A 71,454-nucleotide genomic window follows, 5' to 3' on the forward strand; every position below is an offset into this window, starting at 1 on the left:
ACTGAAGCTCATCAGATTATGGTGCTCCTGTGCTAGAGAGAAGGAAGCCAACAGGAAACAGAGGGGAAAGGCCAAAAAATATAACAGTGCTGATTAGGAAGAAACTATTTGAAAAGGAGAAATCCGGGTCCACAAGGAACGTGTCCAGTGGCCTCTGTGAGTTCAGAACTGCACTGCAGAAATCGCTGACTTAGCTAAATGCTTTGTCCCCAGTGAATTCAAACAGCACATGGTTTCTTTGTCTGTGAAAAAGACCAGACCTGGAATGAGGTCTCCTCTCGTTGAAAGGGAGACCAGCATGAATAAAAGAGCAATAGTGGTGCATTCATTTTTAAGAAAATAAAAATAATATTGTTGTGTATATGCCACCATTTCTAGTCACCATTTTTGACCAAAGATATAGGAAGGCACAAGATGTCATGGAGAGAATGAAAGAATGGGTAAACCAGCGTTGCTTCATTTATGCACCAGTCATATGTCAGTTTATGACAGCTTTCCCCTGGGCAGGTTATCCCCTGCTCTGGGTTATCATCTTTGCTAACATAAAGTGAGGGGAACTGACACTTTTAGATGAAAGAATATCACTTTTTTTTCTGACCTTTATCTAGGATTTTCAGTGCTAGAAAAGGTCTGGGGCAAGATTACTTGAAACACCTTATTTTTCTCCAGCAACACAAAGCCATGCTAGCAAGGCTGCGGCACTCTCAAGCTGGCATGTGCCCTTGTCTGCACTCCCTCTCTGGAGCACATTAGGACTGCACAAGCATTGGAAAGGGAATGGCAATGCCACATGCCCACCACCCGGTGCCCACAAGCATGAGATCTGGTGAGGACTTCCTGCACTGCTCACTGGTACAACAAATCATCCTGAATCCCACCGCTGCTTATGAACCATTACAGTGATAGGAAAGGGCCAAGTACACCACTGCAACTGACCTCATCTTTCTCCAAAGTCGCACCTGACCTCCCTAGATTGCTCTAGCCTTTACAGACCTGCCATGGGACAATGCTGGTCTCCCCTGGTGTTGCTCATGGCCTTCACCCAGGCACTGGAGCAGAATGGGTGTATGTCACCTGGGCCCTGGTAGTGGCACTTCAATGATCTGCAAAACCTGTCCTCTTGAATACAAGGAGAGACTCACTGAATTGGAAATGCCCCAAGGGGAGGCAGTAACACATGGCTAGAGCACAAACTCAGATTTGGACTCCACCTGCTGTCTTCGTTGGACAAAGTCGCTGGAAAATGGCACAGCCTCTTTGAGGCTCTGATTCCTTGTCTGTGGAGAAAGGCAGTAATCACCACCTGCTTCACATGACTGATAGGCATTGCTGAAATGTCTCATCATCCAGGTTGTGTTATCTATCAGATCTCATTTTCTGGCCCAGTCACATGATTGGAAGCAGTTAACTACAGGGTAGGGGGTGGGTGTACAATTACTGTTATTAATGAGGGGTTAATAGAGCTGGTGCTGTCAGCTGTTCCATGATCACATCTCCTAGCAATACAGATGGATATCCTGGGAGAGCCTGTACATGTGGTTTTGCTTGTGCATGCATCTTTGCCTTACTACCAAGTAAAGTAAAATATAAGCCTGCTCAACAACATCCTTAAAAAGTCTCGGTTGCTGAATGTGTTTTACTGTCAGACTATTAAATGTAACAGCTTGTTTGCAGCTGGTAATGGAAAACCCCTTCTGCCTTGTGGGCAAAGCCCTGACCTGTGAATCACCGTTATGAGAATCACTGATGCCTCTTTCCCCCTGCTTCCAGGCCCAGCCCTTGTACCTGCATCCACCACCTCCCCTGTCCTGGTCTACCCACTGCTGTCTCTCAGTGCTGTAAGATGGGACAGGGTTGGCTGAGCAAGATTGTCCACTGGAGAGGAGAAAATAAATAGGTCAAGAATTTTTCTCTACTGAATTCTGTGAGGGACACAGTCCCTTAGGAAAATACGTGTAAGCACATGCAGCTGCTTTTGTCTGTATGTCTCCAAAGCTGGGCACCTACCTTTACAGCACTCCTCAGTGTGCCACCTCACTGTGAGCTCTGCAAGGACACAGCTCCTCTCCTGAAGAACAGAAGCCTAAGACATGCAGGCATATACACCTCCAAGAGGTTCCCCATTCCTCTCTGAAGACAACCTTTCCCACAGAATATATAAAAATGAAGAACCATAGAATCATAGAATTGTTCAGGTTGGAAAAGATCTCTAAGCTCATCTAGTCCAACCTTTAACCTAGTACTGAAAAGTCCACTTCTAAACCATGCTACTGAGTTCTACACCTACACGTTTCTTGAACACCTCCAGCGATGGAGGCTCAACCACTTCCCTTGGCAGCTTGTTCTAATACCACACAACCCTCCCAATAAAGAAATTTCTCATTATATCCAACCTAAGCCTCCCGTGAAGCCATTTTCTCTCATCTTATCACTTGGTGTTTGGTAGAAGAACAGCCTCCCTTAAGGCAATTGTAAAGTACAATAAGGTCTCTCCCAAGTCTTCTCTTTTCCACACTAAACCACCCCAGCTCCCTCAGCCGCTCACCATAAGACTTGTGTTCCAGGCCCTTCACCAGCTTCATAGCCCTTCTCTGGACACATTTCAGGGATTCAGTGTCCTTTTCGTAGTGAGGTGCCCAAAGCTGAACACAGTACTCAAGGTGTGGCCTCATCAAAGCAGAGTACAGGGGGACGATCACCTTCCTGGTCCTGCTGGCTGCACTACTCCTGACACAAGGCAGGATGCCGTTGGCCTTCTTGGCCAACGTCACTAGTGGCGTCCCCCAGGGCTCGGTGCTGGGGCCGGTCCTCTTTAATATCTTCATCGATGATCTGGACGAGGGCATCGAGTGCACCCTCAGTAAGTTCGCAGATGACACCAAGTTAGGTGCGTGTGTCGATCTGCTTGAGGGTAGGAAAGCTCTGCAGGAGGATCTGGATAGGCTGCACCGATGGGCTGAGGTCAACTGCATGAAGTTCAACAAGGCCAAGTGCCGGGTCCTGCACCTGGGGCGCAATAACCCCAAGCAGAGCTACAGGCTGGGAGAGGAATGGTTGGAGAGCTGCCAGGCAGAGAAGGACCTGGGAGTGATGGTGGATAGTCGGCTGAATATGAGCCAGCAGTGTGCTCAGGTGGCCAAGAAGGCCAACGGCATTCTGGCTTGTATCAGGAACAGTGTGACCAGCAGGCCTAGGGAGGTGATCGTCCCCCTGTACTCGGCTCTGGTGAGGCCGCACCTCGAGTACTGTGTTCAGTTTTGGGCCCCTCGCTACAAGAAGGACATGGAGGTGCTTGAGCGGGTGCAGAGAAGGGCGACGAAGCTGGTGAGGGGCCTGGAGAACAAGTCCTACGAGGAGCGGCTGAGGGAGCTGGGCTTGTTCAGCCTGGAGAAGAGGAGGCTCAGGGGCGACCTTATCGCTCTCTATAGATACCTCAAGGGAGGCTGTAGCGAGGTGGGGGTTGGTCTGTTCTCCCACGTGCCTGGTGACAGGACGAGGGGGAATGGGCTTAAGTTGAGCCAGGGGAGTTTTAGGTTAGATGTTAGGAAGAACTTCTTCACTGAAAGGGTTGTGAGGCATTGGAACAGGCTGCCCAGGGAAGTGGTGGAGTCACCATCCCTGGAGGTCTTCAAAAGACGTTTAGATGTAGAGCTTAGGGATATGGTTTAGTGGGGACTGCTAGCGTTAGGTCAGAGGTTGGACTCGATGACCTTGAGGTCTCTTCCAACCTAGAAATTCTGTGATTCTGTGATTCTGTGAAACAGGAAGGACCTCAATGCAGTTGGAGTACCCAGAAGGTTGAAAATGATTCCCCAAATTTTCAACCTGACCTCGTCTATGAGGGAAAGCCATGCACTGGGCAGCCATCTGCTGGCACTATGGCCACCCCGGGCATGGGGCGAGGACTCAAATATTCAGTTTTTCTCATAGCTCCCATTAGTGTCCTGCTGCTGGACTCCCTGCACTGACAGCTACCCTTTGTCTCTTCTGATACCAAGGTGTTCCAGCCCACAGGTGCTCTCAGCTGTCCTGGTGTTGGTCCATCAGTCAGGGAGCTTTAAGGTGGGAAGGGATTAAAGCATGCTCCTTCCTGCAGCTCAGCTGGTAACTGTGGCTGGGGGCAGGGGAGGTGGTCCTGGGGGAGGGCCCCAGCTGGCCGCAGTTCAGGGCCTTTCTCCACAGGGAGTTTGGGGCCATGGGCAAACCCTGTGTATGTCCTGCTTCTCCACAGGGGAAGGAGTCACAGTAATTCCTGACTTTGGATTTTAGCTGTGGCTGGCTGGTAGGGGAACAAAATCCAGTGGCTGTGGATCAAAACTTCTCCCAAATCTTGTAGAGAGCTTCTGCAGTTCCCAACCACTGTCCATGAAGACAAACTTTCACAGTCCCCCCCAAGTTCTTCCTCCTCCTCAGCAAGGCATGAAATAGAAATAACTTTGTTTACTTGCCACATTTCAGTCTCATTCCCCCCTTAGCTTCCTGCTTGTTCAGACTGTTCCCTTTTTATCTTCCCAGACAATCTCCATTGCCTTTGTTTGGCTTCCAGAAAATCCCTGTTCTAACTGGGCAGGAGGAAAAGCAAATTCAATGGTTTCCTCTCACCAAGGAGGAGTTTTGAGAAGGCAAAGCCCAGGGCAATGCAGCATGTTTTCCTCATACTCAAGTCCACATGAATGGGTAGTGTTCAAACATACCCGCACTGTCCTACAGACTGCTCTCTTGGGCGGAAAGGGGGAAAGAAATCAGACCCATTCTCTATTAACGTAAAAATAATGTATGCATTTTTTGTCATTTCTGAGATCTGAGTGTGAGTAGCCCAGGATTGAATTAAGAAGTCACAGCAAAAATTTCTCATCTGAACGTCTTCACCTTCTACTCACCTCAACAGGCACTGCACCAGGGCATCGTTACCTCCATCATGGAAATTCAAGAGTGTATGGGATCACTCCTGGGCGCTGGCGCATGATTAATTTATTGTAGCAGTTAATCTATTAGATCTCTTAGTCCTTTCTGCCCCAGAACATTCCTGGGCATGGCCAGGAGCTAGCCCGGACCATGCACCTTTCCCAAGGACAGCCTGGATATGGCCACTGAGGCTGGGGAGAGGAGAGGTACCTGTATGTCCTTGCTGCCTGGGGACACTCCTAGGCATGTGTCCTTTTCTGTTCCTGCATCACCTGTGTCCATGTCTGCGCCTTGACTGCATCTTGTTCCTCCCTTAAACCATGGGCTCATTTTGCCTCGAAGCCTTGCAGCCAGTGCTGCTTTCCTCTTTGTCTAAGTTGCCCAAGGAGAGAGCATTCCTTGTCCTTCCTCCCTCCTTGTCAGACCACACTGTCCCCACCATATCACCAAGTCTTCACACTGTGATTTTATAAAAAGTGTGCCACTGTTACGTACAGATGCTGAAACTGGTCTTTGGGAAGAGAAGGGGCAGGATCTATGTGGAATGCCTTGCTGTAGGTGGCTGGTGTGCAAAAAGATATGTAGGGATGTTTTGACATTGTAATTATTTTTCTGTTTTGCTTCTAATTGCTACCACATGTCCAGTGCATTAGAGAAGCATTCATTAATGCTGTGCTCAAATCCAAATAAACAATCATCTCCATTTGCCCCTCCCTGGACCCCTACATCTTTTTCTGTGTGAAAATTTAACGGACAGGAGGAGCACGAGCCCTCTGCTCTGAGGAAAGCTGCGATGTCTTCAAGGCAAGGCTTTGACTTGCCTGTTAGCCCAAAGGAAAGAAATAATGATAGAATTTAACAGAATAAAATGTGTTGAGGGATGTGAAGAGAGATACTTTGTAATACAGAAGCAAATCGGGGCAAAATTACCATCTTAATTGTATTAATGTTACCAATTAGAGACAGAGCCCGTGTTGCTCAGCAGGAGCGTTCTGGGATAGAAGGGAAGACAAATTATCTGAAAACTCCTTATTTTGTCTTTGTGAATTACCACCCCAAGGTACTTAATTGAATCTCTAGTCCTGATCAGTGAACATTGTTCAGGGAGTGAATTAAGGAAAGGCCCCACAGGCCTGCTCGGTTTTGTCCCAATTAAAAGAAAAACTAGGGTGTTTTTTTTATTTTTTTTTTATTTATTTTTTTTTATTTTTTTAATTTCTACATGGCTAAGAGAGAAACTGAAAATTAGGAGCTGGGTCTAAATAATGTAGAAGCTGTTCAGAAAAGTATAGATCTGGAGATCTGGACACGTGTCTTGGGTGCACATGTGGCAGTCTGCACCCCACTCTGAGCACCACTAAAATGGGAAAAAGGAGCTGGAGCCTCTGGGCCTTTCCTGATCCCGCTCCCTCTGCTTCCATGGGTGGCACCCTACTCCCTTGGTGTTTGTTGCAGGTCATGTTTCAAATTTTTCGATGGTGATGCAACCGTCCGTTGCATTTAGCCAACATCAGTGATAAGCACCAGCCAGAGCCAGCAGGTGGTTTTCCACCCAGAATCTTTTGTTGTCAGAATCCTCTTGGAGGAAATGTTCTGGATACTTCAAGGTCTCCTGAGATGAGTTAATCCTAAGCAGCACTTAGTTTAGAGTGATGTATTTACAGAAAATCCCCAAAGGAGTAGTATATGTTGACTAGCTATTTTGCTTTTATTGTGCAGCTCATAGTTTGTGTATTTCCAGATTATTATCTTTTAGTCTTCGAGTCTGCTTGCTCTCTTGTTTAAGAGAGAAAAAAAGAACCAGGGTGAGTGTTCCCAAATATTGCTGGATTGGACCTTCAGATACTGAAATATTTTGATTGCAAGAAACAGAACTGTTTGTCAAAGTGCTCTGAGTGCCAGGGCTTCTTCCATCTGGATCTCACACCTTACCCCTCCTTGAATTTAATATAAGATTTTAAATAAGATTATTTTATTTATTTTATTTTATTTTATTTTATTTTATTTTATTTTATTATTTTTATTTTTATTTTTATTTTATTTTATTATTTTTTTGCTAGAACAGAATAAAACTATTTGACTCCAAGCCCTATAACCCAGGGTTAGACCATTCTTGTGTGGCTTTAAAATGATAACGTCTGGGGTGAATAAACAAAAGCATAAAAAAAGTCCAAACAATATTGATTTACAGAGCCCCTGAATTTACTTTGAAAATTTGGGTTGGTTCTGATTCTAGTCTCATAATCATGAGAAGTGAAGAGTGGGATTTAAGATTAATAAGGAGTAATAATTCTGATGTTGGCTTGTCTTTATTATAGATAGGGAATTCCTCCTTTCACTCACAGAGTTTGGAGTCTGTCTGGGAGCTGGTCAGAAGGAAGCCTGGCCGCCCCAAGTCTGGGAGGCCGTCTTGGAGAGAGAACAGAGTTTTACAGCAGTGCAAGGATTTCCACTCCTGCTCTGCATGTTCCCTTGTTTCCTTGCATGCCTTGTGCATTGTGAGTGCCGGGTTCAGGCACAAGGATCCTTCCTCCGAGTACAATGTCCAACACATTATGGTCTCAGCCAGATCCTGAAGGCTCATTATAGTAATAATGATGAACTGTTCAGCAGCTTTGTGTTGAATGCCAAGGGAGAGGTGACCTGCAGGAGAACTCTGAAGGGGATTCCTAGAAAGGAAGGAGATGATCTGCTGGAGCCGAGCTCTTTCAGCCTGGCTGCTGGGAGATCTGTGAACTCTTTGAGGGAAAGGAGGCTGTGTAAACAGGCAAGAGGGGGGAGCCATTTAAGTCAAAATAAATGCTGTGAAATTCTTTCCATTGTATCTCACTGAATACAAGAGCTTGGATGATGAAGCCATGAATTCCAGAGAAGGGGCACCTGGAACAGGGCCTGTGAGGAAGGGGAAAAAATATTATAAAACATAATGATCAAACAGTAGGGGAGAGCGAGGACGATGAAAACATCAAAAGTCATGGCAATTGTTTTGGATGAGAATGTTTTTAAGAGTCCCTGTTTACGTTGGACAGGAGAATTTGCTTTGAACAATGGGTGAACTTTTGCAAAGCAGGCAAAATCCACTCTACTCACTACTAGGAGTTTATTTTTCTTTTGCTGAAAAAAATGCATGGATTTATAAAAACAGTGAAAAATTAAAAGATGTCTTATTGTATTGCTGCCTACTTCAAGTCTGCTTCTCACACTGTTCATGCTGGACTTTTAGAGATAGGACTAGATAAAATGCAGGGGCAATTTACCCTTGAAATGCCCACATATTAAATGTGGGGCATAATATATTAGGTTCATACATCATAGATGCAAACATGTAACTATGGTCCAGACACCAGGGTTTTCTGCCAGAGTCACTAAGCTTACCTAAGCTTACTGTCCAGCTGATTCTGAACAATTAAACTTTGCAGGTGTCTGAGCACTGGTTTTACATTTATTTTTAATATGTTGGTGTTCAGTATACTCTAGATTTCATTTCTGTATGACATTGTAATCACGAGATATTGTCACACAGAGGTGAAACCTTGTGGGTCAAGAATGTGGGTGCTGTGAGCTAAAGCAGGCTAGAAGAGAAGTTGGATATGGGCTATTTGCAGCAGCAGCCAGCAGCCAGGGGCTTTCTCCAGACAACCTGCAGAACCTCCTGAACAGAGCACCCAGAAATTTACGTCTATTCTCTCACATCAAGAACAAGCACAGCAGCACCATGCCATGCTGCAGAGTATGCAACCCTGAACTGTACCTGGCTATGACACCTTTCATTAAATAATACCTCCCTTCACTTCTGTAAGGACCTCCTTGCCTGCCAGCCCTGGTGCCAACACTGCAGGTGACCAGGGCAGGTTGGTGGCCCCACAAGGCACGGTCTGCCTAAGAGGGCTCTACATCACAGCCCCTGGACAATGGCTAGCCGTTCCTGGAGTGCCCCATACATTCCAGGATGCATTGGGCCTCACAAGTTAAATATTTAGTCTTTCCTGAATTTGAATACTTCCTGAGCTGCTGGTTTTGTTGTTTCCATATATTTGCCTTTGTTTCACTTGATTAGAGCGGTGGGCCTTGTAGATAGGGACTCTATTCTTGGCAGAAAGTGGAGTATTATTAACATTCCTTATCGCGGGAGTGTATATTATTGTGTGACATTGCACAGAGTAACCTTAAAATAAAAGCCCTCCTCTGCCATTCTGGGCATTGTTTTGACTGCCAGCTGCCTCCGCCGTTCTCCAAGCAGAGACACCGCTCCCTGGGTTATCAGCTGCTGCTTCCACTCCTTTCCTAAATCGGTGCCATTCACTCACAAAAGGATGTGCCTTTCAGCGTATCCCTGGTGGCAAAGAAGTACGGTGGGACTTGGGGCCTGGTTTCCAGTGAACCAAAGGTTAAAGCCAATTTGGCTGCCTCCTCCAGCTGCAGGCTTGCTCAGGGGAAGGGGTATAACATGCCAGCTTCAGAGAGAGATAAGCAGTTTGCATATCACTTCAGAGAGTGCATCATGCAGAGTGCCTCCTAATCCCCGTGTCCCCTTTCTGACACTTGTTAACATTTTCCCTGACCAGGGCCTTTGGCAAGGACAAGGCAGCTTTCAGGCTTCTACGTGGAAAGTTTGCAGTTGTCTCTGCAGAGAACTCTATCTAGCTTGGCAAAAATATAAATGCATAAAGGATGGAGCAGGCCTTATGATTTTCAGGTTTGCCCTTTGAGTTTTGGTACCATACATAAATTATAAGTTTCATATTAAGAAAAAAAATAAAATAAAATCTGTCTTTTCCTATCACAAAGTAACTGTGCTGCAGTTCTGTCATCCACCCTGGCAGGAAATTGTCTCAAAGTAAAAAAATGGCAACACAGGCAACAGCTCATGCACATCTATCCCATGCCTAATTAAGGCTATTTAAATGCTAACATTATTAAGCAAGAGCAATTTCTTTCTCCATCTCTTTTTTTTTTTTTTTTGTTTGTAAAAAATGCAGGAAAATTAAATGTCTTAATAGAGGAACTGTGAGTATGAATGTGCCAGCAGCAGCATTTGCTCAGCCATGTTAGGAGCTTGCAGAATTGTCTTACTGTTTTTCTGGGTCAGTGTGCAGCTTAATAGATGCTATTTATATTATATATTGGGTGTCCCAAAATATGCAGGAAGTGCAACCCAGTTGGGTCTGTGCTGCTGGAGTTGTTTTGCTATTTGTCCAGCCTTTGTGCTGCTCTGTAGCCGGCTTTGCATTCAATAAGTGTGCAACTTGGCTGGGAGCATTTCTACTCCAATTCTCTCTTAACCTCATACTGACAAGCTAATCGCAATACCTGGTAGCAAAATATCTCAATTGCACTGTCACCTGTCTCCTCAGCCTCGCTTCTGCCTGGAAGAGAGAAACTGGAATGTTGCCTCTTTCGGTCAGTGGGAGGAACAGAGCCAAGAGCAGTCTGCAGCCAAAAGCACTGAAGGAAGCAAATCTTCATCCTCAGATCCATCCTTCTTCATTGTGCTGCTGCTTGCTAGTAAGGAATAAGGTGTGTCACATGTGGATTTGATAGGATAAAAAGCCTTCTCCAGATCTCACAGCCAGACCAAGGAAATATTTTTCTGTAGTTATTTTCAGAAATACTGGTCAAAAATGGGTAAAAATTGTATCTTCAGGATGCTTTTTACAGCATTTCTCAGTAGAGAAGTTATGATTTAACAGTTGAAGTGTTTCAGGTGTTCACAAGCTATTAGCTAGCTGATCAACATATACACTTATTATTATTATTATTATTATTATTATTATTATTATTATTATTATTATTATTATTTTCTTTCTGAATAGGAATGCAAGAGTTTCTAATAGCTCCACCCTTCCTATCCTGTAAGACCAAGTGCTTAGGTGCTATAAAAACACCAGGAAGCAGAGAAGTTGCACAGTCTGTGCAGAACACTGTCACAAAGTATGATAGATAGGGAGATAAAGGAGCATGTTGCAGCTGGTGTGCTGGGAGTGCAGCTGAAGCAGCCTTGAAAGAGTGTGAAGATTGTTGTAGACAAGCTTAAACGCCACTTCCTTAGTGTAGCAGCTGGTGCAACTTGCTGCCAGATCTCCTTGCTCTGGAAAGACAGAAAGGGTTTCAAGACATTACTTTGGAAAGCTTCAAGAGCCTCTGTGATGGGTAGTTTTCTCCCAAGACTGATTACATCCCCAGGGCAGGGAAGGTCCTGGTGAAGCATCTCAGTGTGACCAAGAGCAGATATTAGGAGAACAACATTGAAATGCAAAATCTTGTCAGAATTGTCCCTGCAAGGCTCCTGTGCTTTATCTGGAAATGCAGAAGTCCACCCTGACCAGCATGACTGCCAGGCTGAAACACAAGGTAGACAACGACACCTGAAGGCAGCAGGCTCCAGTGCCTTGAAATCTTGGCAGTGTTCTCACTTAGTCATCAGAGTGTGTTTACAAGTCTCTCCCACTATTCTCTTCCTGCCAGCAGCTGACAAGCACGTCTAGTTAAGCTTAACAGAAGTATGTTTAATAATTAGCAGAGCTTAGGAAGACCTTGCTTGCAGCTCTGTTGCGTGTGGAGGTGTTAATAAGAGCACATGAGGAATGAGAAATGTTTGGCACTTGTAGCAGCTGGAGGATGCTTCCACCCTCTTTCCATGAGCAGCACCTCTCGGTGGCTCCAGGCTGATGCCATCAGTGCCTGGAGGCTCCTCTGTATCTCTGCTTCACGTCTGCCCTGCTGCTGCTGGCAATGAGGGATGCTGAGGGCAGTGAAGGGGCCGCAGTGTGTGGGGGGCTCAGTCCACCTGGGCTCCCCCTCACCCAGGGATCTCCTGCCCCAGCTCATGCTGGCTGAGCCTTGCCTGCTTTGCACAACCATGTCCCAACACAGATTGCCCATTGCCTTGCTCCTTTTGTATCTTTCCTGGGAGGCATGGGCCACTCTTTTGCACGAGGTGTGTGTGACAGCTGGGGCATATCTGCCCTCAGCCTATCCTTCCCACCTCATGGTAGCTGCTCGTGATCAGAACTCTGGCTTTCTGTCTGCTGTTCTCCCCCTCAGTCCCATTCAGCCTTCTGGAAACGTCCCTCACCAGGGCATTTTCACTTGCTCCATAGCTCTGAGTCGCAGCTCTCAGTGCTGCTATCAAATCTGTCAATCTATTTCCTTTCTCATTTTCATCTAAACTTCATCTAATCTACAATTCTGTCCATCCATAACCTTCCTTTTTTTTTCTAGAATGTTTCAGACTGGCTCCTTCTGTTTATGTACATTAGCTGCCAACCTTCAGACTCCTCAACACTTCCCTTTGCTTTTCTTTTATGGCCTTTTATGATGTTTATGTTACATCAAGGTCTTTTCCCTTTATTTTTTTCCTTTCTGCCCTTGGATATGTTTTCTTCCATCCATGGCTTTTATTGCCTGTCCTTATCAAGAATGTTTCTGTGGGTGACAGGGCTGTCTGGAGCACCAGACCTCTATCTGCAAGCTGGTAGGTAGCTCAGATCTGGGTCAGGCCTTCCAATGCACTCTGTCCATAACATGCTTGACCTCCCTAAGGGCAGTCCCTGAAGCCCCTTATTTCACCCTGCAATACCCTTCCTGTTTTGGCCTCCTCTGAAAGCCAGTGGCTGCCACCTTCAAGTGCCTTTGTCTGTCATAATCATGGTCAGCAGCGACAACATCCCCTGCCATTCCCATACCCTCACTTTCAAAGGGAAAAGAGAATGCCTGTCCTTTGCGTCTCACAGAGGCTCAAAGTTCACCTCTGATGCTTGTTCACGGTGTGAGTGAATGGCATTCTGATTGCACATGCTGATTTCTTAGGGCCCCATAAGACATGCTGTCTGTACAACTTGGAGAACTCAGATCCACAACTGGAGGCCCCTGGTTCAGTCCATGAACTAAATGTTTGCTCCTGACCCCAGACCCGAATGTGGGGCAGTGGTTGATCTGTGATCTGCAGAGAGATGGGCAGCCGAGCAGAGGGCTGCTCTCTCTCAAACCTCGTGTCTCAACCACCTCCACAACTCCCTCACCCAAATCAGGAATGGGGAGATACCATCACCACAAACAATTAATTGATGTGTTTCTAACCTCAAAGTCTTGTTGATTTCCAGAAGAATTCAGCCTGAGGAAACTGTGTCTAGCTAATACACAAGCTCTGGATTTGTCCCTCTGCTCAATAGATTTGCCCAAGGGAAGATGAGTTGGAGAAGGTATTGTGTTCAAGGGGAGTGTGTCCATGTGGTCAGACTGGAGCAGTTCACTCCCAAGTCACAGTAAACCTGGAGGTGAAAGAGGGAAATGTTCTTGGCAGGACACAGAACCATGATAAGCTGGGAAGAGGAGTCCAGGCATGCCACCATGAAAATCTCTCAACACAAACAGTAAGCAGCACCTGAGGCAAGACGTGCTGACAGATCATCACTGCACAGATGCCATGACAAGGAAGAGAAATTGCCAGGGGAAACACGAAGCGTTTCTCAGGTTAGGGCACATAAGTGGTCACAAAGATGCTGGGGAAGTCAGGCCATTTTGCATTGTGCCAGGATGTCGCTGCACAGAAAGCAACCAAGCACCTCCTCAGAAGAAATGGGACTGTCTTCTTCACTGCTTCTACAGATTTCCATAAAAACATGAACACCACCCTCCATTTCCCCACTGAACCTCTTTCATTCTGTCTTGCACCAATGCTGCCCCATTTTCAGGCTCTCTTCTTCCTCATCCCTTTCTTTGTTGAAGTGATGGAATCCCATCTCAGCCCATTTAGAGCATCTTTATTCGCCCATCAGCCTTGCTGTCCTTGTTTGTTTTCCCTTCTTATCAAGAAAAGACTGTTTTTCTCAAGAATGCTGAAGTCTGTATGATGAACTCTGCTCAGCACATAGTTCTGGTGTTCCAGAGGTTTGATGTCTTACAGCACTAGGCTGACTTTGAGGACTCAGTGCCCCACCTGACCTGGAGGTAAAGGACCATATTGGATTCTTCTGTTATAGTGTTTGTGTCCTAAGCTGTAACACGCCTTTTCTCCTTGGATAATTTGGTGAAGACATGCAGGGAAAGCTCCAAAAAGTCCCCAGGCAGGAGGTGACAGCACTGGGGAAAAAAAAATTAAAAAAAATTAGGAGTCTCAGGGGTGAAAAAATAGGGATCTGGAGAGGAGCAGTGGGAAGGGAAATAAGTGGTGAGGTGTGGACAAAGCGTCTAGTTTTAGTGCTAGGTCAGCTGAGGAGCATGGAGATGGGTTGTGTGAGGAGAGGGAAGAGAAGTCCTCAGAGGCTCCCCATCAGAGATGAGGAAGGAGGCAGTGGATGTGTAGACAATATTTTATCTATTTTGTAATAGACAATTATTTCTTTGGCTCTCTGAGACCACAGGGCACCTGGATCTTAGGAGCCTGCAGCAGCAGCAGTTCCTGATGCCTGCTGTCCCTCATTCAGGGAGGTGTGGGTGGTGGGGCTGGCCATGGACAAGGGCTTGGGGTGAGGAAAACATCTGGCAGGCCTGCCCTGGTACCCTCATGGGTGCCCACAGCCCCAGGAGAAGCTGGAGGGATGCTGGCCCCTCATTCTGCCCTGATGGTATGGTATGGGGTGCAGTCAGGGGAACCTCACAGCTCCCCCCTTCCAAAGGGTAAGGGCCAAACCCTTGTTTTTCTTTCTCTCTCTCAAGCTCCTTCCCTTGCAGCTGCTGGAGTAATTTAATTAAATCGTAATGCTGTGGAGCTGGCTCTGCTCCAAGGGCAGGAGCAACAGCTTGCCACCTCGAGGGCATGCAGGCTCACAGGGAGCCAGCCACACAGCACCAATAACACACTGCACTTGACTCATAAGTCTCCCGATGACAGGTTTAGAAGAAACCCCACCCCAAATGGAGCCCTGGAGGCAGCCTTCTGCATGGGGCTCTGGCACCCCAGCAGCTTCAGGGATTGGAGCAGCGCTGCCTGCGGTGATGCTGAGCTCTCTGGGACCATCCTGAGCTCCCTCCTGTGTTTGGCTCCAGCCAGAAACCAGCTGCTGGAGAAAGTCTTCTACCCAAGTGGAGCCGGTGCCCAGGATGGTGTATGGGAGCCTGGGGGGCCCCAGTGGTACCTGCTCCTGGCAGAGGGGCTGCGGAAACGAGGGTGATTTGCTGGTCAGGGCTTGGATGGTGGCAGAAAAACACAGCAACAAAACCTGGAGCAGAAAAGGGTCCCTCTGCCCCCAGTTTACTGCTCTCTAGGCTCTACACTTCTTTTTTCCCTCTCCTCCCCTCTCAGCATCTCCAGCCCCACTTCTCTGAATGCAGGCAGAAATCACTGCCCTCATCCTGTCTGCAGGATGGCTCAGCCCCCGTGCCCCTTCCACAGCATCCACCACTCTCCCAGCCAATATGCCCCCATGCCACCTCCTCTCAATCACCCCCAGGCAAAGCCTCCCCCAGTGCCTTTCCCCCCAGCCTCCTGCAAGGGACCTTAGCTGCAGAGCTTTGTGTCCCCAGCACCCCGGTCCTTCCTCTGCCAGCAGCAGGCTCCCAGTCCCATCCCAGCCACAACCAAGCTGCCAACAACCAGACGCAGCGTGCACAGCCTGCCCAGCATCGCCTGGAGCGAGCGGAAGACACACAGCATTTCTATTCTCTCCCCTCTGTTGCTTCCCCTATTTCTGCCTCTCCCAGAGGCAACCTGTGAACAAATGCAAACCCCAAGGAAAGGCTCAGATCTTTTAAAATAAAAGAAAACCCCTCTGGAAGGGAAAGACACGTAGAGGCACAGCTGCTGCCAGCAGGGAACTGCTCATTGTGAGCATCTCTGTCTGAAGGCAGACTGCAGCAAGAAGAAGTGCTGGCCTTTTGAGCACAGGGCTGCTGCTGGCACCGGGCACATGAGCAATGTCATGAGGCAAGCAGTGGAAAGGCAGACAAGAAAATCTTTGTCTATTATTCCACTGTAAGAGGTAAAATCCTGGCTGTTTTCCACACATTCCCAGGAAAGCATATCCTTAGCAAAACTCATCTCACCTCCAGGAAAGATGAGCCCCTGGAGGAGCTCCTAGCAATAACCAGGTAGAGACAAAACCCATGAGGGGCAAACTTCCATTAAAGCCTAAAGCACGAGTGTATACTGGTGGCAAACATATTACCATCACCACACCAGGACGCCAGGGCTGGGAGCAGTGAACTTGCTGAGATGCCCTGGGCGCAGCTGCATGCCCCAGGCAGCTGAGTCCTGTGACTCCCCAGAGTGCCTTTGCTAGAGGCAGAATTCAGAAATCATGAAAAGTCTGTCTGCAAGCCCAGGAACAGAGATAAGGAGAAATGTCAGGTTATTTCCACAGCTCTGGGAACAATCAACCTCATAAATCCTGACCTAACTGGTCCCTGCCTGAAGGGTAGTGCAGTCCCCATGGCTGCACAGCCCAGGAGCTCTTGCCATCCTTTCTGCCAATCCCTCTAGAAAATGATCCCCCAGAGGAAAATCACAGCTCCCAGACCAGCTGGGATAAAATCCTGATCCTGGCAAGATAACAGAGGCAGGAGTGGGTCAAAGTGGGCAGGAAAAGTGCTGGACCCAATGGTAAATGAAGATCTGTGTGTGTACAAATAAGTGTGCTGAATCTCTGAGCACAGGTCTGTGTCTGGAAATGGGTGGGAATGGTGGAGGGGGCAGCCCAGGGAAGCTGGCTCTTCCCCCAGCAGCCTTCCCGCACAGCACCTGGCTGCCCAAGGACACCATGCCCAGGGCATCGAGAAGGGAGGATATTACAGCGGGCTCCCTTGAAGCTCTCTGGGGAAACCCCCTCCAGCACTTTGTTCCTGGGTGCTATCACTGCTGTTCGGTCCACAGCCCTTTTAATCTGCTGGGGAGGAGGAAGGGCAGGAGGACGCTGTGCACTGGGACACACGGCTGGCATCAACTCCTGAGCATAGGAGCCCCCTCCACTCCCTCTTGGGTACCCCTGTCCTGGCTGTCCCCAAGAGGACACAGGCAGGGTGCTTGAGAGAGGCCAAGGGCAGGGAGGACACGTGGGGGTGAGCTGTGGGAAAATCCTGGGGGAAAATCCTGGGGGAAAATCCAGGGGGCCTGTCAGAACCTGTGTCCCTTTCCAAGGTACAGAAGTATCTTACTTTGGCAAAAAATCTCTCTTTTTGATGGTACTGCAAATTCTGTGCAAGTCTCAGGACAACTTTCCTGGATCCCTGCTGGTGGAGAATGACTAGGACCTGGATGAAGGCAATTACTGGACCCTTAGGTAATCTTCTGTGAAGCACATACTACAAAAATAACCCGAGAATTTCTCTCCTCCAAAATTCAGTGATGCTTACAATGCAGAACACAACATAATCTGACCTACAGTGTATATGATTGTCTGAATGGATTTCCTTACTGGAGATTGTGTTGATTGTACTGTAGAGGAGTTGTTCTTGGCATTATACTATTAAAATATTAACTACAATAACAAATACACACTAGAGATAGGCTCGTGATGAAAAATTAGGGTTAAAATTCATTCCCACCATGGTGGGATCCTCTTCTGCACATGGACAAGTCTGCACATACTGAGTCTGCACATGGACCTGACCTGAAAATGTCTCAGACCCTGTGTAAGCATGTGGCCAGCTCTGCCGAGCCCAGGATTAGTGGGGACTGTTTGGTGAGGCTCCTACAGAGCAGCAGGTATCTCGATCTTTCTTTATGTGCTTGCTGAAACCCACCGTTGGCCAATGCTCTTCTGAATACTAGGATGAAGTTTGAAATCGTTGGTTCATTTCAACTCTGACTCCAATTTGCCTACATGTGAAAAGCAGCTGGGCAACCCCATGACCCTTCAGAGTATCCGTGTTGTTACCTGGGAAGTGACTTTAGTAAGTAATTCCTCTGGGAAGTTATTTCAGCAAATAATTCCTCGTGAGGTGTTAAAAATTTTCATTGTGTTTTATCTAGGGTTTGTCTAGCTTCATGTCAGCCAGTGTAGCTTGAGATATGTGTGCTGGATGTGTTGCAGAGTGCTCTACTCAGAAACATTAACTCTGGCCTTAGCATTAAATACACATTCAGCTTGTTAAAGTCAAGGTTGTCACCTCTTGATCTTTGCTTTGACATGCAGGTAATGTGCTCTCATTTTTTGAAACGAGAGTGAAAAAGAGGCTCAGAAGCAAGCAGTGTGTGTGTAGAGGGGAAAAGAAGACTTTACTGAGTGATCATTAATATTGCAAAAACAAGTGCTCAAATGTTGGAAGCTTTAGGTTTAAAGTTGCCTTACTCATGGAGTTGGCCATTCAAGATATATTAACATAATAGAGAGAAATAGTAGAGAGAAATAGTTTGTTCCCAGGATTTTCAGAGCTGCCTGAAAAGGAGGATTCATTCCTGTAAAATCGTTTTGAAGTCTCTTCTTCCTTGAATAAATCAGGAAGCCAACATTTTTCAAAAGTCAAAAGACAGCTGGAAATAAAGTCCCTGAAGGAGCTGAAAGCTCCAGGCTGGAACGATCACCTCAGAGTCATAAATTCAGATCTGGGGAAAAAAAAAAAAGAGGCAGAAAAGTAGCATGGGCCAAGTGCCCTGCATCAGCAGGGCTTTTGATGGAAGACCAACAGATATGTGCTCTTCCCCTTGTCCCTAAAGGTGTCACTGAAACCCAAAGAAAGCTTCAGTTTCAAAATGCTGCCTTTTCCAGGGTGAGAGGGGGAGCAACCCTGTAACTGAAAATCTCCCATCAGCTTTAGAATTCACCTGGATAATTCTTTCCCTTCCCTTCCCTTCCCTTCCCTTCCCTTCCCTTCCCTTCCCTTCCCTTCCCTTCCCTTCCCTTCCCTTCCCTTCCCTTCCCTTCCCTTCCCTTCCCTTCCCTTCCCTTCCCTTCCCTTCCCTTCCCTTCCCTTCCCTTCCCTTCCCTTCCCTTCCCTTCCCTTCCCTTCCCTTCCCTTCCCTTCCCTTCCCTTCCCTTCCCTTCCCTTCCCTTCCCTTCCCTTCCCTTCCCTTCCCTTCCCTTCCCTTCCCTTCCCTTCCCTTCCCTTCCCTTCCCTTCCCTTCCCTTCCCTTCCCTTCCCTTCCCTTCCCTTCCCTTCCCTTTCCTTTCCTTTCCTTTCCTTTCCTTTCCTTTCCTTTCCTTTCCTTTCCTTTCCTTTCCTTTCCTTTCCCATGCAATATATTTCACCAAATTTTGCACTCAGTCACGTGGCCACAAAGCTAGAGTAACTAGCCTGAAATTGAGATAGGTATATCCCTTGGCACCATGGTGATAGTTGCCTTAGAAATAAATAAATACCTAAAGCAGATGGATGGATTTCTACCTGTGTGGTGGGGAGCAGACCTGGGCCCAGTGCTTGCTGCATGGCACATTGATTTCCAGTTCCATCCACAAGCTTCTTCCATCTCTAAGAACTGTTTGGGCTTATTTGTATTCCTGCCGAGATGTAAAAACAGGAGCCTGCGAAGTTATCTATCCAGGTTATCTTTATTATTAGCGTAGCACAGATTTCCTGCAATACAGAGAGTGGGGGGTTATTCTCCCCTGAGGACAGCCTGGGTTGTGTTTAGGGAACACACCAAACACTGAAACATGTTTGTGAACTCCTCTGCTCTGTCCTGGCCACCTGCCTGTCACCACCACAGACTGCTGTTAGCAGTGATTGCAAACCTGGGGCATTTTCACTGCCATCCAACTTGGAATTGCTTTTGAAGTCAGATTTCCTATTCCACTGGCATGGACTTCATTTGGTCCAAATTGAAAAGCAAACGAAAACACAGGGAACAGGAAACAAACAAAAAAAAATATTTTAAAACTATTTCAAATGCTCACATCAGGATTAAAAAAAAAAAAAAGCTGAATTTTGCTCCATTTAATGGAGGTGTTTGGGCCTTACTGCAGTGCTGCGCTTCACCACAAAAGGAAATTCCAGTAACTCTGAAGTGGAGTCCTCTGACCTCACTGAAATATTGTTGTTCAGTCTCTTTATTCAGTGCTGAAGTTTGTCAAAAGCAGCGGTTCCCTGGAGGAAAATTTCTGCTCTGATGAATAGTCATTTTCCAAGAGAGATATGCTCCATCCGCAAACGTTCCCGACTCCAGTAATGGTGCTCTGGAGGATGTTATTAATCAAGGCCAACTTTCCAAGCAGCAGATGTCTGTCACGGGCCTCTAGATGTTTGTACGGGTGGTCACAGAAAGGCAGGAACGTGCACTTTGAGGTTCTCAGTGAAAACCCAAGACTCCCAGGGCAGGGTCCCACAAGGCCAGGCCTCCAGCCAGGCTCCAACAAGGGGAACAAACTCCATGGCAGAGTGGGGGTGAGAGGCAGCCCTCCAGCAGGTACGTTGCTCCTGCTTGTAAACCACAGTCCGACAAAGAGAGAACCTGGTGAATCCGAGCTCAGGTGGTATTTTAGGAGCTCTCCCAGTGAGACCCAAGCGAAGCCTTCTGCTCTTCCTGCCAAGCTCACCATGCCTGATTTTGGCAAAGAACAGCTCCAGCATTTGCTCGCTGACATCCGGTACCGTTCTCAGTTTCTCCCGATGCCTCATGTTTCCTGTTTCACGCGCTAAGCTCTGGTGTGTGGCTCTCTTTCTGTATGCAATTAAAATCAGGAGCCAAACAGCCAATTTCCATTGGCATCATCATATTTTGCTCTTCCAGAGATGCCTCATCAGAGGATCTCAGAACATTTTGCAACTGTTCATTAATAAACCAGCCACCTGTCTTGGAAGACAGGCAGAATTATCCCTTACTGCATGTAAGTAAAATCCAGGACACAGACATTAGCTAGTTTGCCAGAGGTCATAAGAAGTCTTTGTCCTTGCATGACCCTGTGCTTTACAACTGAAATCTTCAGAGAGGTTTCTGGACAGCTACGCAGGTGCAGTGGCTGTAAATCAAATAAAAAATGGTAGTGTGACCTTTGTTTTATATTCTGATGTTTCTTCCTAGTCTTCTCCCATCTCATATCAAGGGGCACATTAGTTCTTTGATGAGGCTGTCTCTGGATCCACCAGACATGCTACAACCACCTGAAAACTTCCTTAGCCTCTGCAGAAGGAGGGATGAGTGTCTCCAGCAAATGCTTTCGATGGGAAGGGAGGGAGGCAGGTAGGAGCCCTGTGGTGCACCCATGAGCTGTGGGCTGGCTTTGATCTCTGAGGGCTTGACAGCGCCTTTAGGAAGCTCATATTTATCCGTGCTAAGAGTCTGTCTCTTCCTTCCTCCACTCAGATGTCTGCTTTGAACAGAACACCAAATGATGGTCATAAATATCAGGGGATAATTAGAGAGTTTCCTTTCTCTTCCAAGTTTGAGAGCTGCAGAGAAGATGATCCTTTAAAGCTGCTCAGCGTCTACCTTTCCCCTGAGAGGGCTCCTGCACTGGTCATTGGTGCATCTTACCAAGACACCGCTGGGCTTGGCAGCAAGTTCCCTTCAGTAATTCATCTCAAATATTCCTTGTGCTGCTTTAGATTGATGATGTTTTCCCCTTTCCTTTCTCTTTATATTGTCACTTAACTGCTCCGACTTATAAAGCTGTTAATCTTTCACACACATGCTTACGTTAAGCAGCTTAAGAGCACTGCAAACACTTTATCCTCATAAAGATTGAACTGCCCTGATATGAAACTTGTAGCTCTGGAATAGAACAAAATTTACGTACGCAAATAAAAGCTGAAGGTCAGGGACAGACAGAGAGACTGTAAATATTTCTGGGCCCATATTTCAGAGGATTTGAAAAGAGGAGACAGGGGTTGATTGGCTCCAAGCTGCTTCTGTGCCCTGAGTCAGCAGGAGCTGAGAGGAGAGGGAAGATGGTGCACCACAAGGCTGCGTGGCACAGAAGAGTGACCTGCAGGCTCCTGCTGACTCATGCCACCACAGCCTGGAAGGACCATGTTCTGGGGAAGCCAGGGTTAAAGAGGTTCAGAAAAATCGCTGACATTTTTTTCCTCCAGGGATGAACCAGTTTAAGAAAACTAAACACAGTCTCTCCTGATGAAAGCTCCAAGAAGAAAACTCTGGAGTGAGCAAGAAGCTTTCTGGCTGTCCTAGTGCAAACACCTTGGTGAGCTCAGGAACAGCAGGACAGTTCACCATATGTCCTCTGCCCAGGGTACAGATCCTCAGGATTAGAAGGAAAGAGGGAGCCTTGTGGCAGGAGGAGGCTATATTGGACATGAGCAGTGCTGGGAAGTGGTGTTTAGGGTATGGCCATGCTTGGCAATATCCTCTCTTGAGGACATCTCCAGAAGCACCATTCCAAACTGCTCTGGCCAGTGACCCAGCTCCCATTCAGAAATCTGCACGCAGGTGAGCACCAGGTGAGCATCCCCTGTCCCACAGGTCCGTTCATCAGCTGGTCCTTTCCTAACGGGTGGTGTAACAGGCTGCCAGAGGCAGGACCAGCAGAAGGCTTTCCAGGGCTTTGCTCTCAGGCTGCCTGGATACATCAGGCTTTACAAGTGCCAGCACAGGCTCAGTGAGACCAATTTAAGGATTAGGGGGAAAAAGATGTATCGTTTCCCAGTATGCAAGGGTAACTCCATCTCAGGCTTAATTATAGGCCATTTACAGATCAAACTCTGAACTGTGGCATAGCAAGGATTTAAGGCTAATGTGAGTCCATCACAACCCACAGGACAATCAGGCTCATTCCTAAAGACCTTACTAAAAATTCCACTTATTTATGGGGAGATCCAGAGCATTTGGTGGACATTTTCTTTCCTGCAGAAGAGCTGTACTTCCTGAGGCAAAGCAAGCAGCTGCTTTTAGTCCTATTTCAAGTGATTCAAATTCAGTACAGATTTCTTTCTTCTCTCTTTTGAAAGGGAACTAATCCCATCTCTGAAGGGAAGAGAGGCAGTTTTGAAACATGCCAGGCTGTAGTTGCATGGGGTTTGTGCCCTCTGTTCCCTGTGTTATTGCTCAAGGGAAGCAGCACAAAATCCAGGCAGACCTCAGGGATGCAAGGATTAGTGATAGGCTTGGTCTGACCTTAGTCCAGGACTTAGCCCATTACAATGGCTGGGCACAGTTCAAGTTCAGATCAGGACACGTCCATGTTAAGCACTGCAGAAACAGGTCTGCTGTTAGCTGGCCCTGCTATACCCCAGTGACAAGCCCTGGACAGCAGAGTGAAATGCTTCAAGACACCTCTTATAGCTGTGAAGAAACGATGTCCACCTGTAAGCACAGTGACACAGCTGCTCTGAGAATTGGTTGATCTGTGCTGGGGTGGTAAGCTGCAGTTAGTTCATCATGTCTGGTCTTCATCATGATGCTCAAAGGCCCATGATCTTTTGGTCCATGGGTGATGCTGCACCTTCTGAACCATTCTGGCTGCAGGCTCTGTCTGCACTGGGATTCTGCCCCCACCCCCTATCAGTCCTCATGATATTTGTTTCCCAGTTCCTGCCCTGTAACACGGAAAGGGAATGGTATAAAGAGCAGCTGCTGGGAGCAGCTAGTGAAAATCCTAGTGAAGGATTTGGGACCACAGTAGCTTCAGCAGGGCTGGGACTGTGGCATAACCTGGCCTATGTAAGACTGCAGGGCAATTATGGCAAAAGTCAGTGCACCTCCTGGTACCTTTCCTTGGCATGTGGTTCTCCTGCCTATAAACACTTGGGCATATTCCTGAGAGTTGGAAACACACAGGGAATCCTGGTGCAAATAGGAACCGGGCCAGTACATCCCTCTTTTCCTCTCCATTATTTTTCACTGGATCTATCTGAATTCCTCTGGCAGTGATTTTTCTCTCCTCCTCTCCCTTCCTCCATGGGGAAAGAAATGGCTGTGAAACCTCCATGCCTGGGGAACTGCAGTGAAACAGTTAATGCTTTCCAGGGCTTGTGGTGGGGATGCAATTTATAATTGTGTTTTCCAAGAGAGCTATAAACTTGTCTCCTATCAGTTTTCTGGCTGAGGCAGAGAGTCATCAAGAGTTGCATCAGGGATGAGGTATAATTCAACCAATTATAACTGGCAGGTTATGCTGCACTTGTAAAGTACGGATTTTAAAGCCTGCAATTGCTGATAAACAGTATTGCAGGCAGAGCAGAGCAAAATCTATTTGCAGTGAAAAGGGGAATTGTATCATTTAACCCTTTCCTCCCATGCGGCCTGTTGCCTGGCTGCCAGTGGTGGTTGTCCACCTCTGTGGCAGATGCCATGGGGAGGGGGTTCCACTTGGCTGCACAAGGGTTATGCCTGGTGGAGGGGCTGCAATGGGCTGGGGCACCGGGAGTGCAGATGAATTCACGTGGGGCTGGGGTGCAGGGAGCCATAGCAGGCTGTGAGTCAATGGGCTGTGACAGCCCGTCCATAAGGGAAGTGATTTCCCACCCCACATACCCGCAGGACTGGACTGTGGGGCCTGACAAATTCAGCCCAGGGATGCTGCCAGGTCACGGAGTAAGAGTAGCCCTCAGGAAGTGTGTGCCCTCTTCCTTCATCTGTAAATGTTGTGCTTTTTTATACTCCATTTAGATCTGAAAGGGTAATTGTTTCCCTTCAGCAGAATTAATTGTAATCTCACTATTAGATAATTGTCCTTTAGTCTGAGTGCAGCTGCCTCTGAGTTACACGGTTACATCACCGGCACGGGGGGTGGCTCTGACAGCATCAGTCTCCCGTAGTGGAAAGACATCTAACTTGAGTCCAACTTCAATAAATCCTGGGGAGGTACGAGGGGTGGGGGGTTGTGGAGAGGAAAGGTTGCCTGTGAAATAATTCCCTCTTTCCTGCTGCTGCGAACACCCCCTTGCTGCTCCCACCCCTCCAGGACCCCTGTTGGCCACAGGCAATTGATGGACCTTGGAGCCACCGCGGCCAAACAGTCACAGGAGAGGGGAGGAGGAGTAGGAATAGGAGCAAGAAACTCAGCTGGGTAACAAACACAATGAACTGTGCAAACACGAGCGATATTCAGTCCCCTTGTGAAGGAAGGGGAAATGTGCTGGGCCTGATTTTAAGCAGAGCTAAGCAGATGCGGCTCCCATTAACTTCAGCCCCAGCTGCGTGTCCTCAGCAGCTCTGGGAAATCATTCCTCGGCGGCTTCGTGCCCATAGCTGCAGGGACATTTTGGGAACAAGGCCACTAGAGGGCATTCGGGGATTCCCACAAACTCAGGCTGGCAAAGACCGTCTCTATCTAAGGGTTTCTGAGACTCTCTCAAGATCTGCCACTGCAGCCAACGTAGTCAGGTGCTGGTGAAAAAGGGAGGAAGCTGGTTCTTCTGTAGGGTCCAGGCTGCAGTGATTTGGGACCGTTTCACTGTGTATTCTTGCAAACAGCTGAATGTTTGGGGCATTTAGTGACTGACAGGGGCTGTGGACAATTCACTTCCATCTTTTGTTACGTGAAAAAATCTACATACCACAAGAGCTTGTTGGTTTTTTTTTTTTTGGTCTGATGGTCCTAGAAGAGGTATGCAGACTGGTGATGGGCCTGGGTCTACTGCCTCTGAGAAAAGCAGGACAGCAAGGTGGCATCTGTCCATCTTATATCTGCCCAAGGGGGCTTTGGAGAAGGCACAAATATCAGGAAGCCAGTCTTCAGTGATGTGCTCCTTGCACTCACATTGTCCCCAGGCTGGAGGCAGGCAATCTTATTGCCACTTTTCTTCTGCAATTTTCTTTTCCATGTTTCTCCCCCCATGCTGTTTCCATTCCTGTGCTTATTCCACTTTAATTTTCTTGGCCTGCTGGTCAGCAAGCAAAGCAGGGACACTGTGCCCTTCCCTTCCAGCAGCAGTCCCTGTACTCAGCTGGGTGCCATCCTGGTGCACCTCCGTGGGGTCTGGGCCAGGCAGCCGTGACAAATGGAGTGCCAGTGCAGGACGAATGCTACTGATATCCCCTAAAGATGTTTCCTTAACTGTTAAGGCTCCCAGTGATGGAAACTCCACACCTTCTCCAGGCAATCCATACCAGAGCTTCATCATCCATCCTGCTAGACAGGCTTTCCAGATACTGCCATGAATCTCTCTTGTGCAGCTTAAGTTCCTTTCTTCTTGCCTTGTCCACTGCAGACACAGAGAACAGATTAATCTCTTTTCTGTCCCAATCCTTTATAACCTTGCAGACTGTTATCATGCCTACCTTTCTGCAAGCTAAACGTGCCACCTCTTCCCATCTTTCTTTGAAGGACGTGTGTCCAGGCTTCTGACCATTCTTGATGCTGTCCCTGGGTGCTCTCCACATGTTTCTTGAAGCAGAGGTCTTGAACCTCCTTGGGGATGCCTGCAGGCAATGTCTGCACATCTCATGATGCTGGTCACCTTCTTACCAGCAAGCTGAGCACCCTGGTCAAGCCAGGTCCCGTGCTGCAGAGCTTCTACCAGACCATTGTTTTCTGTCCCCAGCCTCTCTTGTCAGCTCCTGCCTCATTTTGCTTTTGTTCCTCTTCAATAGGGAAGAAACAAAAAAAAAAAAAAAAAAAAAAAAAAAAAAAAGGCTTTGTTCTTGTGTCCCCTCAGGTTTCTCAGTGGTTAGGAGCCTGGAGAGGGTGGCCTGATGTTGTGACCCTCTGCTCCACCTGGAAGGGCCAGGAACGCAGAACTTATTGTTCCTGGCCCAAATAAATATGAAAAAAACAGACACAAATGGTACAAAAGTAGTGGCTGTGTAACCACTGGTGTTCTCAGCTGTGATAATGCTGTGAAATGATATCTGCTATTGTGAGCTTAGAGAATAAAGGTCTGGGTGGCTGAATAAATAAAAATAACATAAAATGGTGCTGTGAGCCCTTTTCAGTTAATAATCCCAAGTATCCAAGATTAGGCATTTCCCATAAAACCTTCATGTTTTCAGTCATTTTATGAAATGACAACATAACAATAACAACATGACAATGGCTTTATAATAGGACAATAGCGTACACATCTTACACATGAGCCAGAGCTATTTTTCGCAGTAAAGTTGCAGTGAATTGATCCATAAAAAAGGGGAAAAAAAAAAAAAAAAAAAAAAAAAAAAAGATAAAACCAGGACTGCTTTTCTGAAGACTTCCTTAAGTCAGAAGCAAATGATTGGGTTCAGCAAGAGTCCCCTGAGAACATTCTGCATGTTGGTTACCCAGTAACCTTGGTGGTGCCTCCTGGGTTTAAAATCCCTGAATCAATGTGGTACTTAATGGGTTTGATAATCTGTGTCCACGTTACTGGTGAGGTTTAGGAATCCTGGCTAAGTCTTCTGTCTTGGGAATGAGCCCAGGAAATGGGTGATGTGCTACAGACTGGGAAGGTACAAGGAGGCTCGTGGTTCCTCCATGAGGAGCTGAGGCTGAGGCTGAGTGCAACTTCGCAGCACATGGGTCTGAAGCGAGAGCCAGTCCCCCAGCGCTGCAGGCTGCTTCTGGGACAGTGGCTCCTACAGGATGGAGTTCATGTGGAGTGAAGCAGCTGTGTAACTGCTCTTGCTCACACAGCCTGTATTTGTTTTTGTATTTATAACAGGCTATAATGTCTTGGCTCTTTCCTTTTTCAGATACAAAGGCAATACTGAGACTCCCAAAATATCTCTATATTGGCCCTTACAATAATTCTTGGGGCACTGAATCATTTCTAAATGATCAAAATATGCAAAGAAGGAGCCGGATCGTATAACAACAGAATGACTTGAACCTGAGTCATGGCTAGAGGTGGAATCCCATCTCAAGAAAAACTTATTCTTGGTGCGGAAGAATGTCTTTGTCTGAGATGAAAAATTAAAACTCGGGTGCTTTTTGTGACATAGGACAAACAGCAAAAGCAGGAAACACAAGAGGAGAACTTCAGGGAGAAGGGCTGGATCACCTCTGTTCCTCTTCCCTGGCCAAAACGGTCTCTGCCAGGAACTGCCCAGGGTGAGTCTGACAGCACCAGTCTCTGCCCATGTCCCGTCCTCGCCCCCAGGTGTGATGGAGGCACACCAGAAGATGGAGGGGAGTAGTTCTTCTCAGAAATAGAGTCAACAACAGGTGTCCTTGTCAAACATACACATCACCTCCATTTCCATAGTGAGATATCTGGTCAGGCCCTGGTTTCCTCATAGCATGGATATTACCTTCACAACCTCTGTGAGCCTGGCCTATTAAATGTTTTCAGGAGACTCAACTGAAGATGCAGGCTGCTACTGGAGCCACTGAAGAGTTAAACTGGCAGTGATTTTACAGCTGATGTCCCTGACACAAGGCAAGAACAGACTCCCTGAGGGACTTGGCCGTGGTGATCCCTGTTAGTGGGAAGCATTTCTCCAGTCAAGGAGCCGAAGGCTGCTCTAGCTGCAAAGGGAGCACCATGCTGGTGGGGGTTAGCGGTGGAGACGTGTCCTGTCTGCAGCCAGGAGTTTGGCTGCTCCCATGTTCCCAGGTGCCAGCAGTTATTTACAGCATAACCTGCAGGGTGCGAGTCCAGCAGATGCAGATCTGCTTGGCCCCTGTCAAGTGATTGCATTAAGTGCTGCTCACACCAGCAGCCCCGAGAGGGGCCTGACCCAACTCTGACCGATGCCATCTGGACCAGTACCCACCAGCTCGTCAGACACACAGATCGGATGCTTCCACATCTGACACCAGACCTACTGCGTGCTGAGCCAGACGCTTTGAAAAGCTTTGCTGGTGTCACAGGGATGTTCAGGCTGCTGTGAGCACCAGGCAACACTGATCCCTCTTTAACACTGACATCGGGATGTGTCAGAGCAGTGCCTCTGGCATCTCTGGAGCTGCACAGGTACAGGGGATACATGGGAGGAGAGGTCCTGGGCTGGCACGTCACCTCCTGTGTGTCGATTTGGGGCCACTTATGGTGGTGGGGTTTCTGCATTCAGCTTTTCAGCTATTCTGTATTTCTAGGGCAGAACATGTCCTGACAAGGATTTCACTAGTGTCAGTGAGAAGTCGGGGGCTCATAAGCCAGACAAGTAATAACTGCACTGCTTCACAGGGGGCAAAGCCTCCATACCAGTTTGAACTGAAGATCTGGGCAGCAAGGTGCCAGTCTTGCATTCCTGCACAATCTTCAAGTGCCAGATCTCCCCCTGCCCAGGCTGACCTGGAAGCAGATATCCCAACCAGCTGGAGCTTGTCTGTCCCATGAGCTGGCAGCTCGGTACTGCTCCTCTCCTTCCCATGGCATGAAGACGAGTACCTGAGTGAAGTCTGCTTTGACCCCCAAGGTTGTGTGGCCTCACTCTGCCAGCACAGCCATAGTGCAGTTGTCCAGGATGCATTTACATGCTTCTAACATATATTAGTGGCTGACTTTACATGACTGGAGCTGGGTACCACCAGGATCAGACCTACTAGGTTGACTGAAGACTTCCCTGCAAGCTAACGTAAAAGCTATATATCGAGGCAGAAAGAGCAAGCTCTTCTACTGGTCCAATACGTAGGGTGGGTTTCACCTGCCAGGATCATACAGGAAACACATGAAAACTCAGGTCTTCTGGTTCTTCTTTCTTCAAGCAGCTGTGAGCCAGCTGCAGGCAAAGTTCAGTTCCCCCACAGTGCAGTGAAGGAAAGGCAAAGCAGAGCTCAAATGTGATTTCAGGGGCAAGAATGAAAGGACACTTCCAAAGCCCACTGAGAGTCAGGAAAGCAATTTGAAGGCCAAGGGGCTGCAAATCTGATGGTAGGGCAGCAGAGATCAGTGTAAGTGTATGCTGAGGCATGAATTGAAGAAGGCCAGCAAAGAGCACATGAAGCAGAATGGCATCAGGTCCGGTGGGTCAGGCACAATCACGCACTCCGAGGAGCAGATTACATGGCTGCAGCAATTGATATGACAGGCATCAGAGGAGGCTATCCATCTGCGAGAGCGCTTGGCCGAGGCACACCATCCCATTAACGTCTGCTAGACTGGAACGAGATCAAAGGGAATACTCCTGCTGCAGAAGGTATCCAGCATCAGAGGAGAGACTAAACACTTGGTAATGGTCTGACCAGGAATGCTTGCCAACGTACAGCCACACAGATCATGACAGAGATGATGCAGTAGGGCTTGTACAGGGTCAGACAGGTTCTCTGTATGTCCTGCTTTTTTCCACTGTGTGGCATGGGAGTCTTACGATGGCCACTTTTCCTGTCGTGGCCATCCCCACATCTATTTTTGCAGCTGCTACAGGTACAGCTGAGCCACGCTTGTGCACTACTGTCCTGTGCAAATATTACTGATGCTTTCTTTAGGGCTTGGTTTGTTATTTCTTCTTATTCTGCTCATTTCTTTTAAAACAAAAACCCATCAGGCTTTTGAACACAGTTGCTTCTCATGCTGGGGAAATAAACTGTACCCAGTGCACAAGACCTAACCATGCCTATTTGAGTAGTAGCTGTAAATATAAAGGTACAGCTACAGTAAGGAACTTTTTCCCTATAGAGGCAGGAAGCCTAGACTGGAGATATTGCAATGGGCTTCATCATCTTGCAGGGTCGTAAGCAGAACTTGACATCACAAACTTCCATTAACACCCAAGTCTTTTTGGTCTGTCCAAAGAACCATCACCGAGTGGTGGCAGCAGTCCTGCCCAGGAGCCTGCCCTGCTTCTCCCCTGCCAATTTCTCTCACAGGGGAGACGGGGGGGACATATGTGGAGGTTGACAAAGTTGGCAGAAGTGTTTTGGCTGACTTCTGTGGGTCTGTTGTTTTGGGATGGGTGCTGCTGTTTTGCATGTGCTTTATTGCCTTGCTGTAAGGTCAGTTCAATATCTCTCGTGTGCTGGCTGGGCCACTGCCAAAAAGTAATGTAGCAAGACAAGGACAATGCTGAGATGAAGAGAAGTGGATGAGCTCAGTGCTCTCAATGTTAATTATCAGGCGTGATCGGCCTTGCTAAAAACTTCTCAGGCCTAGAGCCACATTTTCTCACTTGCCTTTTGTCATGATGGTGATGGATAAATGAATGGTATCTACCAGGCCCAGCTCCTTAGGGAGATGTAAGTGCTCAAGACAACTTCTGTACTAAAATTATCTTGTGACATGCACGGGAGGTTGTGATGTGTGGCCCCTTTTTGTTGATTTTTATGTCTGCACAAAGCGAGCTCTGCGAGAGCCAAGTGGCACAGGAGCAGCCACCAGCTGCCTGGACCTGGCTGTGCGGCTGGGACAGACTGGGAAGCACCCACAGGGCTAAAGAAGAATAAATGGTGTGTGCCAGAAACTGGGACTTCTCGCATTTTGCTGGGATGGTTCCATTTTACTGAGGCAACACAATGAGACATCTCCTGGCCTGTGGATGGAAAAGTTAGAATGTCCTTAGTGTGTGCCCAGTGTACCTGTAAATGCACACTGTGACACTGAGACCAACCTGGTCCCTGCTTGTGTGCACTCAGGAGCTGCCAGGCTGTTTTCCTTGCATTACACTTGCAGGAATGGATTTGAGAATGGATTTGAAATCCTGCATGGAGACATCTGGTGAGGCCATCCTGTTGGTATGGGACAACAAAGTCTTCATTCTCAGAGGGATGTCATTTTCTTTCTCCTTGCTATTCCAGCAAGACCAACCAGGTGTATTTTTGGAGCACTGGTCCGTCCTGTTCTCATTTTATATCTTCTAGCTCTGAGGTTGGATACATTCCTCCCCAGTAGGGCCCACTCCACATTTGTTCAATGCATCCTGGTGGTGAAGCTTACAGCCTGAACAGCTCTCTAGGACATAAGGAGCTTTATTTAGGTCAGTAACCTACTGTGCTAGTAAAACCCTGAGCTCACCATCCCAGACAGTATATGACAGTGACACCCCTCACTTACAGAAGTCACTGGACTCACTCAGTCAAGGCTTTGGCTTGAGAGAATGAGCTCAACTGCAAAAACAGGGCCCTTTCTGGGGCAATCCCCAAGCAGAAGAAAGCATCTGGGGACCCGGTACAGAAATGAAGCTGAGTCAGCATTTCACAGCAGACTGCAAAAAGGAAAAAAAAAAAAAAAAAGTTTGAGAGATGATACCAAAACCTCAGGATTTTTGCTCTGAAGCAGAGTCTGCTGCACCCTGCTAATGGACAAGTACCTTCAAACACCACCTCAGAGCATGAACCCCCTGCAAGGTGATGAAAGAGCCACTCAAAAATCACAGCAAGTGTTTCACAGCTCCCGTGTTCACAGCTGACAAGTAGCATCACGCTGGGCTGCTCATTCCCAGGCAGCCATACCATGACCCATCCTCAGGGCCAGCCTACTCCAAAGGATCTCTGTGCACACAACTGCTCTGAGCTGAGGTCCGGGACATGGTGGGGCACGGAAGTGGCACGCAGTGGGATGAAGTGTCAGAGACAGCAGTGATGCTGGAGGGGAGCTGGGGCCACTAGAGGGAAGCATGAAGCCGCTCACGCTAATGGCTTCTGAGGATGGAGATGGGGAGGCTGAGAACTGGCAACAAAGAACAAGAAGCTGTGGGGATGGGGACAGGCATCGTTAACTCCTAGGGTGCTGCTGCTCTGTGAGCACCTATCACTTGTCCTTGGCAGGTGCAGCTGAGCAGGCAGGAGCATGAAAGCCATGAGCCATCTCCGAGCGGTCTAAGCCCTTCCTGGCTGCCCAGAAGGAGTCAATGGGATCTCACCTTCCCCAGCACGGGCTGGAGGTTCCCTGGGAGCAGTGGTGTGCCTCTCTGCTTTAGCATGTAAAGAAATGTGAGGTGAAAGGGGCTGTTCCTAGCTGAGGGATGTGCTGTGAGCCTCAGCTGAAACTGTGGGTCCTCTTGGTGTCCAAGGGTGGAGAATAGCAAATAATAAAATAAAATAAAATAATCCCCCATCTCTGAATTTTGTCCAAGCTAGAGCCAAGGATTCTGGAAAGAAATGTCAGCACTTGGGGGGGGGGCGGGTCAGGGAAAGGGAAGGGGACCCAGACACCCCCAGCTGACCACTGCAGTCACACACTGGGTCCCCAGACAGATCCTGGTGCCTGCCTGTGTGTGTGGCCAAGCCCTCTGCTCCCTTACACTGAGGATGTGACTGCCCTGCATGATGAAGGAGCTAAAACAAAAATGTTATACCTCTTATTTCATTTTCAGTCTGCTATAGTTCTCACTACCCACTCAGGCCCTCCTTTTGGCTACACTGACTACCTGTCAGGGTGGACAGGTCCACCCATCACCTCTGGCCGTGCACCCAGCAACACACAGCAGCACACAGCTGGGCTAGAAGGTCTCTTTTCCAATCTGGTTCAACATTTCCGTGAAGAAAGATTCCCTTCCCAAGTCCCTGAAGGTTCTGTGCAATTAATCTTTAGCACCTCATTTACTTTTGAATATATTGTTTCACAAATGACCCGGAGCCAATACCATCACCTTCTCCCCATCCCTCAGGTTCAGCTTATGACAAGAGGATAAAGCATTTGATAGATGGGAAACTGCAGCATGGTGGTCAGCCCTTAGATACACAGACCCCAAATACCTCTCTCATTTGCTGCCTGATCCTGGGTGCTTTCAAAAAGTTGGACATCTCACCCAGCCACAGCCGGTTTTAGGGGCAGAAGAATGACTTGGGAAGCCCATTGAAGGAAAGCCCATCATTGGAAAGCCCCTGTGGCTGGAAGGCACCTGGATGATGAGAGCAAGACCCTCTAACCCTTACAAAGGCCATTTTGGCATTCAGGAGACGGTCAGTGTTATAAATGGCTGCCCTCCCTTTGGTTTCCACCATACACCTTGGGAACAAGAAGACTTTGCCCAGCGTGTGGAGCTGACAAAAGCCAGGTATCAAAGATCCAGAAATCAGCCCTTCACAAAAGGAATGCCTATGAAGCTCTAAACCTCCACAACCCTCATTTGATCCAGCCCCAAGCATTCTATGTAAATGCAAGAACACATGCTGTTGACTAGTTCTGCTTCTGTCCCCGCTCCGAGCCATCCTTTGAGCCAGATTATCCCCTGAAGGGTCTCCAGTCTCCCTGGAAGTCCAGAATAACATCCTGGCAGTGGCACAGGCAGGAAACAGAGCCAGGAACTGAAGCCACTGAACACTTGTCTGGAGATGCCTGCGGAGCAGTAGTCTGTCCTTTGAACAACTAAACAGGTCTAGACTGGAGCAGGGAGAGGCAGCAACGTGGAACTCATTCAGGAACAAATCCCTACATTGCAGTAAGCCCTCCTTGGAGCTGTGAGGAGCCCATAAGTGATGCCTTTACTGGGAATACCCTTAACAAGGTACCTGGAGAAAGCGGTTGGATTTGCAAAAGTGTGGGGCAAAGGGTATGTGACTCCACCTCCCTGCTCTACAAGAGCTCAAAGAAAAGGAGGTGACTTCTGCTGTATGGCAAAGTCCCTGCAGTGCTCTGTTCTTTGGGCACAGAGATCAGAGTATGCCTGTCTGCAGCTCTCCCATGTGTTAAATCTGCCCTTGCTTCCAGTCTTTAGATGTCTCATTTTTCTGGAAAACTCTCTGCTAGGAGAATATTTCAGATCCTGTTTGAACCATAGCCCATGAACTGTTCTCTCTCCACTTGCTGGCTGAAAAAATGGGGGTCTGAGCCTATGTGTCTGCATCTGTTCATGAGAATGCCTTGAGGCATCACATGTTAATACACTCACTGCAGACCACAGACTAGCATTTCTTAATCATACTAAATCACGGAAAAATGACAACATGCTCTGGCTGCAAATGAACAGAGACACCTTTATGTGCTGGCTGAGCCTGAGCAGAGGAACTTCTCACACTATGTGGGAGAAAGGAGCCTGCAGCAAAGGTTTGGGGATGACCACTCTGACATCTTCCCAGCTGTGATGAGAGGCTGAGGTGGGGCGGTGGGAGGGGGCACACCTCAGCTCTGCCCATGGCCCCTGTGAGTCACCAAACTCAGGGACTCAGCTCTGCTCTACAGATTTTACTATCCTTTGTCCAAAAATATGCTGTTCTTATGGACTCATGAGTAAAGGACAAAGCAGCATCGATCAGGACTGATCATCCGAGTAACCACAACAGGATTCTGGAGTAAACTATGGACAAACACTGCTACTCAGCTTCCTGCCTTTAGCTGAGGTTTCCCACTCAGTGATAGCCACTGTGTCCATCATTCAGCAGAACTGCTTTCCTGGCTCTGATCCTGCTCAGAGGTCCTCTTCCATTTGGGGGAGACAGGATGGACAGCACACATCTTGCTGCAGAAGCACCCCTCATGCAAGAAACATGGGCAGGAATGCTTTGGTGTGCAATTTACTTACTCATCCCCATTTTAGCAAAGTGGTTAGCCTCACTCAGTGTGGTAGTTCTGCCCCATCTCCACTGAGCACCACAACACGTCATACAGTGACCCCTTCAGCCTTTGCTGGGTGGACATTGAAAAAAATTATTATAAAAGGGAGCTGCAGAGAATCTAAAATAGCAAAAATCCAACATAATGAGGCTTTTCAACCCAAAAAAGTCAAAGGTGATTGTTGCTTCTGATTGGACAAGCCCTGCTATCAGGGTGACAGAGGTGAGATAAAAGCTTGGGGTCAGGACCGGCAGGTAGGGGGTGCACCCTGCCTCCCCTCCTGGCTCCGTATGATTGCAGGGCCAGGGAGGGCCAAGTGCATCAACCAGGCTGCACTGCAGGGGCACAAATCTTCCACAGCCCTCAACTTCATCCTGAGGGAAGTGAGTTTGAAAGGAAAATCCCAGCAGATCCACCACCACTTTTTTCCCACCTTAACCTGACCCACGTTTCCCAAAGAAATTGTCACTTTCAAAGGTTGAAGTGGGAGGAAGAATAACAGAGAGCTCTCTATCCAGCTCATGATGCCATGCTGCCATCTCTGTGCCACAGTACAGCAGGGATGAGCCTGTAATCCTTCCCTGCCTCCCAGGAAGATGGGATCAATTTGTGAGCATCAGGAGAGCTTTGAAAGTGCAGGTAGGAGGCTGTAAGAGAGGAAGACGTTGCAACTTCTGGGCTCTGAAATTCAAAGCAAAGTGCCTTTTCATTTTTTCCACAGCCTGCCAGGCTTTGACAGGCTAAAACACCCAGGGTGAGGGCAGCCTAAGCTGCACAGAAATGCTGTGGAGCTCTCTCCAATAAGTTTGGCCTGGAAGAGCTGGAAGGAGCCGAGCCAGCTGGGCAGGAGCTGCAGCTGCCCCAGGACCAGTGCAGTCAGTACAGCCCCACGCCTGGCAGACATCACCTTCTGCTCCTCTTCTGAGATCTCTGCAGACTCAAGCTGCTGGTGGCACTGCATGCCCATGCTGGTCAGCAGGGTGGAAAGCAGAACTGGAGGAGCTCAGGTGTATCCATCATGCTCCAGCCTTCCCTCCTGTGTTCGCCAGGCCTATATACAGGAATATGTGTCTCCACACAAAGTAAATTCTTCATGACATTGGCCACGACACTGGATGGGTTTGCTCTTGTCTCAGTACCAGGTCCACATCTTCCTTTCCAAGTCTCTGCAAAGAGCAGGAAGGACTCAGACCCAGGCAGATGGACCAGGGTTACTCCCAGCTGCAGGAGACCCATTGTGGACGATGCTTCCCCAGCAAGTCTCAGCCTTTGTGGCTCTGTTGGTATCCAGGCTGGTGCAGGCAGGCTCTGATGGATGCTCCGCTGGTCTCCTCTGAGCACGGGGAAGTGCAAGCAGCAGGGAACGAGGCAGGGCTGGCTGATGCCTCGGCACCGCAGCGCGAGCCCTTTTGAGTGGCCTTATCAATTATTCACACAGCTCAAAGGCACAGCGGGTCCGCCTGCAGCTCCCTCCCTCGCCTCTCCAAGCTCTCTGACATAATATGATTAGCTGGCTCTTTCACACCAAGAGCTGATCCTGGGAGATGTCTCAGGGAAACACCTGAGACATGCAGCGTGCCCATGGGCTGGGAAGGAGCTGGAGTGATCTGTCCTGCAAGCCCCAGCTCAGCTTGTCTGGGTTGCAGCATCCTCGGCAAGCAAAGACCCCACTCCTTGCTGCAGGGAAGGACAAATCAACCCTGCTTTGAGATCATGAGTGACTGCACGCTGAGGCCAGGGACGGATGTGACCCACAGCCTTGTTCGGGCCTCCTGAAGCAGAGCAAATCTCACAAATCCTTGGCTGCTGTGAGGAAACGTGGATAAACCGTGCTACTAATGCTGATACAAAGCTCTGCCCTGGAGCAGAGCAGGATCAGTGCCTGCAGGTGGTGCAGGCTGGGGCTGTAGAAGCACCCAACATCTTCTGTCCCCTTGCCCTGTTACTTGCTTAGCTGTGTATATCCCTGATCCTAAGGTTCTATCTCCTCTCTAGGAACGGGGGACAGGGAGGATCCCCATTAGTTCAGGTGTGAGCTCTGCACCACCAGTGGAGGTGCCCCAAGGCCTCCTGGTGCCATGGTGTGGTTCTGCACAGCTGAGGGGCATGGGGACACGGGTGGGCTGAGAGGAGCAGAGGTTGCAGGGATAACAAGCCAGGGTGCGGGGGTGATAGGGATACACTGGGTGTTTGCCTTCTAGCTCACTGGAAATCAGGTTTCCATGCTTGGAAGGGGATAATGAGGAGCCAGCAGGTGCAGAGAGGCAGTGAATCTAGCTGCTGGGTGCACAACTCTCCACCAAGAACCACCCATGTGCAAGCTGGGATGCTCCCAGCCACACCAGCCTTGTTCTGGGAGGCAGGAGATGCCCTCCAGAATCCAGGTTTGCACACCCAGACCCCATCCCTGGATCTGCCAGCTGCCTTGGCACAGCAGCAGGCCTCTGGCTGCAATGTCTGTAGCAGCCTTGCCTGTAGTGGGGCAAGGCAGAGGAGGACGTTTTATTTCTGGCTGTGGTGAGGAGGGTGAGAAGCATGACACGAGGAGATGTCCATAAAGAGGAGACGTGTCTGGGCACCTGTTGGGTGGCACTCCCACCCTGCTGCAATGGGCTGGTGGCTTTTCAGCAGCGGTCCTGCTGGTGGGGCTCCTGCCTTCTCCTCTGGCTAATCTTGGGATGCAGGGATGGTAAATTCCAGGGAGAAGGTTTATCCCCTCGGCAGCATTCAGTCTCCAGGATGAGGCACCAGGGGGCCCTTAAGGGCAGTGAGCAGGGCAGGGGGTGGGAGAGCAGCCAGAACCCCCAGCAGGGCACTCGTCCCCTGGGAAACGGAGGGAGGATGCAGGGGGAATTTCACCTAGACCAGGATGGAGAGTGGGGCGGGTGAGGCTGGTCCCTGTCTGCAGGACAGAGATGGGGAGCAGGGGGCGCTGGCTCGGGGCTCCCTGCCCGCAGCCCACCCGGACACAGCGGGGGGAGCCGGGGCTGCTGCGGCAGAGCTGCGACCTGAGCCAGCTGCTCATTTGTAACAGGCTCCGCGTTCACGCTGTGGTCTCCGTCTACGAGCACTCAGCTGCCTTGTCATCAGCCAATTCGATCCATCAGCTTCTTGACAGGCTCGGAGAATAAAAATAACCACCCATTTCTAAGTGCCTATTATGGCACTTTGAAAAATGCCTCCGCAGGCGAGCCTGAATTATTCCCAAAGTACTCATTTTTTAAAAACGTTATTTTAATGTAATAAATTATTTGTACTGAAGAGTAAAAGATTATCCGTGTACCCTGATAGCTCTCTGCACAGCAAGGGGTGCGGGCCTGTGCCTGTTGTGGGGAGGGGAAGGTGGAGAGCTCTGGGGCGGAGGAACCGTCACGGCCACATGGGAGCTGCCACGGATGCTCTGTGCTGTGGGAAAACACCAGTGGGAGACACACAGAGCTGCCTTTGCTGCTTCCAAAAGCCAGTGTCACCCGGGGGATCTAAGCGTGGCCTGGCACAATGAAGCATCCCCTGGGTGAGGAAGGATGTGAGGAGATGGACCAGGGGGGCAGACCTCATTGCTCCCAGAAGAAGGGAGTCGCTGCTGCTGCAGCTCATCTACGATGGGCAGCTCCCAAATGTTATTGCAGCAGCCACCCTGGAGCCACAGAGAGGCTCAGGAGGCTTTCCCCCATGTCTCACAGAGAAGTGTGGTGTGGTGATGCGCACACACCCTTCCAGTCCTGTGTGTCGGGCTGGACTGGCCCCAGTGAGATGGACACCCTGCATGAATGCAGAAAATAAAGAAAATCCTCACCTGGGCTTCCTCCACGTGTGGGAGCCCTGGTGGATTGCCCTGAGAAGGGCACTCTGCATCCAAGCAGCTGGCAAGGCTGAGCGGAGGCAGCGGGCTCTTGAAGAGGCTCTGTGGTAATGGGAGGCTGGGCTGGGTGCTGGGATGGCAGGAGGAGGGAGATGGGCAGCCTGCAGCACCCAGCACCTGGAGCACCCTGTGCAACCCTGTACCACCCTGTGCCACCCCGTGCCACCCTGTGCCACCTCCTCCCTCAGGGATCCACACCCACACGCAGTCAGAGCTGGGCTCAGCCCGCTGCTGAGCAGCTCTGAGCAGTGCCTGCCTGAGGATGCCACAGCCACCTCCTTCCTGGAGCAGAAGTGCTCCAGAAAGACCTGCTTTTGAGATATATATATATATATATATATATATATATATATATAATAGCAAGATATTTTTAGCACCCCTGGCGCTTTTTCTCATAGTATTCTATGATATTTTTAATACTGAATTTTTTAGTTCTGCTTTGGTTTAAGCTAAACCCCAAAATACTTGCTTCTCACAGCCTTGTCTTGCAGAAAAATAAAAAATAATAGTTAAAAAAAAAAGTGAGATATTATTTGGGCTGAATGTTTTGGGTGAACCCAATAATGATGTGTTTTTTATTGTTTTTTTTTTTTTTTTGTTTGTTTGTTTTCTTAAACAGCAATTTGTAAAATATTTATTGAAAGGTATATTTTGAAAGATCTGCCTTATGTCTCAAGCTACTCTTGATTCCAGACCCCCAGCACTGCCTCCCGGGCTGCCCCAGATATTGGGAAACCATCACACGGAGTGTGTGTGGACATGATGGGGGGATGCTTGCCTGCAGCCTCAGCAGCACCGGGGGTCCCTGCAGGGAAGGAGACCCCAACACCCTCCTTCTTCTCCAAGAGGGGACAGCACAAGGTGCGAGCACACACCTGCCCCAGCCCCACACTGTCCCCATGCCTCTCCCCGAGCCACTCTGGGTGCACCACGATCTCTGGAGCTGCTCCCAGCCCGTGCCCCCGTCACGTCCCAGGGCCCTCCTCCCCGCCAGACCTCCCCTCCCTGAGCGCCTTGATTATAGGGTAGCCATTCAAATCATTTTAATGAGCTCAGCCTGCTGCTGTGAGGCACCAGTAACTATGGCAACTTCATTCAAAGGTGCTGTGCGTGGTGGCTGTGTCAGGATGTGTGTTTCGGGGAGCTGATTGGAGGAGACGGGCGAAGGTGGGAGCCCACTGGGAATTTGGGCTTGTTTGCACCAGGGGGTTCATTTACAGCACTGACAGGTGGCGGTCTCGGGGGCAGAGGTCCACAGCACACAAGTCCCCTTTGGCCTGGGGACCTGCTGCCTGTGGTCCCAGGGGACCCAGTGGCCCCTTGCCATGGGGCCAGGCAGTTTGCAGCTCTCCACCATTGTCCTGGCCAGCACCTCGCAGGCGTCAGCAAATTGGTCATGAATCCCAGCGAAGCACTTGGCCCTTGCTCTCTTTTCATGCCCAGGGAAAACAAGTTGTCTGTCCAGGCTGGTGGTGGAGCGTTGTCTGCCTGAGAACAGGATCAGGCCCATGGTCCTCCCTGGGGCAGTGCAGCTGAACCTTGCACCTTGCTGCTTGCCACGCCAGCCGTGCTGCATACATCCAGAGCAGTCCTAAGGCACTCACAGAAGTTACGGGGCTTGTGTCAGTGTTATGTTAGCACTGTGGGCAGCGGGAACAGGCGTACACTCATAGTAAATCACTGTCATCCCACTCCAGCTAGTGCTGGGCACTGGATTCACAGAGGAAATAAATCTCATGTTTCAGTGCCACTGGCAACCATAAAACCTCAGCCCAGCTGCCACAAACTTCTGTGGTCACACAGTTTGTGCAGGTAAAACAAAGAGGGGCTGCAGCACTGATCCTCCCAGCCCAGCAGGTGAAATTGTTAGTCCAGCCCCAAGGGGCTTTGCCTGGATCCAGTTGGGGCCATCCCACAGTGCAGGTTGGAGGAGGTTCCTGCCCTGTGGGAAGACTGGCTGAGGACACCTTGCTCCGTAGGAAAGAGCTGCTTGCACGCAAGGTGTGTCTGGGAGGTGTGCTGGCCTGGGCAGCATTCCCTAGGTAGTACGCTGGCACTAGCGCAGGGCAGCTTTAAACACCTCCCTTTGGATCTGCCTGCACTGTGCTGCTCTGTGGCGCAGGAAGATGCCACAAGAGATAAATCACCAAGACCAAAGGTCACCCAGTGCCACACCATCTCTCTGACCCCTTTCCAGCTTGCTTTGTCAATGGCTTTGCACAGAGCTTGCCACAGAGTTTTGCTGGCTTGTTTCAGTGGCCTAATTTCTGTGTCAGTCTCTTTGGTGTAAATAAATGCTGCAGAAACCAGAGCTTGTCTGTGGACTCCACCACTGAAGTTGCTCCAGATGCACACATGTTCATCTTGGATCAGTGTCTCATCCCAGCTGAATTTCTCAAGTTAAATCTCAAGGAGGTGTCAGGATTTTCTTTAAACATCTCCTGGATTGTCTCAACAATAAATTTGTGTTTATAGGCTCAGTAGCTGAAGTTTGTTTTTAGGGGAAATGCAAATAAAGAGAGAATGAGCACTTGGAGGAAAGGTGGGGATTTCAAGGGTCACAGGTCACAGCAAAGAAAATGCTCCCTGTGGACACTGCACATTGAAGTCTGCTCAACCTCAGAATTGTAGAAATAAAGCAAAAAGAAATGTTCTCAACATATCTCTGAGCCTGTAAAGAAAGTTTCTTGTTCAGGCTGGAGCTGTTCCTGACTTTGTCTCCTTGCCCACTTTAATTAATCCAGCCAGGATTATAGTTACTGGGAAAGCAGCATAGGAGAGACACATGACAAGAAGTCAGGATGGAAACATGGTAAGAATTTTTGGATGAATTGTATATTTTTCCACTGGAAAATGTTGATTTTTTTTTTTTTCAAAACCAACACTTATTTTAAGAAAAGGTCGGGTTTGATTAATTTATTGAGTCAGAAAAAATCTGGAAGGAGTTCTAAATTTATCAAAATGAAGTGTTTTGACATTCTTAAGGGATAAAAAAAAAAAATCTATTTTCCATTTCGGATGACCCTTTGTTTTGAAATTTAAGCTAATTATACTTAAACATTTCAAAAGGATAAATACTTCAAAATCAGACTTGGAAGGGAGACTTGGCTCCTAAGTATCTAAGTTTTTGACTTTTCAGGACAAGCTGAAAGCCTTTGTGTAATCTGAGACTCGAACACTTCCTCTCACCTCAGCCCAGGATGACACAGAGCAAATGCAGCCTCTTCCGTGCGAACTGGGCTCACCTCTCAGCCCACAGCACAAAAGCTTTGCAAACCTTTTCCAGGTGTACAGCAGAGGGACTGGAGCAGCTGAGTCAGGGTGACTGCAGCTGACAGCGATGTGCAAACAGCTCTGATGGTACACATTGACCGCAGCTCCCCAAAATGGGACCATCCAGGTGGTCCCGTTAGTTGCTGACCCCATCCTGAGCAGAGCGTGCTGTGCTAAAGGGGGAACGACCCCATGGCACATGGGGGGCAGCCGGCGGCAGTGGTAACCCTACGGCTGGTCCAGGGCTTGGGGGGCTGAGTCAGCTGCTGGCTTCAACATGTAAGGTCATAAGAAAGTTGTTTGAAGCAGCCAGTCCCAAAATATTGGGTACTGAGAACCCACTGGCCCCATTGCCAGGTGTGAGGTGCTCCTCTGTGCTGCTGGTCCTTTGGTTTGTGTGAGCCTGTGTGATGTGAGCTCTTTTTTCTTTTTCTTTTTTTCAGGTGGGACAACGGCCTAGCTCATCACATCTTGTATGAGGGGCATGGGGCTGCCAGAGCCGGGCAGTGAGCCCAAAGCACAGAGGTCGTGTGAAGGTGTCTCTGGCTGAACGCTTCGTCTGACAACTTTCGCTGCTCTTTTAGGAGCTGCACAGACCCAGGCCTCCCCCCTTGGTCTCCAGGCCCAGATCTTGGCTGGGAGCCAGGCTGGGGATGGGGATCCAAGGGATGCTGAGGGACAGTGGGTCTGCACGCAGCCTGGATCATTGGAGCCAGCAGGGGAAGGTCCGCGTTCGTCTCCTGGCATGGAGCAGCTCCAGGCGAGCAGCAGGACGGGGGGAGCTGCCAGCTTCCCCGCTCCCTTCCAGGCTGGGGAGAGCTGCTGAACACACATGGCCTCTGGGCTCTGTAATCTCTAGCCACAAAGCTCTCGTCTAAATTGCTTTTCTGCTCATTGGAAGTGATTACATTTTCCTGGAAGGATTTGACCCTCTGGCTGCTGACTGCAATGGCAGCGCTCCTTCTCTGAGCGGCTGCTGGCTCGGGGTTTTGCAGAGTGACAGCCAGCAGCAGCGGGGAGCTCTCTGCTTTCCTGTCCTTGGAAGCAGCTGCAAAGGCTCCTGGCTTGCAGAAGACTCAGATGGGCAGGGAGAGAACGGGGCTCCAAGGCAAGGAGGAGGCATTTCACCCCCAGGGCAAAGCGTAGAGGGAGGGAGGGCAGCAGAGGGCAAGGAGAAGGAGGAGGGAGAGGAGGAGGAGGAGTGCACATGGCTGGGTGCAGGTGATCTGCTGGCTGCCTGGCTCATCCGAGACAAAAAGCAGACAGGACACGGAGAACGCGACACCATACCTCATTAGAAGTTTATGCAACATTAGTGCTGTGGGACCAGCCAAGGTTCAGGGGCTTTGAGGCTTTCTCAGAGCCTGGAAGGCTTCTCTGGACTTGCAGGGGATGTGGGTGGGTGCTGAGCTTCAGGAGATATCTCCAGGGCTTCATGCCAAGCAGCCTCACTGCTTGGCTTTGGGGCCTGGCAAAATAGCTGTGACCAGCACCTTCCCAGGGAGTGAAATTGTCCCTCTCCAGCCCCACAGAAATCCCAGGAAAGTGTCAGCAGTCCAGACTAGTGCAGCTCTCCAGCAAAAATATCCTGTTAACTTGGCAGAGCCAGGAGCAGGAGAGAAAGTTGCCTCTTCTCTTTGTTTCTTGGATCTGGGTCTCCAGGAAGCTCTGAAGGAGTTCCCCAGGGTGCTAGAGGCTGTGATGTGCACAGCTGTGATGCACACAGCTGGAGACCTCATTCTGGGGCTGAGGACACTGGTCTGTTTGGTTTGGAGCAATGAAGGTTGAATGTATAGGAGCATAACAGAGTTATGGAGGGCCCAAACTGCTGGCATCTGCGTCCATCCCAGAACCCTCGGGTCAGAGAGTGACCATGGTGGCCCTGACCACATCACGATATCAAGAGCCAAGAGGAAGGGAAAGGAAAATGTTTCTTCTTGTCTCCCAGTCATGCCAAATTAAAGCCAGGATGTGGAAAGCACTGTTACATTTTTATGAAAGATGCAGTTTGTGGCCACTCTGCTGACATTTCCTGTACAGAGGAAGCTCCAAAAAGTCAATATGATATGGAGAGCAGAAAGTTCATATCTGTCCCTTTCACATACGCATGAGACAGATTCAGCCACATTCAGTAAAACTTCTCCATCAGAACATCCCCAGGATCCCAGTGCTGATGTCCCCATAAGCAATAATATGGTGCCTAGTGCCAAGAATAATCAGAAATTATCAGGTATTCTTGTTACATCTCAGCCACCAAAGCATCAGAACAGACCTGTTTAGCAGAAGCAACTCCGATTTCTACTGACATATGAGGTGCCATAAAATCAAGCGAAGCTTTCAGTGACAGCCCAGCTCTGCAGCTGTCCTAAGCAAAGGTAGAAACTCATGTACAGCAGCCTTTGGTAGGGTGAGGGGGAGAAATTTATAGGTTTTGAAGAGAGAAATGGCCTTCAGTTGAAGTACCAGACTTTGACTTCTCCAAAGGAAAGAGCAGAGGGACAAAAGTCTTATTGATCGCAGCAATCCCTTTGGTTTTCAAAGCCATGAGTTCCCTCTCACCTAGACAGATGAGGCAAGATGCACTTGTTTCCTTGCAGCCCCCCTTCTGCACTGCTTGGTCACCCGGTCTGCCCTTGGCCATGAGGAGTCACCTTCACTGCATGCGCTGGCTGCATTACTATGTACTGATAAAGCAAGATTTTCAGACTTAAAACCCACATCTCTGAGTAGTTCTTGCCATAAATTCACAGGTATGTCTGTATAACTTGTTTAGTAAGCTAGTTCTTGTTATTCTGATCCAATCTTAGGGTCTGCCCAGGTCCCAGAGGTCTCTATACAATCCTGCAGCTTCTGCTACACCAGGGTCATTGAGAAAAACTTTTTTCAAGGAAAGCCACCATCCAGAGATCTAGAGACCTTCTCCCCATGCTTCACACCCCCTATAGCTGGGCACACACCTCTGGAGATGCCAACTTACCTCCTGCTGGAGAGTCCCACGTGCTGAGCCAGGGCAAATCTGACCACCTCAGTTCTTCCTGGAGTGCAAGAGGAGAACCAGACGTGGTGGCTGGAAGCTACTCCAATCGTCCGGTGTCTCTGAGGGCCAGAGGACAAAGGTAACCCCGGTCAGCCAGCTCCATGATTGTGTGCAATCATGCAGGAAGCCTCCAACATGAGCCTGCTGCCCTCTGCCTTCCACTTCAGCCGGCATCTCCTGGCAGGGGCTCACCATGGTCCTGGGAGCAAGCTGCTGGGGAGCAGGAGGGCTGTAAGTACAGAGATAGCTCACACCATGTCACCCAACAATGATACATGAAAATGCTACATAAACCCGTCTGTCTGGTGCTCTCGATTTATCTTCCTGCCTCTCTATTTATTTCTTCCTCCAGCCTCTCACTTGGTGCTGTGCAGGAGCTGGAAATGCCAGCTGCTGAAAATGCAATTTGTTTTGATTCACCAACATCTCCCAAAATATCTCTGTGACCTCTTGAATTTTTTTACAATGAATTATGATAATGATGATTTTTATTTATGTTAACAAACTGCAGTAGCTCAGCATGGCCAGCAAATATACAAATATATATATATACATATATTACTATCTTTTAAATAAAGATGCCATAAAAATGTATCAAACAGAAGGGATTTTTCTCACTCTTCCTTTCTCTCTTTTCCTTTTCTAAAAGGCATCAGTACCAAATTTCTACTCTAATTATAACAATGCTTCTCCTAATGAAAGAATTAATTTGCCTTCTCTAATCAGCTGGCTCGCTTTGGAAATTGCAGCCGATCTGGTGGAGGAGGGGCTGCGATAAAGATTTGGAGGAGGCAGCCCACAGTTTCCAAGGTATCTCAGAAATTAGGAAACCACATCCAGAGGAGGTGCAAACTGGGGGTGCTGCTGAGAACTGCACGGCAATGCTGGGCTGTGTCTCGCTGGGGGATTTGGGACCCGAGTCCTGGCACCCTTCCTGCCCCTGTGCAGCATCAACACGTCCAGGAGGGAATTGTGAGCCACATCCCTGGCTGGAGAGGAACTCCCAGTGCTGATGAACAGTGGTTTCATGGCACATCGGTCTGTTCTTGCTTCTCCTCTCATGGGGGAACATGGAGATGCTGAGACAAAGAGGTGACATCTCCTGGCCCCTGAAGGTCTGGAACATGCAGGCTCTGGGAAGCAGGGGGGTCTGGGGGTGTTTCTGCTTGGTGTGTAGGGCTGTGTGAGACCTCTTTTGGGTTTTGGGGTGGTTCTGGTGTGGGGGGACTGACACAGCTACAAATTAGGGAGTGAGTTTCTCTCTCATACTGCTTTGGGTCAAGGGCAATGGGGCTTTAGGGTGGCTCTACGAGGGACAAGGGTGTCTCCTGCCTCTCAGACTTTTCCTTGTCAGTCCCATGACAGAGGACAGCATCCTGGAACAGAGGTCCCTAAACAAATCTCAAAATCTCACTCCATCAGTAACTCTTGTCAGAAGTTCTCACAGCCTGGCTCAGGAGCCTGGGCCAGAGGTCTGGGTCATGCAGTTCTTTGCATGACCCTGGTCTGGACCCACTTTCTGCTGCCAAGCAAGGCACTCTCTGTACTTCTGATTCCCTGCGAAGATGTACCAGTGTGGTACAAGGCACCAGGATGTCTCATACAGACCACCATGCCTCAAGTTTTGGGTTCTGTAGGTGCAGTCACAGCACAGCAGAGCGGAGCTGTCTCCTGCAGGAGGAGACTCAGAACTGCCACAAGCACCCAGGTGCAGTTAGAGGCCCATACTCATGTGCAAAGACTTACACAGCAGGAGAAAAAAAAATCAGGTGATGTTAGATCAGCTCTGGGGCAGATAGCTGGGCAGTCATAGGGGAAACTGCAATTTAAGCCCTGCTCATAGGAGGCCTGGGGACAGCAGAGTTTGGTGATAGGTGCTCCAAATGCTCCTGACTTTGAGGCTGGCTTTGGCTTCGTGGGAAGGACGAGGACTTAGCTGCTTGTTCCAGCCTGATGCTACCCAGCAGAATTGCAGGAGGTTCCAGGCTCAGAGGTAACATTTTATTTAAAATCTGTTTAACTGGTGACGATTTCAGCAAATGTGGGCCTCTCTGAGCCTTGGGACATGAGGATATGGGGGTTTTCAATGTTCCAAACACTGCTAATCTTTCCTTTCCCTTCTCCAGTCTGCACTGCTCTGGGATGGAGGCAGAGCACAGAGATCTGCTTCCACTTGTTTGCCTGTATATCTCTACCAGGGTTGTGGAGGCACCACGAGGGTCTGAGGGTACCAAGCACACTCAGAGGTGCAGAGCACTTGGGCAGCATTGCTCTCACTGCAGTGAGACCTCTACACCCATGAAGAAGGTCCCTACCTTTGCAGGAGCCAGGTAGAGTGAGACCAGGCTGCCCACCTGGCAGTGTGCAGAGCCCGTGGCTTATAAATCTAAAAGGCCCTGGCTGGGCAGGGCAAGATGTTCTATCCCAGCCTCCTGCCTGACTCCCCATCAGTCCCCAGCATCGGTTCCCCATCCTGCCCTATCCTCTCAGCCCATCTGCAGACCCATTGACACAAAACCTTGCCTCAGTTTAGGCAAGTTTTTGGAAAGTGCAACAGGAGAAGCTGGAGCAGGAGATCTGAGAGTGAATTGGTGAGACCCAGCGGCTCTGGGTATATCCTGTTTCAAGGACAGGGGTTGAGTCTGGGATGATCAGGTGATGAGATGTTTCTAGTAAGAGTAATGTAACCCCTCTGTTTGGTGGGGAAATCATGAAAAGGGTTTAAATCTGAAATCAGACAAGTAGGACTGACAAAAAACACTGCCTTAAACCCTGGAAAAATGCACTTTTTCCAGCACACAGCATGGGCAAGCAGGGGGTACAAGCAAAACTCTTTTAAGATATGACAAGAAAAGTGGCACCATGTGCACTGAGAAAAGACCAAAATCATCCAAAAACCCAAGCGTGTGTATGGACACTGTGAGCACACACAGGCACAGTGAGGTTCTCACCTCCTCCTGCCTAACCACAGGTATCTCTCCCAGGAGATCCTCCAAGAGGGTGAAGTTCTCCTGCATAGATGGATCACCTCATGGATCTGCTTATCAAGGCATAGCTTGTCATGTCCTGGGCTATACCACGTATCCCTTTAGGGTGCAGGGTTGCTGCATAACAGCCCTTGCTATAGCTCTGAAAAGCCCTCATCTTTCACACCATCTCCTGTCCCTGAGCAGAGAAGTCTCAGTAGCTTGTACTGCACTTAATACCCAGGGGAACGTCTCCTCACCATCATATGAAGGTGGTGAGGCACTGGAACTGGTTGCCCAGAGAAGCTGTGGGTGCCCCATCCCTGGAGGGGTTCAAGGCCAGGTTAGATGAGGCCCTGAGCAACCTGATCTAGTGGATGGCATCCCTGCCTTTGGCAGGTGGGTTGGAACTAGGTGATCTTTGGTGTCCTTTCCAATACAGGCCATTCTATAATTCTATGATTCTGTGATTCTATGACTCTACGATTCTATAATATGAAGACCCAGCCATGCCAGGGAGCGGTGGGCTAGGTTAACCTGAACCCCACCAGTGGAATATTATCTTTTTAAACACTTTTGTCAAGAGGTGCAATAATTTTTTTAACATTTAAATAAGATTTTATCATGGTAGTAATGGCAAACCAGCCTGGGAGAGGAGAGGTCCCAGAGCTGAGATAAGAAGCAACACCTCTCTGGGTGGCACTGCACAGAACCACGTCATTTGACTGTCTCCTCACCCCCTCACTCTTTGGTAAAGACCCAGAAACTGCACACAGCTCCTGGTGGGGTTGTTCCAGAGGTGCTACATGTGCATGCACACCAGCACACAGGTGCCTTAAGGGTACCCAGCCCCGACTGCAGGGCTGTCTGCCTCGGGGTAGCGTTGCACTGGCACCAAGCACAAGGCAGAGGCTGGAGGGTGCTCACGTGCCGAAGTCATCAGCATCATGGGTGCTCCTGTGACAGCCGCCGGGTATCTGTTTTCCCTTCAATGGTATAAATGCTCTCTTCAGAACAGCACATTCCCACCACCGCTAATGAAAACACATGGTGCGTTTATGCAAAAACTCCTTCTCATTCTTGGTAATGACATTGGTGGTGGCAGCTCCTGTCTCCTCCTGCTGCCTCACTCCCTCCCAAGCACCCTTGTCATTTCCCTTCCCTTTATCGACAGCCTTTAATGGGATGAGTCTTTTGCCAGCAGAAAGGAGCCAATGTGTTCTCAGCGGCTGTCAAAGGCACTTCGACTGCATAAAGAGCCTCCCATGTGGTCTCACAGTTAAAATATATATACATACAACAGACAAAACTGTCACCAACGTGCCAGAACCATCATTAGCACTTGATCTTCCTAGCACAGAGGACATGCCTCAGCCAGTTATTTTCATCCTAAAACCTTATTTCTTTTTATTTTGGGAACTGGGCTGGGGAAGGGTACTTTGTTTCTCCTACACTTCTTGGAAGAAATAACACAGACATGGTGGGCACATTATGTTACCAGTAAGGAGCTGTGGCATCTCTACAAGATGCTTTCAGAAAGTGTCAGACAACCTCCCAACCTGCCTACCCCCCTGCCACCCTTTGATGAGCTTTAGATGAAACTAAGCTAGCCGCGAAGTGCAGGAAAGGGAGAAATTACACAGCATCAAGAGGGAGCAATAAAGCGAAGATGCGCTGAGCAAGAAAAGGAGCTGATTTCTCTGCTAAATCAGCTCACAAGGGCCCTGCAGCACCTGCTGCTGTTGAAGAGGAGCTTAGCAGGCAGACCTGGATGTCTGCAGTTGCCATAGGAGAAAGGAAGGGACCTTTCCTCTGAACCAATGCTACTCATTCCCCTGAACCTTGCGCTGCAGATCTGGTGCATCTGAGTCTGCCCAGGGTAGAGGGCATTCAGTGGATTGATCCTGTAGGGTGTGCTGGGGACTCTGCAAAATGAGCAATGCACGTGGGGCAGCTGCAGCAGTGGGTTCCTTGTCTCCCTGCAGAACATCTTCCCGTGACCTGTCTGTTTTCCAGTGGTGCTTATGGCCTGCCCCCTGAAGACAGCATTGCCCATTTGCACATTGTATCGGATGCTGAAGAAAGAAGCTGGCTCACCTGGAAGTGCCAAGAGGTCATGTGGCAGGTGTTGCTTCCCTGCCTGCAGGAGAGGAGCTCTGCTGGCCCCAGCAGCACCTCAGGGTAGCAGTAGTGCATCAGAGGGACCCCAGCACATTCTGCTGCCAGACCTCAGCTCATGAGCAGCTGCCCAGAGATGTACTCCAGCATTAATCTTCAGAAGGATCACACCCATCATCTTCACCTTGTAGACGTGCTTTGGAAGGCAATTTCCTTGTGCACAGCCCAGTCCTACAAGCATGGACTCTGTCTTCCCCCACCAATGTTCATTTTACCCAAGCAAAAATCCTGCCAACCAGCTCCTCTAAGATAAAGAAACAGAAAAGAGGGTCCACATAACAACAGAAAATTTCAATTAATAACCAGAAGAGACCCTGACAGGACAAGTTTCCTCTGGCTCCCCAGCTCCAGAAGCATGATTGGACTTAAAACCAGCTCAGGCTGCAGTGGTGAGGGTGCTCGGGGCTGCAGGGAGGCAGAGGGCAGGGCAGGGCTTTGGGCTGGCCGAGCAGCACCGGCACGGCATCCCCAGGGCTGGGGCACAGGGAACACATCGTAGGCGGCTGCAACCCTCAGCTGCCCGCGGGAATTACCGCGCCAGCCACCTGCGTCCCAGCCAGCTCAGCTGAGCCCGTGCTGGAGAAATGGGCAGAATCAGACCGGAATGATGAATACGTTGGAGGATGCCATGCGGTTTCGCAGACAGAAAGAGAGGCTAAATTCATCTACTAAATTATTCACTGTGAATTTTTGCTCTGTTCTAGCAGACACACATCCAGCAGCTATATAATAGGGAAATTCAGTATATATCATAGTAGTTAGACACGTATCCATTACGCACAGCAGTTGTTAATCTTCAGTGAACGTATTTAATAATAGCTATTTATGTAACATACATTAACTACCCCTTTTAAACTGAAATTGAATGCATATTTGAGAACCTTAATTCAAAGCACTACTTAAAGCTGAGTCTCTGAGTCAGGATAATAAGGATTTTGAAAGCGGGGTGTTTAAGTACTTTGGAATAGAGAAAGGTGACTGGTACAAAAACCTTTTTTTTTTTAAAAAAAAAAAAAAAAGAAAAGAAAAGAGGAGGGGGGTGCTCTTGAAATCCCTCCTGGGTGCAGGCTGGAGCCATGTGGCCAAGCGGGGACCGCTGGCAAGGAGACAGCATGGAGCTGGCACGCGGCTGCTTACTGCAAGCAAGAGATTGCCAAGCACCCCAGAGGCACCGGAGCCCTGGGAGCACGCGCAGCCTCGCCAGAGGCCAGAGGGATGAATTTGGCTCTGCATCTCCCTCAGGCAGCAAAGGCTGCTCCAGCCACGGGAACCTCCTCTTAGCAGCAGAGCTGCCGCACTGAGCCTGGCCACAGCCCCCACTGCACGGGGAGCGTGGGAAAGCACCGTGGTACCTCCAGCCCCGCAGCAAAACCTGTCACAGACCTTCTAGAAGAGAAAGGAGAAAAAAGCACAGAATGACAGAGCACTGCCAGGCTCCATCTGTCCCCACAGCACTGAGGGTGAGGGCATCCTGTGCTCACTGCCTGGGGCCAAGGATGCTGCCACACTAGAAAATCCTAAAACTTCTCCCTATTTTGTTATTTTTATTGTTTAAAGCAGCTCCTCTATCCTATGCAGTACAAAACCATTAGAATTAATAGAGATGGAGGGAGAGGTGGCACTGATAAAAGATCAGAGTAGGACCTAACTCTGCACTGGGAACACTGGAGACCCTGCCCCAGAGGGCATGCATGGTCTCTGACTGCCTCACCACCCGGAGGGGCAGGACCAGGGTGTCTTCCTCCTGTCCTGCACCGACCATCTGCTTGCTCCATCCTTCCTGCTCCTCTGTAGCCTCCAGATCTCCTGATGCCCTCCCTGGCTCCTCCCCTGCCTCACCGATTTTTTCCATTTTGCTGATCACTTCCTAGATAAGCCAAGGTGAGAGGAGCTTTTCTGTGAGCAGTGGAACCATGGCACCTGTTTTTCTCCAATTTCATGTCTTGGAGAGTGAGACATCATCAAAGCCTTTCCTGAAGCCAGGACAGTCTTAACTGGGCTTCTGCAGGGGGATTCTTGTTAAGATCCCATTTCTACTTCTCTCCTCAAGACACTGATTTGACTTTCCTTTCCTATTTTAATGAACTTTGTGGTGTCCCAGTGCCTGTCCTGTTGACTCAGACTGTCATCGCCCTGAGGCCAGGACCACCAGTTTGTTACTGGATCAACAGCAGATGCTCAAGGAGGAGTGTGAGAACAGGGAGAGCACACCAACACTCTCCTGATGTCCATCCTGAAGGCTCCTAACCCAAAGGTGCATTTTGTCGTTGGTATGGGAAGAGCAGAGAGCCAGCAGCCCCCCCCCCAGGCCACCCATGGGTTTATGCACACCCTCAGATTCCCCCTGACATCCCTCTGGAGGTGGGACCAGAACTGCCCAAGCTTGGAGGCAGAGCCCACACAGGGTGTACATGAGGACAGATTGGCAGCTTCTGATCTTTATTCCTTTCCTAATAATTCCTAATATTTGATTTGCTTTCCTAACCACTGCTGAGCACAGAGCTGACATTTTCAAAGATGTATGTATTATAACACCAAGATCTTGTTCTTTAGCAATGACAGGCAGCTCGTGGTACTTTATTTAATTCATAAAGTTAGGACTGTATTTTTCCATGTACATTACTTTCCATTTATCTACCTTGAATTTTATCTGTCATTTTGTCACCAGTCACTTGATATCATGAAGTCTTTGTGCAACTCCTCACAATTGGCCCTTGTCTTTACTACCAAAATAATTCAGTATCTCTTGTTCCTGGCTGTAGGTATTATTGCAAGAAAGAAAATTGATGCTAAGAAGCAATCTGTGGTGGCATTCAGCACAGATAAACCATGTCAGCCTCAAAACAGAGATGGGAGTGAGGCTTCCGTCAGTTAGGCTTGGTGGGACACGCAGCCTGGGGCATCCAGGCCAAAGCACCTTAGACCTGCCTTAGACTCATTCAAGCACCGGCAGTGTCCAAGAACAGTGCCTGGCTCTGTGCAGAACCCCAGGGTCCCAACCACCCTGGTTGGCCACAGACCTCCCTCCCACCCCATACTTCCCACCTGAATTTGGGCTCCTGAAAGGCGGTCCTGGTGAAGGAGCTGAAAAACCCTGGAGGGCCAGACCTGAGCTGAGGGAACCATGCAAGGCTGTGAGAGGAGCTCGTGATGCAGCCCCTGACATTGACCACAGCTCTGTGCCATGACAGGGGGCAGGCAAAGCAGCAGCAGCAGCAGTTGCCCTCCCAGCTGCCCGGGCCAGCGCTCGCTCAGATGCATTTCTTCTATTATTCATCAGCTCTGTGTAGCTGGAGGTCGAGGGAAGGGGCAGGTGAAATAGTAACTATGATTCCTTGCACTCAGCATGGGGGATTGGAAAGGCTTGAAGGGTCAGCACCAGCAATTCATACCTGCAGGGTGCAAAACTCTGACCCACGGGGCAGCACATGAGAACAGGATGATTTTCTGCAAAGGTTTTCTGGCAGCACAGACAGTGCGGTGAGGAACAGGCACTTGTGCCCTGCGCTCAGCACCTTGGGGAGGGCTGGATTTTTATTTTATGCTGGTGCCATGGCCAGCATGAAGGAGTCCTGATGGTGTTGATGTGGCTGCTACTGAGCATCAGTTCCATGTGGGTGATGGGAGGGAGCCTGGACAGGGACAGGGCAGGGTTCAGCCAGGACAGTGAGCAGGCTGCTCTATGAATGGACTGGAGACACTTATACCATGGGATACAGAAAGCTGCTCTCTCTCCAGGCTGCTCTGTTTCAACCACGTATACAAGAAAGCTCTTAGATCTCACAAAATGAAGAGCAACAAGCAGGAAAACCTTATGGAGCCAAAGCATTTGCACATGGATGATGCAGGATGAAGAATTTGTGTCTCCAGAAACCCTTTGATGGGTTGGATCACACAGCAGCGCCCTGCCTGCTGCCTGTCATGGGGTGAACAGAAGAGACCACCGTACCCTTCCTCCTGGTTTGGACCAAGGCTGCTCTGCACAAGGAGAAGCCTGTGGGGCTAGACGCTTGGCCTTTGCTTTCCTCCACAGCCACTTGAGCTTGGAAACACGATGCCCAAAAAGCGACACCCTGTTTCTGCACTGGCAGTGTCAGGACTGCAGTCCCAGAGAGATTTGCCCTGGGGCATAAGCTCCAAGAGCTATGAAACATGCCATGGTGCTGCTGCAGGTGGTGCTGTGGTGCCCAGCACAAGCCAGAGGGATGCTCCTTACCTGCACCACCACAGCAGGAGCAGCGTGGCTCCCTGCTACCCCTGGGTAAGGCTGTTGGTTGCTGGTCAGGTTTGCTCCCAGCTGGGGATGTCTTCTACATCTGCCTGTGGTGAATTAGTTTGTCTGACAGCAGGCATGCAAAGGGCATGGGGCAGGACACCAAGCAGCAGACAAACACATTCATAGTTTTTCTGGGGGTAATGGTGGCATCCCCTGGATAAAAGAGGTGAGCAGGGGCAGGAGTGGGGTCACCCTGAGCTTCCCGCTGAGGATGGGAGAGGAACACCCCTGGGCCTTCCCAGTCCCTCACCTCCCTGGGCAGTCCCCCTCCTCTCTCACCTTTTCCCACCTTTTCTCCCTCTTTCCCTGCCCTATCTGTGTGCAGAAGGCCTGACCAGAGGAGCAGCCATGCCCCTCTCCTGGGTTCTGTAACCATCAGCTCAGCCACGAGCTGGTGACAGCAGAGGGGGAGCACAGAGGAGGGTGCTTGGGGCAGCTCCATACCCCAGCATCACAGCCCATGTGTGGGGCTGTGCTGGAGAAAAGCTGGGCAGAGCCATGGGTCATGTCTGCACGATGGAAGGATGGATGGTCTCATGCCAGGGGACGGACACCCCTGGGAAGCCAGATTTGGCTGGGAGACTGGGTACTGGGAATGATCCAGGGATGGCATGTGTGCTTGCTTTTCTTTGCAGTTCCCACTGGAGGCTTCTGGGAAGCTGGACAAGGAAGGGACCGTCTTTGCCACAGGTGGTGTGCCTGGGCTCTGGGAAAATAGCCCTCCCAGTCTCCCTGTGCCAAAGCTTAGTCCAAGAAGAGCTGCAGAGAAGACACGGCTTGATTTTCGGGCCAAGAGGGAAAACCGCACCCATGTCGAGCACAGAGTTTCTGCTTGATGAGCCTGCAGCAAGGTATCTGAATGGATGAACAGACTGGAGTGATGAGGACCCCAGCACGGGGCAGAGCGAGATGTCGGAGCGGGTCCTCTCGCTGGCTGCTGATGCTGGTGCTCAGCTCCTGCTCCCCGTTTGCCTGGCTGTACCCTCCAGCTGCTAGTTGATATCCTGCTTGGTCTGTGAGCCAGCTGGCTGTTTGGTGTCTCCTCCTCTCAAAGGCACTTCTAAACTCAGCCGAGTCAGTTGTTAATGCTGCCTTGGATTGAGCAGTGAACTTCGTACCTTGCACTTCTTTCCTCTCCCAGCACACAACAGGTTTCCAACACCTTGGATCATCCCTTGAGCTATTTTCTGAGGATTTCCAAATCTGTCACCAATCTTTTAAATAAATACACAGACCTCTGGCACAGGCAGGAGTTCAGTGACTGCCTCAGGAAGCCATGTCCAAAGGTAATGCCATGTCTCTGCTGCAAACTGGTATTTCCCTGCTTATGGAGCCAAAAGCTGTTTCAGGCCTGGCAGCCACGTCGTGGTGGCTTCTGGTTTGTTCATTAGCCATGACATCCGCTTCAAAGATTTTACTTTGTAGCATGCAGTCACCTCGCTTTCTATGGGCCAGATTGTTCCTTGGATTTGGAAAAGGATTTTGGCCTTTTGGTTTTTTATTTTTTGAAAAATAAATAATAGAAAATGAAATGGTTTTAACAACAAGAGCTGAATGGAAAAGAGATTCCTTTTAGTTCATTTGCAAACTGTGCATTTGTTTGTTTGTTTTTAATGTTATTCAGGCTTGGAACAAAGATAGAGTTTTTCCAAATTATTGTCAAATTGATTTTTAAAGGGTTTGGAGTCAACATTTCATTTGACAGTATCAGAATACTTTGCTTCAATCAAGCTTCTGGATTTTTCAAAATTAAATGAAAGGGAGTTTTGAAACTGAAGAATGTTTCAGACCCAAAAAATCAAAACATTTCATTCTGAACATGTCAAAACTGGCCATTTTGAGTGTTTTCACATGTTTTTTCTCCAATAAACAAAATTGGGCAAAATCACCATAATTTTGCGAAATACTCCAGAGCTGACAAACTTGCATTTCCACCACAGAAAAGTTACACGAAACAAAATTCATTAATCTCCATTCCCTGTGTGGCATTTGGTGGGAAAAAAAAAAAAAAAAAATCCTCATAAATGCAAACCCTGGAATTCCAAAGCAAAAAGTGAATTAGCTCACTCTCTGGATAAACAGCGTTTCCACTCCTAATTTTTGTTGATAAATTGCCACTCGCTGCATCAGCACACGAGGCACGCAAGGCGCCAAGTCAAGAGGCAGCGTGCGATTTCTGCCCTGCTCCCCTTCCTGCCGCACGGAGACTGCTGAGGTCCCACTGGTCCGCACTGGGCAGCCTCCCCTGCGTACCAGCACCCCCGTTTATTAGTGCGGATAAATGTCTTTCCTTTCCCAGCTGGGATATGTGTGAAGTCCCCCAGCCTCATTCCACTAGAAGCCTCAGATGAGATGTATAAAAATCCTCGGCACAAATCTAATCAATGTGTCTGCCTAATGGTCACCGAAGGGGCATTTTCCTTCGGAGCAAATCCATCACCGTGGTAAGCACCAGGCTTGGAGGGCTTAGCTCCCCAGGCTGAGGAGGCTCCAGCAGGCGCAGCTCTGCTGGCTGGTGACTGCAGCACCCACCACCGAGGTGGGCTTTATGTGAGAAGCAGCCAAGCACACTCCAGATATTAATGCTGGGAGCCTGTGGTTAATTAGCCCCCACAAATCAACTCAAGGCTAGCTCCAGGCTTGGGAGCAACCTGCGCCTGCTCTCCAGCAATGTCCTCCTGCTTCGTCCCCCCTGTCCCTGCCTCTTGGCTTGCACAATGGGGACGTGTGGCAGGGGGCAAAGACCCTCCAGCAGCTCCCCAGCCTTTGGCATGAGCTGCACGGCTCTGCCCAGCCGGGGTGAAAAGAGCTGATTGCCTCCGCTCGCCAGCTCCCTTGCTGATTGATTTATGGAGTGGGAGATTAAGGGCTGGAGCTGGTAACAGGGAGCTCTGAAATGAATGAAATTGCAAAGAGGATTGTGAAGTGTGGCTGAGCTGCTCTGGCAGCAGCACCGAGCAGCCGCTTTGTGCCAGGCAGGGAGGGCGGAGGGGCGGTGGGCTTCAGGGAGCGCTGTGACCCCACATGGGCACACAATTTGGCCCTTTTCCCAGTGAGAAATAAGTGTCAGATACAGATAAGAGGGTGTCACAAAAGCATCTTGGTCCTGCCTTTATCAAGGCAAGATGTGGCCATGGGTGCAAGAACCTCTGTTCTTGAAGTAGGATTTCCTGCATCCACTCCCTGCTCTGTGGGTACCCATGAGCACTGGAGAGCTGTTGTGGGCTTGGTGCCATCTGCACCTTGTGCCACTGGGCTGGGAAGGCACTGTAGCACCACAGGTCAATTAAGATGTTGTAAATTATTTGCAAAATCACCTTAAATCATCTGCTCTCCTGCTTGTGCTCCTGATGCCTGAATTGTGGGTTCTGCATTGGCTTTTGACACTTCCCAATGGCTTCTGTGGAGCAATAGGGCAGTGTTCCTGCTCACATCAGGGCTCTCATTTTGCTACTTGCAAGGAGACTTTGCAGACCAACAGGGAGGTGCTGGTGCTACAAGCTCCATGGGTCAGGAGGCTGTGATAATGGGGGGTCTGGCTCTCCTCCTTGCATGCCAGTGATTAGATTTTGCCATAAGCCCATCATAGGCAGTCAAACTAGGAACATGGGTGTGAGGAATGTTTTAACAATTCGTGTCCATAAAGAACAATTCTGTTTGAAATGTTTGAATCCTGTCTGCCTCTGGGCCCTGCACTGGCAATTCAATGCTTGAACCACAGCTGCAGTGTGTCCCAGTCTCCCCCTCATTCCTCATTCTAGCCAATTTATCACTTCTTAAATTTATGAACCTGTTTGCTTTTGTTATTCTGGACTTCTATTTCTAACACTGCTATAGATGTGTCTGTGAATGGCTGGGGAAGAATGTTTTAATTACCCGTGTGTCTGGGAGTTTCAGAACAACTGATAACAACTAGTGACTGTTATGGGATACTATGTGGATCTTTGGTATCTGGTTAGGGGGGGGCCGAGAAAGAAGCTGAAAGGCGGCTGGGAGACAAGATTTGAAGAAGGTGTTTTGAAGAAGGTGTTCCGTAAACTTGGGATGGTGCCCAGTAAGTACAAAGGGGAAGAGGAAGACTGCGAGCCTTCAGCATGGAAGACCCCTAGAGACCCCCAGAAGAGACCCCAGAGGAGACTGCGCATGCTCCAGTAGGAGGGACTGCACCCCGGAAGCGAATTTTAATAATCTATTTTTTTTAGAAGTAGTAATGAATATGTATTAGTCTAGGAGCATAAAAATCAGTTGCTTGATGTAATTGGTGTGCATCCTGGTGGAGCGGAGACTCCCGGTGCACCCAGCGCTGTTTGCTTACCTCTATTCCTTTATATCCTTTAATAAATCCTATTTTTCATTTAATTCTAATTTGAATCCTGAGCCATTTATAACAATGGGTTTGAAGCAGGCTTCTATTACAGTGGGCACCTGAATATGTACGTGAGGTTTTTGTACTAGTTGAACAATGCCCACACCTGCCATCGCATCACTTCTTGTGCAGTCTGCTGTATTCCCTAACACCCCAGCAGCACACACCCTGGGATCCGGGGTAAATTTTGCCTTTCCTGTGTCCTTCAGTTCCCATGGACACACCAGCAACACATCAATGGAAAATCAAGAAGATTTAAATTGCTGCAAACCAGCAACGAGGAAACCCAAACAGCCCAACCTGAACTTCTGGCACCGGAAAACTGTTGCTTTTACCCTTGCACAGGGCTTCTGCAGCAAAGCCCCAGCACAGCAGTGTGAGGGCTGGTGAGCAGCAGCAGGGTCCTGGGAGGGTCTCAGGGCAGGGTAGCACCCCGTGGAGCAGAGGGAGCCCAGCCTGGGGTGGGATGAGGAGCAGCAAACATGCCTTTCACAGCAGCCAGATCAGCACCGAGGCAGTCACACGCCAGCCCTCGGCCAGCCCCAGCACAGCAGGACACGGCTGATCGAAGCCCGATGGATCGAGGTAGATCAAAGCTCCCCTTTTATTTCAGCCTCCCTTCTGCCTTCTTCCACAGCTGGAGGGCGTGTGTTCCCCTTCTTTGTAGATGCTCCATCCCCGTCTTTAAATCTTCACTTAAAGCCTTCCTTTCTTCTCCAGCATGCAGCTGAGTCCTTTCTGAGTGTGCTGTTGTAATGCCCATGGAGGATCCTATTCTAAAGGCATAAATTACACTGCACCGTGTCGGCTCCCTCTAGCTGAGCATCTTTTTCAGGTAACACTTTGTGTTAAGTGCACATTACCCAGTCCTGAACTGCTCCAGTATCACAAAGCATGGCTCGGGGGACACCCTTCTGCCTGGCGTTCATTAGGATCAATGCTGACAGCACGGTCCAAACGAGGATGAAGCCTGACACCCCCCTCCTCTGTTGCTGGGGCTGCCATTACCTAATTGGATCCAATGTAACATATTAGAGAACACATTATGAGATGACACAAATTGGGTTTGGCTCTTTCTCAGCAAATGAAGGGGCCTCAGTTGTCGTAATGAGCCCAGAGAGAAGGAAATGCATTGGCGGCCAAGTGATTTGTTGACAGGAGCCCCCTGGACCACGTCCCCCAGTTCAGAACAGGTCGTGTGTTGCTGTTGACCCCTTTAACCTGCAGAATGGGGTGGAAGCACTGCTTGGGCTGCTCCAGGGTGAGGGCAACCCCTGGCACTGGTTGCAGCAGCAGGGCTCGCAGTTCACCCAGGTCTGGAGGGCCCTCCCAAATGCCATGACCTCATTGTGGTAATGAGGCCTTCATGGGGGCCTTCAAAGGGGTCTGGCTGTCTGAGGAAAACAAGGTATCCCAGAATATAACTGGTTCTAGTGCTACGGGTTTATGCATGAGGCCAGTTCTTCACGAAACAGAAGAGGTTGCATGGCATTTTTGAAAATCAAAGAGAGTGAGGCTGGGCTTCAGAAGCATCTGAACCAGCTGAGCTCCAGAGAGCTCTGTTTGCAGATCGTTCAGCCCAAAGGCTGCTGCAGATCACCCCGTCCCACTGCTGCTTTGGCCTTTTGTCCAGGATACTGCAGATCCACTCTGCTCCCCTCAGCGGGTGGGCAGAGGGCACGTGCAGAACATCTCTCCTCTAACCCGCCTGCCTGGATCTCCCAGGGACAGGGGGCACCATATCTGGGGTTGAAGATACTGGATGGAGGGTCTCATTAATTCTTAACATGGTCAGTCAGCATTGCCCTCTCATTCCTCCCAAAGAAGCTTTTTGCTAACCACAAGTGCAAGAGCGGTCAGCCTGTGCTGTGCAGAAAGAGGGTGCTTAATGTTTACTGGGCTTAGAGTGACTGCTGATGATGGTTCATAGGCACATCCAACCTCTTTTAATATCTAGTGGCAATAAGCTCCGAAGATTAACCACACACTGTATAAAAACTTGTATTGGTTTTGAATTTACTGCCTTTTAATTTCCTGCATTATGATTTTCTGCATTTCCTGAGTTTAATTTCTTGCATTTCTTAACTTCTCAGCCCACTCCAAGATGTAATATGGAGTATTTTCTTATCACTGATCCCAAAAAACACTGGGACCATAAACACCACAAAACCAGCAATCCTTGAAATGTTCTACCATTTGCACCTTCATCAGTTTTGGATTTGTGTGTGTGTGTGTGAGAGATTTTTTTTTTTTTTCCTGCAACAAAAAGAAAAAAGACTGAATAAAATTGAAAGCTCCTAAGCAAGCATGGCAAATGAGCTTCTGAAGGTACATGCAAAACTGGAGTTTCTGCTCAAGATGTTCCTGTCCAAGCAACAAATAAAGAAGTTTGGTGTGGGAGGAGGGGTTTGAGCAGATAGATACTGCAAGGCCCTGCTTCTGTGCTGAAGGGACTCAGGTGCTGGGGGAACCACTTCCATCCCACTCATGTTGGAATTAGGAGATCGTTGAGGTTCCTTCCGACAATTCTGTGATGTCTTCCCTCAGAGCTGTTGAGTTGTAAGTGGTCCTCTCAACTTACAACTCTTTCCACCTCAGTTTCTGGTCATTATTCTTGCAGTCCTCCTGTTGGCCAGAGCTGAAGTCTGCCCCAATATGTAGATGGAAGAGGTGCCCAGGAGGGGAAGACCTCTCCCACGGTCTGTGACACAGAGCTCTGCTCAGCCCCTGCCCCAGCAAGATGAGCACCAAGCCAGCACCAGCCTGCAAAGCATGTAGTTATTTCGGTGCAACCCTCAGCACAACTGCTTGCAGCAGCTCAGAGCAAGAACACCTGGTGCAGGCAGATACCTTCAAAGTCTCATCCAACCCACCAAGAGACCCACCAATACTTGAGCACCCAGCCCTGCTCTGGAGACAGCTCACCTCCACATCCTAGGGTCTGCTCACATCCTCATTCACCAGGGCCCAGGTTCACCCTTTTTCTATGAATCACCTTTAATACATGTACATGTAGAGGAGGATGAAGTAGCAAAACCAGGGTCTTCTCTCTTCTCTGAGCAGTGTAGGTCCCACTGCCCTGGCTGCTGTGGTTCTGGAGCAGCTGGGTGCTCCCCGAGATGGGTTCCATGAGGCACCAGTGGGTGCTCGCACAAGCAGGGGAGCCAGAAAATCTGACTCTGAAGCACCTCTAGAAGCTGTGAGCTGCCAGACAGCTCAGGCTCAGACTCATCTCCGCAAGACCGGGCTGGGGAGCTGGGCCCGGATGCTCCCGAGGAAGACGAGGGTCTCCTGCTGAGCACCGTGACACTATGCTAAAGTGTTTGGAGAGATCTTCCTTCCCAACCCAGGCAGCTAATGGCTGGTTTATGTCCTGAAGCGTGAGGGTTTAGGTCCCCTGCAGATTTTTATCCCATTTAATGTAACTGTAGATATCCTCTGTATTCATATAAATGAATAATCCTTTCTGAATCCTTCTAAGCACTTTGCTTTAGCAGGCTGGATATTATTAATCATAATGCTCTGCACTTAGACAGCATTTTACCTATTCACAGCACTGAACAAACACTGGCTAATTAACCCTCCCCATGCCGTGGGAGGCAATTATCACTGTTGATGCCCAGAATGGGGACAGTGGCACCAGAAGAGGCAGTGAGTGGGGATTTGGGACCAGTGCTGCCTCTTCTCCCACAGTGTGGCACTGGGGGCACTGGAAACAGGGGCGTTGTTCTATGGTTGTGGACCCGTTTAAAACTTAGATGCCTTCTTCCCTGAGAAACATAGAAGAAATCTAATTTTATGTCCCTCCTCCCTGCCCCCCCCCCCCAAAAAAAAAAAAAAAAAAAAGACTGCTTTTGCACTGAAAGTACAGAAAACTGGCAACTACAATTAAAATAATTTAATTAACTAAAGAGAAATCAGCATTCAGAAAAGACATGTTCTTGGGGGCAATTTCTGTCTAGTCAAAGCAATGGGGAGTAGGGGTGGGTTGGGGGGTTGGGGGAAATGCCACCAGAGCCATTCTGGATGGTTTTTCTGTGCAGCCACCGCCAGCTGCAGGGGAGTACTGATGATAATAATAATGATGCTAACGATAATATTTCTGTGCCTACTTTCCCTGCAGCATCCTGCCACAGACGGATCCCAAAGCATGTTATAAATGGAGTTGCTGTTGACATTCCTCTTGCACAGGCTGGGCTATCACAAATACCATGCAGCTGAGAGCCAGACTTCAGCTGTCTCTGCACTAGGCAGTTGCCAATTGCCTCGGCTGTCCCCTGAGGGGACCAAGTCTCCCAGCCGCTTGCTGGCAGGGCTGACGCAGTCTTTCCCTGATGATGAGGGACTTTGCACCCTTTCCTTCCACGTGCTGTTCCGCTTTCAGATGGATCCCCTTGGTGGAGACAAGTTATCCTCTCCCTTTGCCCCTTGCCCCATCACACAGAATTTATTAACACTTCCATGCCCTTGAATGATGAGGAGGAGTTACCCATGGCCAGGATGCTGGCAACTCATCACTGAGGTTGTCTCTGGATCCTCAGTACAAAGTTCTCGCTGCAGTATGAAGTAGGATGGGCAGGATCTGTCCCTCCAGCTCAAGGAGGCGTTATTGGGATGCATGACCCGCAGCAGGAGAGCAGGCATCAGGAGGAGCAACATGCAGAGGGGCTAAGTCCTCGTAACTGCCTGGGCATGGATCTGCTCTTCTTCCGAACAAGCTGGTCACATGGAGAAGCATCCTCCCAAGGGATAATCACGAAGGGAAAACCCTAACATTCAGCCCCAGGTGATCCTGCTCACTGCCAGCATCCACAGCTCCCCTTTCCCAGGCTGCCCGTGGCTGCTCACCTTGGGAAGCGGGTCATGGGGCTCAGCCAGAAGGATAACACTCCTTCCCAGTCAGATTTAACCTCTGGGCACATCTCCAGCCGAGCCAAAACTGTCCATTACTTTCCCAGCTGAAGCCCTCATTTTGTAGACAGAAGGCTGTTTATTGCCAGATAAATAACACTGCAGGCTCGCAGAGCCAGCTCAGGGCAGCACAGGGACGTGGAATTGCAAGTCGGGATAATCACAGGTGTATATCATATCTCAGGGGGATGTTATATCAAAGGCATACTCCCCTGTATGAAGACAGCGGCCTGGATTTGATTCAGATACCAAGTGCTCAGTGAGCATGGCTTCACTAGGCCTTGTCCTTTCTAGCTGGTGTACTTAGCTGCCCTCTCCGTGGACCACCACTGCCTTTATCTATCCCAAAAGCACCGGCATGTATTGGTATTGCCCTGATGTCATTTCTCTGGCTGGCAAATGTGACAGGTGAACTAGACCACTCGTGCTGCTAATGGAAACCCAGCACAAGCAGGAGCCAACAGAAACACCCTTAAGTCAGAAGAGATGCTGTAATTTTCACTTGCCTATGTGAAATCCCTGCCTGCCTCTCTCTGGATGAGGAATGGGGCTTCTCCTGCAGCCCCTGCCCCGAGCCCCAGGCCAGCTGACAGTGAGAGGAAAGGTGCCTGCAGCACGGAGCCTCCCACAGCAAAGAGAAGGGAGGAGGATTGCTGTGTGGTGCTACCAGGATGAGCTCTTGTTCTATCGGGGGTAAGGAAGCTCCCTTTGCCTCTGGCACTTGAGCAGCTCTGGGGCTTTGCTTGCTTTAATGCCATCCCTAGGAGATGAAGGGTTGCCTTCTGGCTGGGCACCTGTCCCTCCCGGTGTGGTGGGCTGGGGAGAGAAAACTCTTTCTTCCCTTTCGCTTCACAGGCCCTGCAATGCCAAGCATAAGGAGGCTTTGCAAAGCCCTGAAATGCCGAGGGCTGGAGCATGAACGTGACCCTTGGGGCAGACTCGTGCTGCCATGTCCCTGCCAGCAGCCCAGGCAACATGCCCGAGGGGCTCTGTGTGCTCAAAAGCAGCCAGCCCATGGCAGGCAGGAGGGTTTTTGTGCACCTTGTGAGCACAGGGGGGCAGGACTAGCCCAGCACCTGGTTCTGCTGCGCTGGGCAATTTGCAGCAGGAGCTGGAATCCCACCTCAGGACCCTTTGGAGGGGAGGTGTTTGGCAGCCAGGCCACTGCTTCAAGGCAGCCTGACTTCAAATCTTTGCATCTGCTCATGTTTACAATGTGACCTGAAGCAGATTGTTTTTGTGTGCCTCAGTTTCCCCACATCATGGCAGGAATGACAGCTCTGCACTACATTCCAGAGACCAGGGAGAGGCTGTTTGCAGAGGGTGATGGTAGAGCAGTTTGTGGCTTTTGGAGACGGTGCTTCCACACCACTTCTCCTCCCTGCTGGGGAATTTGCCCAGGAAGCTGCACGAGAGAGAAATCCCCTCTCCCCCTGGTCTGCCCACTTGTTACCCTGGGAGAGCTCTGGCTGTGATGGATTGCTCGAGCAGGAAGGCAGGGGTGCCCTTTCTGTTTGTGTGGAGTGTGTCTAATATACTGATATATGCTGCATTCATCCCTTTTAAATATAAATCAATAAGCTGCTATATTTCAAAAGAGAAGAGAGCACGGGCCAGTCAATGTGCAGTATAAATGTCTTCATTCCCCAGGGTCCCCCTGGCTGGACTTAGGGCCGTAGTGCAGTCACCGAGGGAGGGGAGACGTGTTCAGGCCTTTCCAGTGAGCTGTGCCAAGAAGCAGGCAGCAGCACGTCGAGGTTTTCCCCGTGTCCGGATGCTGCCAAGATCCCCAGCTGCAGCCACAGGAACCAGCCTGGAGCTGGCACCTGCACGGCCACTGACCCAGTCTGCCAGGACGGGGGCAAGCTGCTTGGTGCCCATGTCTGCACCCCTTTCTGGGCCCTTTCTGGGCCACTGGCACCAGCTTGAATCCCTCTTTTAACTTTTTCCTTGCTCTGGTCTGGTGGATCTGGGACTCTGTACATGCACGCAGTATGCGACCCAGGGTGTGCTGCTCAGCTACAGCAGCCGCATGCACTGGAGCGGCAGTCTCACCTGATTTCTATTTAAGCTGATGGGGTGTTGGTGTTTTTCATGAGTTCTCCAGGAGTTTCCAGGAGTTCTTCCAGGAGTCTCCAGGCCTAGGGGTACATCTGCATTTTCAGATCCAGAGTCCAGATCCCCCTCCATGCTTTGTTCCCACTGTTTACCTGGAAAGCCTCCTGGGCATGGGCCGTGGCTGCACCTGCTCTACAAAACCCTGCAGCCCAGGACGTAGCCCAAACTGCCCTGTCCTTCCCAGCAGCCAAGAGCACTGCAACTGTGGGCTCATCCTGGTGAGCATCATCGGCTGAGCATCTCCCTAGTCATGGGAACAGGGCTGGGCACCAGTGTCAAAGACAAGGAAGAAGCAGGGATGTCAGCTCTTCTTAGCTGAAGCTTGTTCAGGCTGAGATAATCATAGAATCACAGAATCATTAGGGTTGGAAAGGACCTCCAAGATCATCTGGCCCAACCATCCCCTACCACCACTATCACCCACTAAACCATGTCCCTAAACACCGCATCCAACCTCTCCTTGAACACCCCCATGAACAACCCGTCCCAATGCCTGACCACTCTTTCTGAGCAGAAATGTCTCCTCATTTCCAACCTGAACTTCCCCTGGCACAACTTGAGACCATTCCCTCTTGTCCCATCACTGGTTAACTGCAAGAAGAGGATGAAACCCATCTCACTACAACCTCCTTTCAGGCAGGTGTAGAGGGCAATAAGGTCCCCCCTGAGCCTCCTCTTCTCCAGATCAACCCCCCCCCAGCTCCCTCAGCCGCTCCTCACAGGACTTGTGCTCCAGGCCCTTCACCAGCTTTGCAGCCCTTCTCTGGACACATTTCAGGGCCTCGATGTCCTTCTTGTAGTGAGGGGCCCAAAACTGAACCCAGCACTCAAGGTGTGGCCTCACCAGAGCAGAGTACAGGGGGGCGATCACCTCCCTGGTCCTGCTGGCTGCACTACTCCTGACACAAGCCAGGATGCCATTGGCCTTCTTGGCCACCTGGGCACACTGCTGGCTCATGTTCAGATGAGCATTGACCAACACAATCAGATCCTTTTACCCTGCACAGCTTTCCTCCCTCATTTCTTCCCTGTGCCAGGCTGTCTGGCTGGACCCACGCAGGGGATGGCTCAGGGTCAGTGCAGGGAAAGCAAAATCCCTCAGCACTGCATGGAAGGGACCAAATGCTGGCTTCAGCCACCATTGTTTGTGCATGAACACATCCACTCCTTTTGCCTGTTATGCTTCTCAGAGCTGGCAACATTGAGGCCATTATTAACTTTACAGTAAAAATTAAAAAAAAAAAAAAGGTAAATCCACTCTGCACAACTGCAAAATGGTTGCAAATCCAAGAGCTGACAATTATACAGCAGTTTCAGATCTAGACTATTATTTATGATCAAAAATGTCAATTTGTATAGACTCCAACATTTCACCTACTAAAAAGCTCACCCATTAATTCACGATGCATTTAAATGTTCATTTTAGGCCAGATTTCTCTGGTTAATGCACATGATTCTCTTTCAAGTCCTTTGGAAGCCAAAGTTGAAGTTGAAAAGGAGAAGTGGCCCCTTTTCTGGAATCTTCTGCTGAGAAAAAAATGCTAATTATCTCTCAATATTTTATTAATAATCAATTTCTTATGATTATTTTTTTAATGAGATGTCATTACATAAATGCCCTCATTTTCTGGAGTGCATTTGGTATTTGTAAGAGTCTGCGATACAGTTTGCATGAATAATTCCCATTCAACTGACTATTCCCAAACTGTTCACTTCAATCCTCTGCTATTTATTACTTGAGATGTGTGGTGGGCCATGCCATTGCTGGGTTATATTGTTAATTGGAGGAGTGTAGTTTTTCAGAAGAGATGCGTTTAGGGTTAGCGGGCAGCATGGGGGACAGCATGCTACCTGAAGCTGGCAACATGGATAAATACTCAGATTTGAGGCATTTCAGGATCAGCCAACATTTCCCTGAGGCTCTGGTGTCTTAAATGGTCTCATCCAGCAAACACCGCACCTGGGCCAGGACAGCCTGAGATGGCCACAGGGTGAGTCCTCTCCAAAACCTCCCATGTTGTGAGGTAACTCCAGACTTGATAGCAACATCCAAACTTCCCAGTTTAGCACCCAATTAAAAAGGAGACAATTACCATTTGGGGATTTCTAAACACACAGACACTTTCAGGATACTGTGACCCCAAAGTAAAGGGGAAAAAAATATCATAAAAGATTTAGGTTTTATAAAGGCACCTTTCAGGACTGTGCGGTACGTTTGTAGTTGTGCTAAAGAGCATCTTGGAAAGCAAATCTCATCCTTTGGTTGTGCAAAGTGTTTCTTGGGGTCAGGAAGCAACCTCTCACCACCAGCAAAGGCTGGGCTGGGTTTCCCTGGGTTTCTTGCTAACTACAATGTTTTCAGCCGTTCTCAGCACTGGGCAAACCCCAATGACCCTCCAAGGGCTGCTCTGAAACCAGACCAAGCATCTCAGCGTCATCTCCCCCAGCCAAAACCAGCCACCCTAGGCAGCAGCCCCCGAGCAGCGATGGGATGCTGTCCCCTCCCCGCACACCGCGCCCGTCCAGGATGCGGCGGTGCCGCGCTGCTCCCCGCTTTGTGGAGCTGCTGGCGGTGGGGAGGGAATCCCCGCATTTCTGCTGGGAGGGGGGCACGGGTGGTAAGACGCTGGCAGCGTTCAATAAGTCGGCTCTGTCTCAGAGCCCGCTGCCTAAGTGAGACGTTGACAGAAACAAAAGAAAGCCCGTTAGGAAATCTCTCCCCCTCCGCCTGGAAGAGGGCGAGGGTTTTGTTCGGGGGGGAAGCGGAAGGTTTGCATACATTTCAAGCCTCAGCCGAAATACAAAGTGCTTTTTGTGAACGCAAGAGAAAAGGACGTGAAGCAGGCAGAGGAGGAGGAGGAAGAGCAGGGGAAGGATGCCTCAATACAAAAAAGCTTAGCCTGATAAAATATTTAGGACGGGCTCACACATCAGAATATTAATGCTCTGCATTCCTTGTGCTTGCACTCTGTTGATCTTCATTCTCCAGTGACCTTGTTTACAGTATCTGAATTTGCAGTCTGCATTTTAATAAGGCCCTGAGAGAAGGTCTGAGACACAGCGTCTCTCTGAACCAACTTCAAAACCCTCCTCCGACTGGTAGAAATTTGGGAGGATGGGATCTGGCTCCGGGGTGCCTGGCGCCTCGTGCCTGCCCGGCCAGCCTTGGACCGGGAAACTGGGGCAGCGTGGGGGGGTCCTGCATGCATTTAATTAATTTTCATTCCCACCTTGCTCCCAGGCTCGGTGGGAGCCCGGTCTCCTCTGCATGGTGCAGGCAGCCCCTGCATGATGGCTGCTCCCCTTCTTCTCCAGGTGACTCCAGGGACATCGACCAGCCAGCGCAGAGCTAAGCAGATAGAAGTGATCCGGAGCCACGGTCCCCTCGGCAGGCACAGGAGGGGTCCAGGGGTGGCCGCTGTCTGCAGCAGCCAGTGGGAGAGCAAAGCGTGTTCCTGAACCTGAATTGCTTAATGGGCTGTGGCTGGGTCTCAGCAGGCAGAGTGCGGGCTCTGGGGGATGCGGGACAGATCGAGCAGCCGGCGTGTTTGTCACAGCTGTCGGCGGCTGCTGCGGAGATGCTGTCGAGGAAGGGAGCAGGCAGGAGGGAGCCGGGGAGCTTTCCCGGGGGATGCTCAGGATCCCGGTGCCCGAGTCCAACTCTGCTGTCCCAGGAGCCGACCTGCGGGAGCTGAGCTCCGGACAGGGGAGCAGCACGGCACAGGGCACGTCCTGCACGGGTCCAAGTCCACCCAGCAGAGGGTGGTGGCTGCCCGTGGCTATGCAGCCCGGGGCTGGCTGTGCTGGGGCTGTGCAAGGAGCTGTGCGCATGGGGATCCCCGGGATGCAGGCCTGGGAGGAGGGGAGCAGCCAGCAGCTCCTCCCAAGCCCTGCTGTCCCAGCCCAGCTCTGGCCCCAGCAGACAGCCCTGCTCTGCTTGCATAGGTTGCAGCTGATGGTGAGGTTTGTGCAGTGCCCAGGCAGGGCACAGTGGGTGTCCTGGCACCGCAGGGATGGGTGGGAGCAGAAAAATAACATCAGGGCATCAGGGGTTTGGAACTATCCCCTTGAAAAATAATATTGCAGATGAGCTTTGTGCCAGTCACAACCTTCCAAATACCCACATCCAAACCATTTGGAGGGTGGGGGAAATGCTTCCACAGTCCCACCCCACTCCTATTTGTTCTCACTGTTGGAAGAAATAGGAATGCCCTGTGATTTGGGAAGGGTCTGCAGCATGCCTCCTCCTCGCCCATCCTACCATGGACCTCCTCTGTGCTGCACCAGGCCTGCTGTGTCCCCATGGTGCCACAAAGAGGACCACATGGTCCAGGAGAGCCAGCACAGGGAGTGTTGTGGTCGGCGTGCCTGCAGCCAGGAGCCCAGGCTGGACTTCCCATCCACACAGCACTTTGCACGTTTTTACTCTGACTTGAATGAATGAATCCTCACAAAGCCTCTGGGAGGGAAGGGAGGATGATTTTTTTTTCTGTTTTACAGATGGGAAAATACAATGTTTAATCACTGGCAAAGCAAAGATAAGAGCTTGGAGCAGCTTCCTTCCAGTCCTACCTCTCCCCTTGACATAATGCCTCAGTGGATATGGGGGTCACGCAGCCAGCCGGGTGTTCCTGCTCCTGTCCAGACCCCTGCAGGAGACCTTCGCTGCTTCACCCCTTCATTCCCCTGGGAAAAGCTCATCAAGTCTCTCGCCTTTGACTCCTCACAGCGAAACAGCTCAGGGCAATGCATCATCTTGCCTGAGAACTCATCCTACCCTGTGGCACCCGTGGGCCTCTCCTGGGGCACAGATGACAAGCTCCACTGCCCACCTCCTCCCCTGCGGATGGGAGCACTCACAGCCTGGGCTGGGGAGGCTCTGAGCTGGAGCCCTGCGTGGCCAGCAAAGCAGGAGAAATTGCAGCTCTGCCTCAGGTTAAAGCCATCAGCCTGAAGAGGTTTGGAGATGATTTGCAAGAGCACGGAGGGAAGTTCCCTCCTCCCAGTCAACCTTCCTTCCTTCTCCGAGGAGCACTAGGCACGAGCATGTGTCTTGTGCAGGTCCCTCCTCAGGTCTGCCTGCAGAACAAACGCAGGCTGGTGTCGTGTGGCCCTGTGGACCTTTGCTTCCCCCACAGCCAATTGTTCCCCTCCTGCCTCTGGCTTTTGGGGATTCCAGAACTGAATCTGAATTCTAAAATATTACGAGGGAAGTCTCGTGTCCTCACTTGTGCTCCTGGGGACCATTTCCCCCAACAGCGCTCTGGCCACTGACTTCTGCTCACCTCCCTGGACGTGAGCTTCCTGGCCGGGGCCAACACTGGGTCATCCACAGCCGAGCTGGGTGTCTGTGCTCAGTGACCCTGTCCCTCAGGGTCGGTGGTGACCTGGCCAGCTCCATCACTGGAGCCCATAGTATGATGCAGGACCCATCTCCTGCAGTGCTGC

The 71,454-nt window shown here is 49.7% G+C and overlaps 1 long non-coding RNA gene across 1 annotated transcript; it reads right to left on the reverse strand.

The window, feature by feature from the left end:
- Window positions 1–19,309: 19,309 nt before the first annotated feature.
- LOC311423397 lies at window positions 19,310–45,190 on the reverse strand. Its single transcript, XR_014685697.1, has 2 exons — window positions 45,132–45,190; window positions 19,310–20,735 (listed from the first exon to the last, which is right to left on the reverse strand). It is a non-coding gene; the product is annotated as an uncharacterized lncRNA (long non-coding RNA).
- Between the last annotated feature and the right edge of the window lie 26,264 nt (window positions 45,191–71,454).

Source organism: Aythya ferina (assembly GCF_964211825.1).
Source record: "Aythya ferina genome assembly, chromosome: 24".
Taxonomy (NCBI): domain Eukaryota; kingdom Metazoa; phylum Chordata; class Aves; order Anseriformes; family Anatidae; genus Aythya; species Aythya ferina.